This window comes from Pocillopora verrucosa, chromosome 13 (genome assembly GCF_036669915.1).
Source record: "Pocillopora verrucosa isolate sample1 chromosome 13, ASM3666991v2, whole genome shotgun sequence".
Classification (NCBI taxonomy): domain Eukaryota; kingdom Metazoa; phylum Cnidaria; class Anthozoa; order Scleractinia; family Pocilloporidae; genus Pocillopora; species Pocillopora verrucosa.
This window is the reverse complement of record NC_089324.1, coordinates 11,252,941-11,323,724: the sequence shown is the minus strand read 5'-3', so window position 1 is coordinate 11,323,724 and position 70,784 is coordinate 11,252,941. Positions and strand designations below refer to the sequence as shown.

The window sequence follows — 70,784 nt, the reverse complement described above, 5'->3', positions numbered from 1 at the left end:
TTATGAATCCCGGCTAAAATGAAAATAAGGGTTGTAGTAAAATACTGGTGCTCTTCCTTCACAAAAACTAAACATTTCATGAGAGTAGTTTGTTTTGATCCGTTTATCCAGCTTTGTCCATGCTAAAAAGTAATTGCACAAAAAGGCCACGTTTGCTTCAGCTGACAACTATTACAAGCCTACGAGATGAGAATTTTAAAAAACCATCTCGTATGAAAATGATATAGTATTAATTTAAAAGAGATTGTCATATTGAAGCAGTTGGCATCAACTTCCCTAATTGCTTTTGTCGCGGTTTTCATTTGGTACAGTATGCGGCAAGAGTCCTACCTTTTGTTTACTTAGCTTTTAGTTCTCTTGCACATCTTTAGGAAGGCTCAATAAATTCCATTTATATTGATAAGTGAATCGCCTGAGTGCTTTTTCATACTGTTAGCTTTTTTCACAAACGTATATCACAACTTAGGAAAAAAAATTATCTTTCCCCAAAAAGGAATGATACATGGTAAAATTAAATTCCAAATGTTGCATTTGGATTTCCGTTCTAGGCCCCACATTAGTTTTAAATGGTGGCTCTAAGAGAGGCCCTTCCGCCTTCTCTTTTTTCATTGTGTGCTTCCTCTTGGATTTTAGGTTTTGTTTCTTGGTAATCCAGGGCTCCATGGGACTGAAATATTGGTTCAGCACTTTGTTACCCGGGTCCATTTTCAGAAAAACAAGGCGAAGTTGATTAATTTACAGTTTTCGATCTAAAGTCGTTTCAGTAACAGTTGATAGTATTATCACTGTGATCATCAGTTTCCATCTCCTTTTATCAGCCACAAAAGATTATAAACAGTTAATAATCTCTTTATCCGCAATTAGCTGATCATACCAAACTCGCAGAAAAGTGAAGGTGGCTCTAATGTTTCTTGTCGGAATATTGTGTAAACTTCGAGATGGGTTTAATGTTGGGCCTACCATTTTAACTAATCAAAAGGATGGCTCCCAAGCCAATTTTTGTTCTTGAAACATATGAAAAAAAAGTAAGGGTGATTTTACAGATAGATCTGTTACTATGGTAACCGTCTAGTTGAAATATATGCCCTGAAATATGGACTGGTAATTTCTTGAAAACCTAGAATTTGTTGTAAATTTACGCAGGAAAATGGATGGTATTTACACAACAGAAGCCCCGTTAACTGCTTTGAACCACTTTACGAGCCCAATTATAAAATAATCAAAATCAGTTTTATCGATCGAGTTTTGAAAAAACCAAGGCTTCTGTTTCTTTTTTTTTAATTTCTAAAGGTGCAGTTTTAGTATAGCGAAGAAAAACATCCAGCAGGTGACCGATACACTGTTCAGGAGGTGTGCATATGAAACATATTCCAAAACGGCTACAAGGAAGATAATTCTCACGCCAAAAGTCCCCCTATGAGGGCTGTATGCGATAGCGTGGTCCCGTGAGATGCGAGCTAAAAGAAGAAAAACAGGCAGTCATATGATAAAATACTGAACGACTGAGTTGGATCTCAGTCGTGACGCATGGACCTCATGCTAACCTTGAGCCAAATATTTTTCCGCCCATCGCTTCCATTCAATCAAGTACAACGGAATAGGTTCCGGGAACTACCAGGACAGCTGTCACGATTTTGCCTATGACTGTCTAGAATGAATGACCTGGTAATGAAAGGAGGCGAGAAGAACGTTGCACGGCAGAAAGAGAGAAATGAGTAAATATGAAATTATAGAAAATAAATATAGAAAAGGAGGGAGTAAGATGTTAAAACTAGGAGAAACACGGCCAGGAATTAAAGAGGAAAAAGAGAAGAGAGAGACAACATTGATTTAATAGAACTGAAAAAGATCAAATACTTTCGAAATGAACTGCCCATTCAAAAACAAGTTATGAAAACGCTGATACTTTCCTACTTTTTCAACCAAAAGAGAGTTTTCTTTTAATCAAATTGCTTCTGTCTACTTTTCCTCCTAAAGGTTAGTAACAGTAAATTCCGTGGTAATTCACTAACAACATGAAGTCTAATCTCATACTAAAATCAGACCGAGTGGACTCTAACATTAAAAAGGCAGTCCCTTATCATTCACTTTAGTGAGAAGGAAGGGAACAGGCTTTTTAATCCACTTGGAGGAAGGACTAATTTTCCCAAATAAATTGATATGAGGTCTTTGGTATGGGGAAAGAGAAGAGAAGGGAAGAGGGAAGTTTATAAACGTAGAGAGCCGCATGTTATTGTTATATCACCGGAGCAACCGAGCAACTTGAACACAAGACATGCTGACTCAAAAGAAAACGTTTTGCCCAATTTAGATCAACAGGTTATATTGTTCTTGGCTCTGCATCATCCGGGGCTAAGTGGTTAATGGGGAAAGATAAAATAAATAACTGAGCTGACATCAACGCAGTTCATAGGCAGCATGTGCTTTGGTTGTCGCAAATAAATGAAAAATTTTCTACGTAAAGGAAGCCTCCTTTGCTGAGAGATTATAAATAAATGGGTGAAACTTTCCCCTATCACAGGCGAGGCGCAGGCTGCTAAGCAAGACCCAAAATGACAGCGACAGTAGTCAAATTTTTGGTTCATTTGAGGAAAGTTTCCTAAATGTTGGGTTACCCTGTGATATTTTAAACCGCAGTGAGTGCCATAACTTCACACATATTTTTATTTTATTTCCCTTTTAAAGCAGACTACCTCAGAGAATCTATTTCAACACAAATATTGATCGTGAACTGAAACTTTTAATGGACAAGCCTCGCGTGTTGTTGTTCCCGGCCTCGTAGATCTCGATGATGAGATCTTGCTCAAGCGTAGGTTCACCAAAAAGCATTCCACACAGTACTTCTACAGAGTCAAACAAACTTTCAATGGATGTCAATGATGAGATCTTGCATAAGCGCTGATTCACCAAAAAGTATTCCAGACAGTACTTCTACAGAGTCAAACAAACTTTCAATGCATGTCGATGATGCGATCTTGCCGAAGCGCGGGTTCACCAAAAAGTAAGCCAGACAGTACTACTACAGAGTCAAACAAACTTTCAAGGACTTTGATAAGTGTCATTCTTCCAAGAGCTGATTGAAACCTCTATATCAGTATTATTGTCTATCTTAACATATTCAGAACACCACAACGTGTCAAAGCCCTCCTTACAAGGAACCTAGATATAAATGACTTCCAAGTCGTCACCTGGTGTATTGACATATTTATCGGGCCCCGACTTTCAAACTATCACGCAATCAAAATCTAGAGCTCATAATGTAATTGTTTAATAAAATTACATGTATGACAAACACGGCTGTGGATAATGTGAAACTTTTTTGTTCTCACCGCATTATTAACGTCATCTATGATATAGAGCTAGCACTGAAAGGAAAATTGTGATACGCACATTCAATGACGATAATTTGCATAAATTCAACGAGAACCTTTCAAACGCAAAATGGTCCTCATTCACAGCATAGAGAACCCAATGAAGCCTATAACGATTTTATTGAAGAATACTAAGAATCTACAAGAAGAACAGACTCTACAAAAAATTCGTCAAATCACCTCCCACATCTTCTGAGACGAGGGACAAGGCCTCCGAAAACAAACTCACCCATCTTATTCGCATTGCCACACGAAAATATACTACACTAAATTTGAGAGTGCCAGAAATGACAACAACACAGCTTGGACATTGTTAACAACAAGCATAAAAATAAGTTATCTCTTCACACGTCATTTAATCTGAAGGCAGAACATATACGGATCCCATGCCGGGAGATCGCTGACAGATTATGTAAATACTTTAAACCCAGACAGAAGTAATTTAACTCCAACTTTTCTCCCTCCTGGCCTTGGAGGTGAACCCTTCAACAGTCCAACATAACTAAATTCTTGGGGTCTATCGATGATGATGATGTTGACGATCATTTCACCTTGAAACATCATATCAGCTACGCGTGTAAACAAATCGCTAAATCAATGGGTTTTACATTTAGGTCTTACTTTTTCCTATCCAAATAAACTCACTTTGTCCTATACCTTAATTTATCCTTACATCGTCTATTGTAACTCCGCCTGGTCATCCACATACGTATCGAACTTGAATAGAATTTATCATTTGAAGCGAAATGTGCGGACTATCACCAACTTAAACTATGGAGCCCATTCCGCCCCTTTATTCTCCAAACTAGGAATTTTAGATATATTCCACGTCAATACCGTTGAAATCACCAAATTCATATTTTCATAACAAATAACCTATTGCCCCCATTGCTTCTCATTCTTCTTGTAACAAATGTTACCAAAACAGCCAGTAATTATCGAACGCATTTGTGCCTTACAAGTCTCAAGCTATTTACAATTCTCTACCAAGGTCCTAAAATTTGGATTTCTTTTCCCGTTTCAGTCACTCGTTCGTCAAATCTTCTTATCTGTGGCCTCTCCCGGGTCTCCTCGTCTTCTATAAGTGATAATGCCGTAGATATCTTTTTTGCATTATTAAAAAGATAAATACTGAATGATGATGATGATGATGATGATGATGAATAATTACTGAAAGGACCAACGGTATCACGGTATGTACAAATTAAATCTAGCACTGACGTTAAGAAAACTTTTTGAACGACCTCTCGAAGTTTAATGGCAGAACTCCCTCTCGATTAGCCATGTCCCATCACTTCGTACATGGATATAATGAAATCGACAAAGATATCTCACTCCTTTTTCTAGTACCTTGAGGAGTGGTAACTCTAAGACATTTTTAAGACCACGTTCAAATTGCAACAAGCATGGAAATAGCTTTTTTCTCTTGTCAGTTAAGCAGTCGAATAAGTTTCCTGATTGCATTGTTGACATAGAGGATAATTTTTAATCTCAGACCGCAATACGAAACCAAGTTATTAAAACAGGTGAGTAGTTATAGTTTATTTAACTATTCATGTATATGTATAAATATAAATATTCTATACACACACACACACACATATATACATTATATATATATATATATATATATATATATATATATATATATACATATTATATATTTACATATTTTCGTTTAAATTGTTAATTTGACCTGTATAATTTTATTCATTTTACTTACAGACCGTATTATTTATCGTACGTATCAATGCCTTATCTAGATTGATGTGATGCAGAATACCGCTTTTTCGGCCAGTAAAGAAGGTTTACAAAAATTTTCACGATATACCGGATCGAGTAAGTTAAAGCCTCGAAAAAATCGCAGCTGCTCTTTCGGAGAAAGAGAGTAAAGAAAAAAACGGTGTCCCCGACAACCTAGAACTCCTGAAGACATTGTGTAAACCTGAGGCTTATATTCGGAATTGTGCGGCAATTATTTTGTTTGAGAAATAACAAGAGATTAACTAAACAACAAGAGGGCAATAGTCCTGCTGAAGAAACGACTAAAGATTAATTATACTAAATACTGTACCGAAACTTTTGGTTATTGGAAAAAGCACAATCTCCCTGTCAATGTCAAAGAATTGATTGTTAACCTTTGGTTTTTATAAAACAATCATATTTCGTCTCAACAATAACGTCAGCGAGATGCTAAAATAGGTCGTGCATATGTGCATGTTTAAGCGAGTGTAAAATACGCTTGCGGCCGTTGCGTTTGGAGACGTCTTCGCGCCCCTGGGCTTTGAAAGTGAGATTTTCACCAGAGTGAAGTTACTTCGTTCTGACGAAAGGCTAACAATCGAAAGTTTAGGTTTATTAAGACCAATTGACTCTTAACGGTGGCCAATTTACGTTATAACTTGGCTGATAAAACCAAATCACTAGTTGTTACTTTTCCCACAAACGCAGTAAGAGTTTCTCTAGAAGCTTACCCCTTTTATTTTCATCTGTTAAACTACTTCAGAATCTTACCATGGCATGCCTTAATGTCGTGTTTCTTGATATCCGGGCAAAGTTCTCCCATTAACCATGGACAGTCAACTATCATCTTGTCGAAGTGACAAAGTGGCGGGCAAACCGAGTGGTAACCGCGTTGGGTAGCCGCGTTCTTCTAAGTTTTGGCGCGAAAATCTTGTTTATTCACCTTCAGGCTTCGGTTCCGATACGTGACGTGTGATGTGTTTTAACAAGACCATTTATTCATCTCCTGATTTATTACCATTTGTTTATGTATTTATTTAGTTAATTACTTATTTACCTTATGATGAGAAATTGGCATCGAGTCTCCTTGACTTTTGCTTACGTGCGTGGATTCCCGCGCGTTACACGAACTTTGAGGATGAAAGAGAGGCTGCTAGAACCCAGGATTACCGTCTCTAATAATTCATCGACTATCCAAGATGGCGGAAGATATGAGAGAGCAAGTAGCCCAACTTTTAAAAGGAATAGATAGGTAAGAACAGTCAAAAACTGTCCATTAATTTTTTTGAAAAACAGTTAGGTGTCAATTCCTTGACATCCGCGTAGAGATCTCAGTTTTTAAAACCGGATCTTGGATGCCTGACAATCTGTTTCTCTCTACCCACGTGTGAATTCTAAACCCTAGGACTATAGTTAAGTCAAGAATACGATACCATTTTTCTTTACCATGATTGACTGCTTAGTTTGTTTGATGGCTTCTGTCAGTAACTTGCCTTGCAAAGTGAATTTTAAGGGTTACTGGATGGGGATCAGACAAAATTTGGTGTCCTAATAATCCTAAAACCGCGACTCTTTGACCGGCAAAAGTGAACGTTTACTGATTGAGGTTTTACGAATTAATATATGAGAATCAAAAATTATGATAGCGTTGTTCAAAAATACTTCTGGAGGAAGTGAAGAGGTCACTCTGAAGAAGAAACCTACTCTCTTACTGGAACATAGCTTGTAGACGAATATGTATTTGAATTGTAAATAATATACTCGTTTGTTTTTCCCAGATACAACCCTGAAAATCTCACAAACCTGGAGGGCTATGTTCATTTTCAGGTGATGATTATGGTCACAAACTTATCAAATTCTGACCACCAAACTTAAGTTTTAAATGTACGCGTGTTTTCAGGAAGTAATTAAGTGTACATGTACATGTACATGTATCAAATGTTGATCCTATAGCATCAAAAATTTGCAGGTTGTATTTTGCACATTTGTGATATTTCAAGTCTAACAGAAATAAATTTACACAGTGTACAACCACCTCAGTTTCTGCCAGAAACAAACTATGGTAATTTTGTCTCTTGATATTCAAGCTGCAGAAGATTAACAGGAAATATAATTTGATAATTTCATCTTTCATCACCTTTTCAGTTTCAGCACACTGTATTCAACTCCAAGAAGTAAACACATGACAGTGGCTCCAAAATAGAACTAACAGCCTGCAATCAAACCCTTCCTTCTCTATTGGACCTTTTTTTTCAACCCTTTCACTCCCACATCCTTATTAGTACAGTAATTCTCCTTACTGTTCTCTATACTGTTCTTATTATGCTAGTGTGGAGAATTTGGTGTTGGAACAACTTATAATCCCCTATGTGGTATTTTTCTTTGTCCTCATGACTTGTCTGTTTGATATTGTATCGACATTGTAAGGAGAAATACTGTCTTAACCACTTGTGGAAGTTAAAGGGTTAACGAGAGTAAACATATTTATATTTTTGAGGCACTTTATAACATGGGATTTTTTTTATATACAAACTTATCTTTATAGATTAAGGAAAGTACTAAAAAATAAAAAATATAAGATTCAACAAACTTTTCATCTCTAACCATAGTTAGGCATTTTTTATTAACCAGATTGAATCCTTTTTTTAAAATTTTTTTTCTGAAACTCCTTAGATATAATTATTTACTTTCACCTTGTAAGATGGACAAAATTTTGCATCTTATCAACTCATTGACATGATAACCAGCCTACACATCTTGAGAACATGGCTGAAATTGCCTCAAGATCGTATTTTCTTTAAGTAATATGTGTTCTGGATTGTTCATTAGGTCTACAACAATGCTTATGATTTGGATGCAAATTTGGCAGTTTTGAAGTTGTAAGTGTTAGTGTGCAGTTTCTTCTTGTAAGCTTGAGTAATGTGACTATTTATTATAACTATGCAAACAATTGTGATATACATATTGTATATACTGTACAGGGTGACTTAAATATCACTTCCAAGAGTGAAGTACCATTTATGGAGCTGTTTCAGTGTACATTTAATGTTAAATTAAGTGTAACAGAAGAGGATTACTGTAATTTTTAGAGAAATTTTACAAACCATGTAGCTTCTTTTGCTAGTTTTCACATATTCCACTGACAAACTACTAGTAAAAGAATAGAGAATGCCAGTTGCTTTCTTGGGACTGCCCATTTTGTCCGGCGAAAAAAAAAGTGGGAAAAGAATTCATTCATAGCCAACTTAATCCCTTAACAGTACTTATGGGACATTTTTATCACCAACAACTAAAAATTTCCCTGGTAATATTTGCAATGATTGAAGTGCAGAACATGTTTGTTTTGATATCCTGAAAGCCAAATTAAAGAAGTCCTGTAATTACAAGTAGTTTTGTAAATGTGTTTTACAGCTCTTTGGGCTTTGTTGGCCTTACTATGAATCCTTTGCTGACTTGGTTTGTTTGGTCATCATAGCAGGATACATGTTGGCTTCATCCTTTTTTTTTGTTTTGTTTTGTTTTTTGTTTTTTTTTCATATCACAGCACTTATATCTCAGTTAATAATTGATTGGTCAATTTAATGGGCTGTATTTCACTGTACAACCTGCTAAAATCAAAAGTTTGTTAACTTTGAATCGACATCCTCCCCCTCAATTTGAACCTGGAGATGAAATAAATATCATATTAACCTTGTTTTCTTTGTGCTTATTGTTAGTTATGAAGTTTGTTTTTTCTGCTTGGAGTTATGCCTGTGCTTCATGCTCAGGCAGTAAATCCAAGCAGAAAAGAATTGGTTGGTTACTTACAGTAAGGACCTTAAACTCAGTTAGTAAGTGGTATTTCAAAAATGTTTTTAATAAGATGTTTGCAACATTTCTTTTTTCCTTTTCAGGTACCAGTTCAACCCTGCATATCACCAAACAACAGTCACCATGCAGATTCTACTGAAGGCCCTCATGATGTTGCCAAATGCTGACTTCATTATGTGCAGATGTCTTATTGATGATGCCAATGTATCTTTTGTTCTGTGAGATTATGTTTAACAACTGTAATACTGTACATGGAAAAATTATGCACTTCTGATTGGCTGAAAACAAGGTTATTCTTATATAACACGAGTACAAAGTTATAACACAAGTGCAAATTACAAATAGTGCACACACTTTCAAAATTTCACCTGTCTTGATGTTCCTGGGGATGAGGCTATACTCCTTTCTTTGAACCCCAAACTGTGTTTTGTTGTTTGCTTACATTTTGTAATCTCCTTTGAGATTGTCCAGAAAGCAACAAACATCTCAGACATATTTTAGGTGTTCATGGTTTTCTGAGTTTGACATTGAGACTCAAGACCCAAGTCAATTATGTGCATGTCCCTCACCCTTCCCCTCCTGGGGACAATTTTGTGCACCTTTTTATAAGTCCAGCTTATGTTTGTTCTGTCAACAAAGCGACAACTTTCCTGCAAAGTTTGATGTTTAAAGTAGGATAACCACAACTGGTAGTTATCAGCCTGTTAAAATCTCCTTTTCAAGCCTGCAATTTTCACCTATCAAAACTGTGACCCTGCACCAGCTCTATACTTTGTCATCTGTCAAATTGCTTAGCAACAAGCCTTTGTTGTATTTGGGTACATCACCTTAACTGTATAACTTTAGCAACAAGATCCAGCTATAGCAAGAGTCATTAAACTTGCAGAATTACTGGAAACATGTAACTTTTTGGAGGCTTGGGTGAGAGTTAGTGAATACCACTATTGTGTGGTTATGTGGAAAATTATTCTGACACTTGGTAAAATGTTATGTACAGTTATAAATTGGAAGCAATAGCTGAATTATTCAAGGTTCTTAGTAATGTAGGGAGTTAATGATTGCACATGCAGTAGAGACAACTTTATTTTGAATAATGAAGGCAAAGCCCTTATGAGAGGGCTGGCCTGAATGCACTTTCCTTCAGAAAATGTTTGGAAATTTAGTGGCTTTGAATCCAATTTTATATATTTTTTTGCTTGCAAAGTAGTGTGGCATTGGTTGGCAAGGCAAAAAAAGTGCTAGCTTGAGAGCAGAAGAGAGCTTAAATAGTGAGAAAGTTTAAAGCAAATTTTATCGTTGAATAAGTGTGCAAGTTTTTTGTAAGAGCTTTTTTCCTACTTTTCTCCTTAACACTTACATGTGTATTTCTTCTCAACTTACACACATTATTTTTGCAATGATACAAAAATTGCAGGTTTCATAGCTAGTGAATGGCAATTAATGGGAAACCTCATTATCACTAAATGGATTCAATAAGAGTTGTTATTGGGAATCAACCAGCAATATGACTAATTTTATTTTCAGAAATATCTAAATGAGGACAGTTCCCTTGTGGATGGAATTGTTGGTTTTCATGATGCCATTAGGAAATGTGAGTTATACAATAATATTTTCTTATCACAGATAAGGAATTAAAAATAAAAGCTAAGTTTTTTCGTTTGTCTCATGATGTAGTCATGTGTGATCTTATAAGCATGATACTCTGCTGTGATAAGTTGTTTTTCAATAGCTCTGAATTTAAGGTGGGTGGCAAGGAATTTTAGGTGGCTGGCAAGCTTAGGATCCCATAATTTTATGGGTCTGCCACTTAACACATTAGTCTTACACCTGTGAAACAATTCCTGTCCAATGAAAGATATCATGCTATCACACCTCAACTGACAAATTTTCATCAAGGAGAAGTATGCTCCAGACACCATTTAATTTTTATCTCTTTCATTAAAGAGTACATGTGGTCTTTAGTTAAGAATAACCTACAGTGTTATCATGGGATTCATGTTATTTGGGATTCTTTAAATTAACTTTAAGTTAACTGTTTGAAAATTGTCCTCAAATATACTTGAAAATATGGTTGTAAATGTTGCCATTTATGTACAGTTCACAGACAATCTCTACCCTGGTTATGGCAAAAAGTCAGTACTTGAGCAAAAAATGCCATTGTATGTTACTCATTGTTCTTGAGACAGATATCAAATAAAATTATTGATGACAATGAAATTAAGATTATTAGTTATTTTGGTTTGGAAATTTTCATTCGATCTACATGTATGGCTCACATCAAGTTTGATGTAAATTTGATACAGATGCAAGTTACGTCATAGGCATAACATACCAGACCATTGATAAAACCCACATATCAGAACTTCTTGGAGGTCTTCAAGGTTGGTTTGCTTTAATTATTTTTTTTCTGAAAATAAAGGATCCAGTCCTGTGAAAGTCCGTGAAAAGGCTGTGTGAACCCTCAACACCTTAACATCAATATGTGTATTCTCCATACTGTTCCCTATACATTTTCTATGGCACTGACAAGGAGAATTTGATGAACAATCAAGGGCTTTTCTAGAGAGTGATCATATTTCTTATTCTCATGGTGTTAATATTTGATTCAACTGTGGTTCTGTATGGAGAATAAGAAAGCCAATCACTCGAGAGGGTAAAGGATGAATCACATTTTCATAATGTTTGTGTTTGGCTCCTCCTTGAATTACTGGTAGCTGTTTCGCTAAATATAATAAAAACTTCCTGACCAATCACTTTTTGCTTACACACACCACACTTCTTCTCTCAGCTTATCTGGGTTTCTGTAGAGCGAAGTAAGAATAGCAATCTTTGTTATAATCTTCCTTGCCTAACCTACAATAAAACTGAAAATAGTACAGCCTGCTCAGAATAACCAGCGAAGCTAGGCAGCCATGCAGAGCCAGACGGGCTAGTGGAGTCAGGGGGGTGCAGAGTCAATCAGCTGTAAGAAGTTACAGCATTAGGATTATCGCCTCTTTTCTTACATGAGATGCTAGTCTTCACAGGTTAGCGAACCCAAATAAAGTCAAAGTGAGAGCACATTCATGTACATTTTCTTCTGATTTCTAGGAGAAGAGCTAGATGAGTGGATAAAAGTTCAGAACTGGACAATCAAGGAAGATGGTAAAGTTTTTGTTAGCAACCAAGAGGCGCATATCAAGTCCAAAAACATTGCAGAGAAAATCGACTTAGACAGTGAGTTGTGGTGAATTATTGATTCTCTTGAACAGATGTACCAGTACAGCAACATAGTAGATAAGGCACCTTCAAATTTCGATTTTATCAGATACATATTTGCGTCTTGTTGTCATCGTCAGATGAGGTTGTTATCGAGATGCTATGTTTTGTACTTGATTTTTCTTTAAAATGCTCATCAAAATTGACCCTAATGAACAACTGGTACTGTAATAAGGGATTACAAGGCTCCTTCGTTCAGTCACTTTATTTTTAGCCTGGCATGGTGTGACTCTTCAGTGGCATTACACAGCTTGCTCATTTTATGGCCGCGCACGAAAAACAATTCTCGTGAACCACCCGCTATAATCCAGCAGTATCTTTTTGCGTCCTGAGGGTGTATTCAACCCAAGATGGTGTGCGTCCCAAGGGTGTATGCTCACAAGACCTTTCTCTTTCGATATGTCTGGATGCGCACCAGGGAAACCAGGATGCTAGTCATCTTTGGGGTCAAAAAGTTAGGGCCCCCTCTAGAAAAGTTTTGGGTGGCACCATGGGCCCTCATAAAAACAACTTTGTTTTGATTGGCTTTTGTGATTCCCTTGGGTTTAGTATGACGACACTCATTTGAAAAGCATTGTACATGCTGTCCTTCTAAGAACTTAGGAAAGAAAAGGACTCAGCAACCTAAATTATAACCAGTTGCTGGTTGTAAGTGCCTCAGCGGTGTCCCCCATTAGTGCTAATTTTCTGTGTCATCAACATATCCTGTCATTTGGACCGTCAATTCTTTGAGAAATTGAGAGATTTTCACCGTCCAGGAATTACTTCTTGGTTGATTTTGGTTGGTAATCCCTTTTAAACAACTCAATTCTTTTTTTTCTTTTCTTTTTTTTTTTTTTTTAGGTGTTGCTGGGATAATTGCTGCAGCCAAGTGAAAATATTTTTGTCTGATTAATTATTCCTATACCTAACGTTTCTCCTCATATCTATCCTAAACTTATCTTACTGAAGTCATGTAGGACGTATCTTTCTTTGCAAAAAAGTGAAAGGAAAGTGATCTGTCACGTGGTAAGATGAAATCCACGTGCGCTCTGCATTTTGTCACAATTCTCGTTTTTAAATGCCACAGCAGGGAAGGAAAGGGAAGCAAGCAGAGGAGGAAGGCATCACTGGAGACAAGTTGATTGAAATAAACTGTACATTCAGTGTTACTGTAATTCCAAGTTAACTTGCATTTTATTCCACAAATCTCAAAATGAACGAAGCTTCTCAACCCAAAGGATATTAAAGTATTAAACCATATTTGTGTGGCTCGTATCTACTTACAAATTTTCTCGGGGTTGAAAATCTTGAAGTTCACATCTGTTGTCCTATCCTTCTTTCTTAAATTTCAGGGTCTTTTCTTTTTCATTTGTGGTCAGTTATTCAACAAGTGGGCTTTGCAAACCAGTTTCTCGTTTATTAAAAATACCCTACAGCAATTTTTCTTTTCCCTTCTTTGCGGAAATTCCACCATTTCACAGCAACGTATTTTGAGGAAGAGGTACTCCAGTGAAAAACTGCGAGTGAGTACCTGCAGCTGCTAGAAGTAATAATTTACGCCAAGACTCAATAACTCGAAATAACTCGCGTTTTTGTTTCGCGTGAGAGACGTCTCTAACTTGTGTGTTGTGAAGTCGAGTTTTAAGAGGTGGAGCGGTTGACCCCACACAGAACCCTCCTCCTTTATCCGGGCTTGGGACCGGCTAGATATTCCCTCTAGGAAACATCTAGGCGGAGTTAAACTCGATTAACAGAAGGCATTACAAAACTGGGGCCAACAGCCCTACAGGGAGGAATCGGTATCCCGAACACAAGCCGCACGTGAGAGCACGAGCGCCAAAATCAAAATTCACGTACCATTCGCAACGCCCGTGTCTCGCCTCTCGCGCTCGTCCAGTGCTTGTCTCCGATTGCCTAAAGAAAGCAATGATGCTAATTATCATCATCATGGTCATCACCATCATCAGGACAATAATAGTAGCCATGATTATGATAATACTACTATTAAAAAAATAAACAAATGACTAGACTATCGCACTTTAGCACAGATTAAACACACGGTTAGAAAAGCAAAAGTCACCAGGTACGCACCGAGGTGTGACCCATAGGGAAGGAGAGGCACAGTCACCTCAAGAAACAGCAGGAAAGAATCGCGAGTGACGAGGCTAACAAGGCAGGCTCCATCTGGTGGCAGTTAGAGAAGAAAGCCTAATAGTCGTACTCGTATGTGAGTAAGTTGACTTACTGACAGTTTTTCTCGCTCTGAATTAACTATGAAATTTCTGTAAAATAAATGCAGACCAATTCCCAGAATAGGAATCAACAAAAACGTTAATTTTAGCGAGTACCAGTAATGGATGGTGATCTTATGGGAAATTACTCGGACTCTATGTTTATGCACAATGTTAGATCTAACGAAAATAAGAAACATCAACTTAAGAAATCTGTGCATGTTTTCCTGAATTCTTTGTTGCAGGCAATTTTTCCTGGCCCCTGTCACGAAGAGCCAATTTTCGTTTATTTCAGACCCTTTGCGCACGCTCTACTTGGCCTGCAACTGCTTCTTGTGTTTCTACACCAAAAGTAATAATTTTACAAGCGACTACCTTTCCATTTTTCCCCACAGACGAAACAAAAGGGAAGAAAAGGGAAAATGTGGTTGTATCAGCAGTTATCTGCTAGAACTAGATCCTAAATAATCCCGCGATAAAGAATCGAAACTTTTTATAATCAGCCTTTCCCGACGTGCGTTTTTTTTTTTCATGTAACACTTTGATACCAGAGTTAATGAACCAAGAGTAAGAAGGCTACTAACTCTGTTGATACCATCCAGTTCAAGAACTTTGGACGTAACGCTGTTGACAGCGTTTAGTTCAAGAATTCACGAGAGCACGACTCTTGACAATTGACCAAAATCAATCAAACAACGGTTTCAATAACTTTGCCCGAAAAGTGGCAGTGAGGCGAGACCCAAACACGAGAGCCTGCGCGCAGGCTTAACAGAAAGCAGTAGACAGCATGTCATCGGCTTTTATCGAAACCCCTACTTAATGACACCTATTCGTAAAATCGGAGATTTCAAATGAGGATATTTTACGTCAGCCTTCCAGGCTGAATTTATTAATATAACAGAATTTCGGCGTTACAAAGTGTTTCGTTTCGCCGACCTTCCTTATTTAAATCTTTGATATCTGAAGCCAGAAAATATTTCGTGAAAGGGTTCAGCATGTTGAATATCATTATGCAAAACTCAAACCAAATTTCTTTTGTAAAAACGGTCTAAGTCAAACCACACCATGCCATTTATGCTTAAGTGTGCTGCTGGTATGGAATGCCAGAGGCCCTGGAACGATTTTCACATCCACGGGAAGTTAGCTGTGCAAAAATAAATATCAGCTCACTTGGCGATCCTTGGGTTGTCCGCCCGAATTTGAAGACTTAATTGACAGGGGCGAGGTGTAGATACCAATACTGTCCTTATTTTGGCAGGGAACTCGGTAAACTAATGGTTAGCACGCAAGACTCCGGATCGAGAGATCTGAGTGCTGATTCTGTCATTGTGTTGTGTTAGAAACTTCGCCCTCACAGTACCTCTTTCTCCACCTGGGAGAGTAAACGGATACCGGTGATGCAATTGAAAGAAGCAATTGAAAACTCCAAGTGGCTTCATACTAAAAAATCTGAGATGAGAGCATAGATAGTAACGACCTTCTCAATTTAGCAATCCTCAGAGGCAGCTATTCTAACCCACAATACCAGCATATCAAACTGCCTATTGTTATCGTTTTGCTATGAAGGCCTTTTTTTTTTTGGTTCTTTTTTTAAAGCGAAGTAGTACTCGAAGTTGGTAACTCAAAGAACACTTCTTCAGCTGCATAACCGACAGTACTGAGCATGCAATGGCAAATGTTCGCCAGAAAGCATCCTTGCGTACCGACGGCGAGGTAGTCAGTTCAAGGGTTGCCTACAAGTTCCCTTTTCTCTGACGCGAAGGAAAGTGATGGAAATGAATTTCATGTAACTCGGTTTTCGGTTTGTGAGGCGGTACATTTTCTTACCTGAGAAAGAATGATTGAAAATCGTTACAGAACGCCTCTCCAAATGCCGGTACGTAAACCGTGTCGATATTCGAGACGCCAAGAGGCGCGAAATCCAAAAGCGTTCACTCTTATGCAACGGCCGAGAGTTCTCTAGTCATCCATAAAGGTTTTCTTTCTTCCTTCCTCTATAGCTTTCTCTTATTTTCAGATCCACAATAGCAGTCAATTTTCCGGTTTGCTCGAACTCTTGGAGTGGGGAAGCAAGAAACAATTTGCTTAAAGGAAGGGAAACGCAAACCAGTAAAAGGTAAGGCAGGAAGGAAGGGTGTGACGACGAGTGCGGAAATCCACTGACTTGCGCTTCTCTCTTCTTATCTTTTCTTGACTTATCTGTTAATATGACCTTGTCATTCCTTTGAAGATGGATCCACGTCACTCTAAACCTGCGTCCTCCTCGAACTTACTGGAGTGTATAATGGTGAAAATGTTTTCGACTTTACTTCTCCTGTGTTCATATTTGACCATCATTTTTCAGTCTTTGCTGGCGTTACAGCCCATTATAAACTGAACTGCTAAGCCGTATGGGTCTACACATCCGGAACGAATTTCAAACTTTTTTCTTAATGACACGCGCATGCTAACCAAAGCAGAACGAAGACTGATGAAGGAGTTTAACCATCCGAACTCCTAACCAGACAGAATGTTCCAGCTACAATGTTCAAGTCTAGAATCCGCCAAGAATGTTTGCAAAAATTCGCAATCCGTAAGGGGCCAAATCCGTTTACCCAAAAACCTAATGACAGTCAGCGTCTCGCCCCAGCTCCACTCGTCCTCTTTAAGTAATCATCAATCTTACCATTCTCTGTCCCGGAAGACTCCTTCGGGTTTAAGAATGAAAATTTGCGTTCGTTAAAGGAGATAATTGTGGTATTCCAGAGCGAAATAAAAGCATGGCTGTATTACTTTTGGTGTTGAAATCGGCCAAGATAACCCCTACCGGCAAATGCAGGATCAAGCTGAGAACACTCCGAAAGGTTACCTAAATGACCGCAAGGTAAGTGAATTCTCGGAATCAGATTGCCTTCTATCAATCACGTGTTTCTTGTTTGTCACGCAGCCTACACGTTAGCGTTCAGTTTGACTTCGAAGGTACTCCGTCCTCCGCCTTTGTCCGGCAGCAAGAAAGATGCTTTTTGAGAGACTGATTTGCCTTTGAAGTCGAGTCAAGAAACGTCACCTCGCATTGTCTATCTTTGGTTTGTTCGTTTATTCGTTTTTTTTGTGTGAGTTTGAGTTGGTGTTTTTCCTTTTTTTTTTTTTTTTTTTTTGAAGTTCAAAGAACATAGCCAGTGATTTTTAACTTAGTAGAGTGGCTATAACGTATTGAGAAGTGTTTGGTTTAATCACATTACGGTGTTGAAGTTTTTGTAATAACTTACATTTTGGGATCAGCAGTTTTTCACATGTAAATTCCAGTGGGGCGAAAAGAAAGGTTTGGAAGTCACATGCTGAAAAACACAGCGATCATGAACAAAGAACATTTCTATTTCTGACCGAAGGGTGCTGATCCCAAGATGTAAATTGCTCTTCATGACCCTTCTTCAAGTGAAGAACCCTTTCGTAGAAGCGGCCAGAAGAGCCATACTGAACAGCTATGCTGTTTGACAATCGTTACATTAATGTAACGTGCATGTGTAGAGATAAGAGGGGAGGGTGGGGGGGGGGAAGAGAAAGGAAAAAGGGTTGGAAGGCTGATTTTATTCATTCATCATCTACAGGAGCCTTGTGGATGACGTAACAATCACGTCATCCACGAAAGAATGTCATAAAGATCACCGTTTATGTTGGTTCATGACAATAATTTCATTAACCCGACCCGCCTCGTGCCATCGGTTTTTTGTCTTAGACGTTTCGATTTCTGATTAGCTCATTTTGCTGACCTACGTGACTGACTTTTCGATAGAATATCGCCGTGCTCCCATTAAGCGTTACGTAGGAATGACGCTATTAACTATTCGTTTGGCCTAATTAAAGGAACTCCTTGTAATAAAGATGAATAATGTAATTATATAAATCATTATCACCTTTTAAGCGATAATATTGTGGTCGAAAGCTACCAATCCGGAGCTGTTAAAAGCGTTCATCTCATCCAATTACTATCTCCTTCCAAATAACGTTTTAGATCTTTTATTGCCGTGTAATAGGCGAGTATAGTGATTGGCGCCGGATAAAACCAAGTGCTTTCATGTGAGGATTTTGTCTACATCATGACCACCGAGATTGGTTGATAAACCAACAACTTGTTAACTGTCAAAGTTAACATATTTGACATCGTGTAATGAGCCGTCATGTTTTAAGCACTACCAGGTTTTGCGATGATTTCTATTTCATTTCTTTTCTTTTCTTGTATTCGAGCTTCTTTCTCCTTCTTCTTTTTATTCAATTAGCTTCATACCTTTTTTCCTTCATTTTAATTGCATATGCGATGCTTTTTAATCATCACTTGTTCAAACTACAATACCTCTCTCATTTAACGTCTTGGAACAGACCTTAATAAACATAGAAAATAACATGGCAGCTTAATAATTCAAATGTCTTTAAATTTCCTAAGAAGTACATATCACATTGACACAATTTGCATAACATACAATATTCAATACATATGTGTACATGATACTTTAAGGTAACTTGGAAATTTTCGTGAAATATATACGCAATTCTATTAGATATCACATACGAGTGTTTTAACACTAGTATGCAATTTAATTATCTCCTCGATCGAGGTGTTTTGTGAAATCTAAAGAGGGAGAAATCGTCTGACACCTTCGATCATAACAAGTCTAATATATTCAAACCATGGAAACGCAGAGATCAAAGTTAAACCCAATGCAAATTGGCAGGGAATACCCGATCAAGGACTGTTATAAAGTTTGTTCTTAGTCGTTCAACGTAAGGGTTTACGAAAATAGTCCAATCAAAGACTTGTTCGCGTGAAAAGCATATATTTCACTCGAGATAAGATTCTGTGCGTCAAACAGAGAGAACTTGTTTGCGTGGAAAGATTCTGGCCACGGATTTCACGACAGCGATTTTAAAATAAGGTGGAATTCGTTGTACGAACCGAACAAACCCGACTGGATCGAACGCGAAAAATCCTAAAAAGAGGCAATTTTCAATAACAAAGGTAAGTGCTACCCGGTAACGGCTAACTTTTGTTGAAGAAAAAAAAACTACAGTTATAATTTCATTTGTTTGCATTCAAACAGGTCAAGTTGAACGAAAACAATGGCAGAACGTGGAATAAGCGATGTTATGGACGTACTTAAACGCATCGAAGATCATCAAAATGTCGTCGGTGTAGTAATTGTCGACAAGGATGGCCAAGCGATACACAGCACTCTGGACACGATAGAAACAACTTATTACATCCAACACTGCAGCGCTTTAATAGCCATCGCTAAAAGTACAATAAGAGAGACCGACCCTACTGACGATATTCAGTTTTTCCGGATACGAACGAAGAAGTTCGAAATAATGTTGGCGCCCGAACACGAGTACTTACTCATCGTGATACAGAACACTCCGAAATCCGCAGGAAAATTTCCTTAAGTTGAAAAGAAAACCCGGTGCTCAACGTAAAAGAAATGACAATTTCATTTTGTATCTCTTAGCAAACTGCTTTAATTATCAAACCCAAGATAAACGAGCGATAAGTTCTGATTTTAGATTTTAAAGTTTTGCATAGGTTTCTGTTCCATGAACAAACGAAATTTTGGTCTTTACACTCTACTGTTTCAAGGACATTTTGTCACGGATGTTTTTCACGATTGATGTATACAACAGAGAAGAAGTTTGACTGCTTTTTCAATCTGTCGTTGCAGAAAAACAGCAGGTGTATATGGTATTCTTTCATCTTTTTTCATTAATATTAATTACTTTCTTTGTTTGTACAAATATTACTTCTACAAAGCAAAACATATGTAAAAAAGAAACCAAGAGGAGAAAATCCACGTTAATCATTTTGCTCGTGGAATTCAACAAAACCACACAACGTTTCTTACATTTATTAGAAAATCTATGAAACATTCTTATCAACTATGCACACTAATTAACCTTTTTTACTGTTTGTGGGAAAACTTGGTTTTTAAGATTTAAAATGAAGTTATTATAGAGGTTCATTTACTTGCAGTTCATCAAACCTCTGGCCATGACGAATGATCAATCGAAAGATTTTTCTGGATTCTCTTAATGGGAATCTAGATTAAAGTTCAATATGAGAGATAGGAAAACAGCATTATGACATAAAAACATTGTATTGAAGGACTGATATTAAGGAGTACAGGCTTAAATGAAGAAGTCCCAACGAACTTTGTCTGATTTCTTGTCCTGATCTTCTGATGGGCGCTCCACAAGCCTGGACGATTCTTCACTGGTACCTAGACAAGTCGGAAAATACACTGTCATACTACAAACTTTTGAAATATATGCCCCTATGAGATCAGAGTCTTAACGTTCTATTTCTGGGCTCCACCACGAAGCCTTGTTCTCATACAGTTCAGTTCTAGGAAAAAGTCTGTAAGCCGCACACGCGGTACTTGCCAACTTTTCTATGGAAAAAATACGCTTTACCTTGGAATTTCAAAGTCTTGTGAAACGTGTTTGATTACGAGATGCGGGGCAGTTGCACTTTAACATTCTACCCTCTTGCAAACGCTCTCTCAGTAATGAGCTTCCATCAACATCAAGAAGATGAATATTAGATTAATCCCCTGAAATGTTCTGCACAGGATGAATAGATCTCGTGGCGCAAACGCACCCGATGCTGGACTTCCAACTCTTCCCAAATCTTCCTGGCCAGAGATGCAGCTCAGTATTATTAAACTCACCATACTCTATCCCTACATACGAGGAATTTCCGCGTGAGGATCCGTTAACAAGCTCCAGTCGGTACCTATACAAAAACCGATCCTTCGTCTGTGTTCTAACTCTTTCTTCTCTTCCAGGTCCGCCCACCGAACCTAGAAAAAAAAAATCGACATCCAGAGACCCTGTCAAACGGATCCAACATCATTCAAAACCGCTAAATCTGAATTGTTGGACAGAGCTCCACATTGTTGCGCGTGGGAACCAAACGAATGAAAAGCACTGGATGCAACATTAGGAAAGGTCTGGAGGTCTGGAAACAACACCTAAAAAATTTAAGGGGTAACAAACCCAACAGAGGTACAGAGATACTTAATGAGCACGCGCACATATCATAAATGATGTTGAACACGAGCACCGATGACAAACATCCTTTGTCCAACATCATGCGATAAATGCGAGACTCCTTAGATACTTGATAACACGAAACATCACCCACCCTTTTCTTTCCAATGCGCATGTCTTCTTCACGTTCATCATACGGGTCATCGTCATCACTCAAATGCAATGGCGGCGACTCTTCTCGTTTCCTCTTGCTTTTCATGGGACGGATACCATCAAGTTTATCTGGAAAAGAAAAAAATCAAAAAAGGAGTCAGAAACAAAAAGGGAAAGGCAAGAAAGAAAAAACTCTCGCGGCTTGGTTTGCGAACCGTTTACACGCTAGCATCAGTATCCACATTCTCCATAATTTCCTCAAGACACTTCGGTTGGATGGACAAGGAGAAATTGTTTCAAAATCAAAGCTAAACGAATGATTCAGCAGTATATCTGTGAAAATAAGATGCTAATACGACTCTTATGGCCGGTTATCTACATGAGGTCTAACACAAAACGTGGTTTTAAGCAAGCAGTGGCCCTCATGTATTCTCTAATACGGTTCTTTCCATTACAAAAATATTCCTCCACTACTAGCTTTCGGCCCTCTTGACACAATAATTGTTCAGAAAAAGCTGAGCTTAACTCAGGACAGTTAAAACACGGTTTGCTAAACAACCGGCCCTTAGGGTTTGACGAGGGTTAAGATATTTACAAGAAGATCGCATCTGAAAGTCAGTTTAAATCTTACCAATTTCATTAGGAAACATATCCGTCAGAGTAAGAAAGTAAATGGTAAAAGGGTATTTCAAGTCAAAGCAACTCTTGTTATCAGATTAATGACAGTCTGGAAATGATCATGTCAACACGCTTTCGCAGGTCAAGGACGTAGCAAACTCGACCAACCATACGGAATTCATTTCATGTCTTGTAGATATTTTAAATTACAATCTCTTGGCTAAAAGAAAAACGTGCCTGAGTCTAAATTTGTTAGAGTGCTAAATTGAGTGCTAGTATATATTTCATGTTTCCAGTGGTTCAGCCGCTCAATCCTTATTTGGTTTCCTACCATAATGCTCCGTACCGTTTCCAATGACAGGAATATCTGCCATTGATAGAACTAACCGATTAAGAGTTCTTGCAAAGACAGAGCTGCTTGACAGTTCGGATCACTTGATTCAACCTTACCTTTCTATTCACTGAACGCATTTTAAAATTGGCAAGAAAAACTCGCTAACAACATTGGTAAAATGACCCGGCAGCGCGTTTATATCGCCTAAGTTTTTGTACTTTTAAGCTCTCTTGCTCAATTCCACCATGCTCTCTGAGTGCAACATAATTTGTGAATTCGTATAACACTGAAGAGCTTTTAAGAGCCCATAATTAAGGTTTCGTGCCCTGAGACTCCTTTGAGTCTTGGAGGACTGTATAGTTTCCAAGAACTTTGCACAATCGTTCAACACGCGTTGGAGAATGACAGAGGTTTGTATTTCATGCCCTTCTCCGAGAAGCGAAAAATTGATTTCATCGAAGCGAGGTGAAGCTATACCCTCCTTTTCAAGCGAAAATGAACGATGTTATTTTCCATTTTTAAACAATTACGCATTCTCTGTTCGAAACAATCTATTTGCCAGTCATCATTACAGTGACTCGGTGCACAGCCGTGGCCAAAAGCTTAATGTAATCTTGGACTTTGATCTTTTTATCAGAACGAAAGTTTTTTCACTAACTGTGAATAATATTTTCTGCAAAACAACGTTCTATAACGTTAGTAATTAGCAAGCAGCTTTTTCTGTACATTTACAAGACGGCTACTCACTCAGTTTGTCCTCAGCCGGCTCCATTTCTTCCCATTTGCTGCGCGAAGGCACCTGTATCTCAGACTGTGAAATAATCAACAGACCCTGTGAAAATGAACTACAAAACAGCCGCAAACCGCACAAAAGATATTTAACGTTATAACTTGTGGTATTGTGTCAGTCATTTAAGTCTGTCTCCTTTTAGTTCACTCTCACCTATTTTTCACTGTCTCTTCATTACATCGATGACCAGATGAACACAATTTTCACACAATAAACCACCGAGACTAGACTTGGAATGCCCAAGTGTACTTTTCCAATTTCAAACTACATGAAGCTTAGTCAAAGGCAATCTGCCTTTTCAATAGCTCTAACAAGAAGAAGAATTCCCCTCGGTCGTTTCAAAAATTAACTAAACCTTCCCTGATATTCTGCGCATTCTATGTTGCCCATGCAAGCCTGTACACCAAACCTTTAATTTACGTTTGTAAAGGTAAAAGTGTTTGAAATGTTAACGTGCGTATATACTGGGAAAACCGACAAACGAAACGTAGACTTGGAAAAACTTAGCTGCGTTCGAGCTCAATTTTTTCCCCATAATATACCTGTGTTTCCTTTCCCTAGAAGGGAATAACGAGGAACAGACGTGGCAACTGTTTCGCTTTTGAATAGGAATTAAATCAAACCAAAGATACGGCAAAATTTTTTTGGGTTTTGGGGTTTTGTGTTAGACATTTCAAAGAGTTTTACATGATTAATGCCAACGCTGACTAACAACAGCAAAATAATATGCAAAATTTAAAAATTTCGTGTTAACAGACTTTTGTGCAAATATTACACTTCAGACCAGTTTTCAGAAGTGTGTAACGAACTACGGTGTCGTGCTCTCACCCATAACAGTTGTCCTCATCTATTTCGACCATATTTTGTTGTAATTTGGATCTAAAGTACATGTTCTTTGTTGATTAAAGTTAAAAATATTTCAGTTGGCAATTTTGCTACCCCAAGATTGAATATTTTGTTTTTTTGGTGTTTTTATTATGAGAGATATTGTTGATATTCTTTTACCGTAAGGTTTTCATTACATGATAAATTAATTATCTAAATTGTATAAATTTCATTTTACATGGCAAAAACGGGCGTAACAACCTCTCAACAGGTCTCCTTCACTTCGGAGTAATTTTTTTCATTTTAAGGCTGGTTTCGTTTGGTTTTAAGAATCAGACCGTGCTGGGTACATCAGACTTATCGTTTAATTTATGTTCGTTTTAGTTCATACAAACATCTTCTTATTACTTATTTTAAGGCGTGGAGATGAGTTTCCAGTAAGGCGGGAAGGGGGGGGGGAGGGTGATACACTTGTTTCTTTTGGCATCGGGGGATATGTGAAACTATATCACTACATGAGCCAACGCTTTTCGTTGATAAAGAGGAGAGATTACTTACACTAAGACACCCCCTTTCATCGGCAAAGGCCGCGTATTTTATTCATTCATGAGAAAGCTACTTACGATCATCCAACTGTGACTCTGTGTCCAATGATGTTTTAGTTTCTGTTGTAATAGAGACATTATTTTGTTAGTTCTTACCTCTTCTTCCTCTATTGGTTCCTGCTGTTTTTCCATTTCTTCTGAACTGGCCGCCACAGCTGATTCATCTGCTGCCTCCATCTCAACCTGTAAGCAAATGAAGTTTTAAAAACACAGCTGCTTTAACCCTAAAACCCCTAAGAATGATTAGCATCTAATTTCTCCTCACAATATCACCCCTGAACCACACATTAAGGTTATGAGAATAAAGGAAATGATCATTAACAAGAGAAGCTCTTGATTGTTAAACAAATTATCCTGTTCGGTACCAGACCTTACGAAATATACGGAGAATAGTATGGAAAATTAGCATACTAATGTAATTGGTTAAGGATTCTGCATCATGAAAAATTAAGCCTAAACTTTTCTAGTTCGTCATTTATAATCCAGGTCAATCTCCTCCATTCTTGACCATCCTCGCTTCCTTCCGATTTGTTGTTTTTCTCTTTTCAAGTTCTGTCTTGCCGCACTAATATTTTTTGGTAGTCTTGGCAAAAGTCGGGGAAAGGAGGTCAACAATGTGGTGAAGGCTTACGCTAAAAATTTGTTTTAAAAGAATTCGACACTTTAAAGGCACGAGTTCAAGATCCTTTATAACTCTTAAAACTCTTCCCAGTCCACCATCGTTTATAAAAACAATAAATATCAGCAAACTACAGTGTTTCATGACGATGTAGGTAACAGATGCAATGTAGGGATACAGACCTCGGTAATGACAGCATCTTGCAACAGTGATCGTACATCAAGTCTCAGATGATGGACCGGTGTCTCTTCCCAAGCGGATACCATCTGACAATCAGCAAAAGGAAGGGTCAGTTACTTGACGAGCTTAAGCGAAATACTTGATTCCTAAAGAGATACACTGCAATAGCCGAGTCCCATAATTGCGTCATCATTCGATCACCCAGTTTGTTTCAGGAACGTATTTTTAGGAATCACTTTGACAAATTACGGATGCAATCAGCCATTTTTCACGAGAAGCATAAACACAACTACGCATGACCACAGTGCCATTCGCAACAAAACATCGTTGGATGGTAGTACAGATGAGCGAGACACATTCTGATTTGTAGGCAAGTTATGAATGGGCCCTCCACTTTCGATTTTGTTTTCATGGCACTCATTGGGAATGCGTCCTCAATAGTACCTTATTGATGTCCTCAAACGTCCGATTGTGACTGTTCCGCTTAGCACACGCATGTGCATCAGCCATTAACTCAGCAACATAAACCTGTTCACAATAAACAGAAGAACCAAAGTGAAGACTGGTAACGAACGTATTTAAACGGACCACAAAATGAGATGAGAAGGACTCAGTCTCAGTTGGACAGTTTGGTTTTGGTTATTAACCCATTAACCCTAAAGAGAGACGAACATCTAATTTCTCCTTACAATATCACTCCTGAATCACACTCTAAGGTCACGAGAATAGAGAAAATGATCAGCAAGTAAAGAAGCTCGTTATTGTTAAACAAATTCTCCTTGTCAGCACCTTGCAAAATGTATGAAGAACAGTATGGAGAATATGTAAACTGATGGTTAAACAAATTCTCCTTGTCAGCACCTTAGGAAGTGTATGAAGAACAGTATGGAGAATATGTAAACTGATGGTTAAACAAATTCTCCTTGTCAGCACCTTACAAAATGTATGAAGAACAGTAAGGAGAATATGCATACTGATGTTAGGTTGTAAAGGTGCTAAGGATATTCGTTATGAAGTGTGTTTCTTAAGCATATTGGTAGCAGGGATGTTGCATCGTGTTCTGTGATAATTTCACCGTGTCCTTCTCCATTGAGGGATAGGTTGTTCATAACAACTTAAGATAGGGCAAGGTTATTGTAAACGTTTCACTTAGTATTATGGCTTTGCAGATTGACTTACCTCGAAACCTTTTTGTTTTGCGTGGCTCCAGTATTTCTCAAAATGTTCAACCTTTTTATTTGCAAAAGAATGATATTGTTACTACTAAATAATCGAAAAGTGGACATCGAGAAAATGATAATAATGGTAATGTTGAAGAAAAGCGAGAGTGGCCCCTACCCCTACCCAACCACCTCAAAAGGTTCCCGTTGTTTAACCGTTATCCCCAGAGAGTGAATAGCATGTGATTTGTCCCTGAGTCAAACATTAGGGACACGAGGATAATGGAAATGACAGCCAACTTAAGATACACTTGATCGACCAATTCTTCTAGTCAGTACTATAGGAAATATATTAAGAACGGCTTGGAAAAAATACATACTAATGAAAGAGTGTAAGTTTCCCGCGGCTCTCACTTCGCTCGCTCTCTGGACAAAGAATTGTAGTGAAAATGAAAGGTCTATGAACAGACTGGAGGCCACTAAGAATAAAATAAAATTTCCTCCTTTATCCCACCACCCCCCTACCCCCTAGATATATGAACAGAAGACAAAGGAACAACTTCGGGAACAGACCAAACCCAGTTAGGGAGGCAGGAGATAAAGCGCCTTATCCACTTTAAAAGCATAAATTAATTGTCCAACAGATCAGCATGAAGTGAATGAGTAAGTGAATTTCAGGTCCATACCTAAATGTTAAAGTATGACTGACGTCATACCATTAGGTAAAATCACCAAGGGAATGATTTACGTGTGCTTTAATTGGAAATAACTATACCCTGATGTAAGGGCCGGCTACGCATGGCGAAAATAAATACAACACAACAACTTGTGTGCGTCAAGATGCCTTGTATTCTTACAAACAACGACCATAACGGTTTATATACGAGGATCTACCCCGCGATTCGAAGTTATTGCTTCTTACGGGATAGCTTTAAAATCCTTCGCTCAGAGCTTAACTTGGCAAAAACTACAAGCAACGCTCGTGGCGTAGGAAACTGCGCCCTAGGTATATTGTCAGCAGCGCTATAAAATGTAAGTAAATGCAACAAATCATACACCTGACCTTGTCATGAATAGCGTCGACTATCACCACAGGAAAGAATCCATCTTCCAGTGTCTTAGTAAATGATTTAAACAGACTAGCCCTGTAAGCTTCCTCCATCTCTTCTTCAAACACATATTCTGTTACCTACAGAGGAAATAAGATTAAAAGATCCTCATGTAGATTCTTGTAAACTGTTGCTGTTTAAGCAGACAATGGGCCCACGTTCGAAAGGTTTGAACAGAAGCCAGGAAAACTGGGTCGAGTATGTCAAATCAAGGCTGAGTACATCAAATCGAGGCGATGTGATTGACTTCCCTGGTAAAAAAAATGCGACAAGACAAATCTCGTCCTTTACAGACACATTTAAAAAGTCCCAAGGACCAACTAACAAAACATTTCTGGCTAATTGCAAAGAAGACTAATCGAAAAGACCAGACGGAAACGTAAATACGTAAAACCACGCGAGAAACGTATGCATTCCTCATTATATGCTAGGAATTTCACCAGTAAGTCTTAATGTCAAGTTCTCGACAAGGGTATTCTACCTTCTGTAACTTTTGCGCACAAGTATCAAATAAGGGCTGTTCATCATGGTATTTTAATAAATTCAGAGAAATTGCATATGCGTACAAGTTATTGATATGCTTGTAAGTGTTAAACATATGGATTGGGAACATTTCACAGACATAAACTCTAGACAGAGAGAGTATTTTAGGCATTCAGCTGTTCGAATCTTACAGAAGTTGGACACTGCAGATTGCTTTCGTCTCCAGGCTGTTTATAAAACATAATTGAATAAATCAAGGTGATTTCTCCACAGCTACGAAAATGTTCACCAAAGTCAACAAAACTGAACAAACCATTGAAATCGCATGTAGTAGTCAATTGTAAAGCATGATTGCCTGGGAAGGTCAGTCAAAACACGACAACCCTCAGTTTATACAATATTTAAACAACCTGAGAAGAATTCGTTCTCTTTTGTGAACTGATGAGGACTTCCTCTCAGGTAGTGGTCTGCTCAGTTATTATCACCAATAAGAGTCCTTTTCAGAACTGCTCTCAACCAGACGATTACCTCACATAATCGACCATTACTCTCAGGTTCGATCCATTAACTGCACTTCAAACAATTAGCAATTTTCAATTGAGTGTCGAAAGCAATTCGGAACTACATTGTTTTCACTTTAATTTGCTCCGTGATTGGTCCAGAAAACTCGCACCACCCACTCAACCAATCAGATGCAACAATTCCATCAGTCACGACCTGTTCGCCCGCATTTTCGCGCGCTTTAGGCGGATTGCTTGCTTTTAGTTTCCTTCAGATTGGCCGTTGTAATTACTTTGGTTTTTGTTTTACGACACTTCATCAAAGAGCGCTTTAAAGCAATGATTGTGATACTAAAATCTGATTATTCTCTGTGAAAAGCACACAGAACTAAAACTTGCCTTCTTCTTAACTTTCTTTCCGGTCTCCGGGTCTTCTTCTACTTTTTCCACTTCCATCAAAAAGTAATCATCCAAGGCCAGGATTCTTGGTGCGTGTGCTCCGTTGTTCACCTCCTTGTCCTGAAAGAGACAAAAAGGATAGTAATGGTACAATATTCAATCAATTCACATAAGGCTTACGACATTACTGATCCTAACAGTAAGCGGGTCTCGTGTCTTATACGAACCTAATAATGGCCTAGGTCACCACAGAGTCTCTGTGACTCGGTGGTAGAGCATCCGAACGCGGAATCCGAAGGTCTACGGTTCGAATCCTATAGGGAACTATTTTTGTTTGTTCCACCTGCGTACTAAGACGAAAAACAAACCCTTCTGCAAGAGCATGTTGTTTTAATTACTCAACAAAAGGAGCGAGTAAAAGAAACGATACTTGTTTGTGAGTGGCATAAACTCGCACCGTTCATAGCAGAGATATGCTGACAAGATAACTTGATTTTATCGACTGACTCAAGTAAATAAATTGGCCACCGTAAACAGTTTCGAAAGCTGACGTTTTCAGCGTTAGCCCTTCGTTGGAGCGAACGGTGGCATACTTTAATCGAAATACTCACCTTGATAAGCCTGGCTACATGCGTCTTTCCACTCCCTGGGGGTCCCCTAAGAATAATAACAATCTGCAAGATAGAAATTTATTAGATCAACATCAAACCTCTCATTTTGCTTTTCATGTTTATTATTGGTTTAACACATACGAGTCACATGGTTTTACTGGTCCACGACACTTCTGATTCCAACAAGATGTATATCAGCGAGAAGGCAAAATTTCTAGTCAGACCGTGAAAGCTAGCTTTCTTGCATAAACACTAACGTGCTTATAGGCATCAACACCTGTTGGTCTACATGTTATGCGTATACCTTGGTTCACATATATCTGAGTGACACTGCATTTATTTTACTGAAAGACGTTTGAAGTAAATGTTATGATGGAGAAGAAAACTTTGAACTACTATATGTTTGAGTTTCGTTGTTCAGCCTTACCCTGTCTGGTCTGGAGTCACGCCCTGGAGGGTCCAAGATGCTCTCAACTGGAACAGTCTCCGGTTTCTTCTCCATCCGTGGTGCCTCAGTCGGATGTCTACCGTCATTAGGGCGTGGTGGGTAGGCAGCAGGGTCATGTAGGGAATGGTCCTCTGAGTATCGAGGTCGGTCTCTGTAGTGATCATCCATTGGAGGCAATCTGTGTGGAGGAGGTCGCTCATCATAAAACCTGTTGGAATCAGACGTAAAGTCAATGGTTAATGCTTTAACTGCTAGGCATGACCAAAAAGTTATTTTTGCTTACATTATCAACACATTGCCTGGAAGGCGGGTCATAAGAAGAAAGAATATTATCAACTCAAGGTTACTGTTTGATTAAATAACAACAAAAATAAAAAACTGACCACAAAAGCAAAATGCAGTGTGGGCCACCGGCCTAAGTTACGAGCAGACGTCACTATTACCAATCGTACGCTATAAGCAATCAATGAAAATCCCACTTGAAATCATAACGTGTGTCAAGAAAAAGTCACCTATCATCTGGTCCTCGTCTGCCATCTCTTTCCCACTCTCTGGGGCGATCAGGAGGAAAGCGATCTGGAAGTTCTCTGTGAGGTGAAGGTGACCTTCTCCACCTATCAACTGGGTGGGGTAGGTCTCTAAACCTCTCTTCTTCAGGAGGTCTTCTCCCTGAAAACCAAAAAAAGTTAATCTGAGAAACAATAAAACGTATTTAGATTGTTTCCCCAGAGAAACTGTGACCCACATTGTAAATGATCAGAATCTAGTAAAAAAAAATTTAGTTGTTGTAAACATACAGGTGACAGTAATTCAGAATTTAATTGATATTTCTTCTGTGATCAATAGCCAAACTAAAAACAATCTCAACATGGCGATAAATCAGGACAGGTCATCTACAAGTATTTTATTGACCTCTCATTGTTTCCTTGTCTATTTATCTTATCTATTTCCCTTTGCCCTTATTGGTTGTTGTGATAACTTTGCCTTTACTTCTATGAAACTCAAATGAAACTCAGAATTTGAGAAGTGTACAAAATTGAAAAACCCAAGCAAGTTCACTCTTGAGGTAGCATGTTTCCTAATGGCTGGAAATACACCTGTCAACTCTATTTCATACTGCCAACACTCTCATACACCCTTATCCCATTTAATTATGGTTGCCTCGGCTACACAAATGATTGAAAACTCAGTGTCAAAACTGTCTTCAGCTTTTGCCTTTGTAAGCCTCTGATAAACTCACAGAGAGTTAAAAGTTAAATCAGAGTGTATTTGAAACCTTAGTACTTTTCAAGGGAACCAACGTGTCATGGAGGACACAGGAAAACATTATGACAACATGATCTGAAATTATGCTCATACTATGAAACTTATCAGCCAATTAAACAAACAAGATTCTGGAGTCAAATAATGTAGGTACAGCAAAGGTATGTTCTTATTGAGAATTGCTTTTATTTTCCAAAGAGGGAATTGAAAAGTGTAACCAAATAATTTACAGAAAAATACAACTTAACGATGCAGGTACACATGAGTCTTCCATATACATGGACAAACTGACATCAGCTAGAGAAGTGGGATAGCAGAAACATAAATAGTATGTTGATTTAAGAGTAGGTGAGGTAACATGTTTATTACAATTACTCACTAAACAGACTCATCAACAATAATATCACTCAAAAGGGTAACAAGTACTTACAGTCTCTTCTCTCCCTATCCCATGGTGGTGGTACAGGGCGATCAAAACGATCAAACTCCTCAGGAGGTGGAGGCCTGCCTCTAAACTCGTCACCATGTGGAGATTGTCTCCTTCTGAAGTGATCAACTAGTGGCCAAGGAGGTGGAGACATGCGTCTTCTTCTCTCATCTTCATCAAATGGGTGTCTCCCTCTATGCCCATCTCTACCCCTAGGAGACATGGGTCTCTCTGGTGGACCATGTTCTCTAGAGGACCATCCAAAGTCATCCCTTTCTCCTGGAGGAAAGGGAGGCCATCTCTCTCTTTCATCCCTCAGAGGTGGTGGCCAACGATCTCGGCCACCTCTTGGTGGAAATGGAAAATCTCTTTCATCTCTAGGAAAAGGACGTCTATCTCTTTCCTCTCTAGCATGAGGTGGCCATTCCCTATCATCCCTAGGGAAAGGAGGATGATCCCACTCATCTCTAGGGAAAGGAGGTCGATCCCTGTCATCTCTAGGAAAAGGGGGCCTGTCCCACTCATCTATAGGGAAAGGAGGACGGTCCCAATGATCTCGTGGGAAAGGTGGTCTGTCCCAATCACGTCCAGGGGAGGGAGGGCGGGGTCGCTCATCTCTTAGATACGGTGGTTTGTCTCTCCCTTCCATTTCTGGTGGTACTTTATCAGTGGTCTCTCTTGGTATCTGATGTCCCTCCTTGTCTTGTTCATCTTGTTTTGAGAAGGCATCAATGGCACCAATGTCATGTGGTAAATGATCAGGCTCAGTTCCTAACACAGGGAGTCCCCCTTCCTTTACATCCCTAAAGGGTGGCCTCTGATCTTCCACACCACTTACTAAAGGTGGTTGCTCTTCCCAGTTGTGTCTTTCTGATGGAGACCTTCTGCCGTATCGTTCTTGAGGATGTTCTTGAAGATCCACTGGAAAGGGTGGTCTATCTCTTGGGAAGGAGATTTTTCTATCCCAGTCATCCCTTGGAAAAGGAGGTCTTCCACCTGACTGATCTGGCCAAGTTTCTGTATCACGATTGCCTGGTGGGAAAGGAGGTCGCCTATCTCTATCATGCCTAAAAGGTCCAAAGTCCCTTTCATTTCTTGGTGAAGGTGGTCTTGGTCCGCTGTCATACCTATTGACTGGTGGTCTCCAGTCTCTTCTGTCCAAGTCCTTATCATGATACTCCCCCTCTGTTGGAGGTGGTGGCCTCCCATCTCTGTTTGTGGGAGGATGCTCTCTATCCCACCCCAAAAACCCATCACCCAGAGGTGGTGGGGGCCTATCTGAATCTTGATGGGGTTTCTCTTTATCCCAAGGAAGGGCATCCCTAGGGTGTCTCTCCCCAAAGTGTTGTGGTCTATCCCAATCATCTCTTTGACCCCAGCCATGCTCATGATATTCAGACTGCTGAAAATGTTCTGTTTCATTGTGTTTTGATTCAGTAGGAACAGACTGTTCTCCTTCCACTGAAACCTGTGGCTGTTCTTCTCCTCGGTGTCGATTACTTTCAACATTCATGTAATCACCTTGTGATTGCTATAAAGAAACAGAATTGTATAAACTACAGCTGCCTACCATAAAAACTAGATAGCTGAAATAACATCCACTTGTGCACACTAAATAATAAAAAAAATTCCTAAAATGATAAAAAAAAATTCCTAAAAATGATTTCACCTAGTGCCCTAAATGATGAAAAATATATCAAACTTCTTTAAGATTGGTTGTCAACCAATAGACATTTTGTGTGCTCAATAACATTTACAGCACTATGGCTGAGATGCCTGAAAGGCATAGCCCTGAACCCACATCAGTTTTGTGGTTGAGGAATATGAGTGAAGACTGCCCTAAGTAATTTGCCTTCACATTCTGTGTCAATGCAAAAACTTATGTGATGGTTTTGTACAGTAATTCATAATTATTTGTGCTAAAACAAAAGAGGCTACATATACGTGTTCACTCACATGATACTTGCTGCTTTGATAATTATCTATGCCTTTACTATCTCCATCTCCTACAAAAAAGGCCAAAAGTTAGAACCATCTCACTCACAGATAAGGTAAAAGTAAAGTCTGTACTTGGGCCTATTGGCCCGCCCACCCAGCTGGAGCTTCACCCAGTTGCCATGTAGCATGAAGCAACTAGGAGTATTACTACTCCCTGCCCCCTGGATGGAATGCTAGTCCATCAAAAGGTTACCCCCAGCATTTCATCAAGCTTCCTAAACAATTCCCCAGGACCCATTTATACTCCTGGGTGGAGAGAGGCATGGTGAGAGTAAAGTGCCTTGCCCAAAATATAACAAAGCGACTCGGCCTGGTCTTGAACCCAGACCTCTTGACCTGGAGTCCAGTGCACTGACCATTAACCCACTACATCTCCCACCCTCATTTACAGGAGACTAATATTTTTTTAACCCTTTGACTCCCATGAGTGACCAAAGATAAAATTTCTCCTCACAATGTTCTTACAATATCAAGCACACAAATGATGAGAATTAAGAAAAACATCACTAAAGGGATAGCTTATTGCTCCAATACCTAATTCTCCAAACTACTATCATGCAAATTGTATGGCAGAAAGTAAGGAGAATAAATAATGGAATTTGGGAGTGAAAAAAGGTTAATTCCATGCTCATAAAGAACACTTGACATGTTTGTTGGATTTCATAACCTACACAGAGGATATGGCATAGTTTGCCAACAAGTGCTCTGAAGCTCAAATGCTACTATGATTATCAAACAAGTGAGGCTCGGAAAAAGTTTGGTGAAGGGGTTTTGACCATAAAATAACATTGTTGTCATGGCAACCTTCTTCTTTTCCAATGTGAACTGTAACTCAAGAGCTGCACATCCCCAACTGCCAAAATAGGTCAAATGACACATTACCAAATGAGCCAACTGCCTATGACAACAACATGTATTTAACCTTAAAACATGGTTGCTGATCTTCTGATGCACCTCACCTAACTGAAAAATTATTGTACTATGGCATTTAATTGCATAATCTGAACAGACTAAGGTTTCAGTCCTCTTTGTCCCAAATTTGTGAAAATCTTTTGCATTTTTCTTTATTACTCCAAGGCTGATCAATTTTTCTCTTAAAGTATGAAAATTGATATCAACCCACTGACCTTCTTCAGTTTTATCTGAAGTTTGCACTGGCACTATCGAAAATTCACCATCTCCAATACCAGGAATTTGATCTCCTTGACCAGTTAATGATACAATACCCTTGCTTTGTGACTCAGACTCATCTGGAAAATTACCTGCATGAAAAGGTCAATGAGTATTTAATGAGTGTACAAAACAAAACAAAACAAAACAATCCTGTAATCTGAACCCTTACTGTTTCTGTGGCTGTTCACTCCAGTTATAAAAACAGTCACAACTAAAGCCCCAATTAAAAACATAGGGGAATTGTTTTTTTGGTTTATTTTTCATCATGGCTTTACAAGTTTAATACTAAGGTATCAGTGGACAATATAGTATACCTTGGTACTGTGATTCCTCTGCATGTTGTTCATTTGAAGAATATTCACTGTGATCAAATATGCAGCTATCTTCCTCACATCTAAATGAAACAGGCACATTTACAAACATGTATCAATCATACTAAATGTTTTTTTTTTCTCTTCACACAAACCTTGGGTAGTTTTAAAAGTTACTTAATTCTTTTTTACCTTTTTTCTTGTTTTTCTGCTCTTTTCTATGACAATTTTTTTGTAGTTACGTTTATCTAGCTCAGTCTTCACAATTTGAATCCCTGCATTAATAAGAATTTAGTAAGCAGTCATCTCCTTTCAGTGAGCCATTGGAGGCCATTCTCTAGCAACTGTATCTGAGAATTAATTCCGCTATTAAAGTATGGGGTGTCTCCAGCATTTCATGGGTGTTACCTTATGAAAAACATCTATGATTCTGCTCAGACATTATCTGAAAAACTTTCAAATAAAAAAAGACATCTCTTGACCAGCCATTATTTCAAGCCTTGAAAACTAAGGTCATATGTTAGGCTCTTGCTGTAGTCTATTAAAAATGATGAGATGTAATGGCAGGCATACCTCACACCATATTTGCAAGGAGGATGTTGAAATTTGCAACTATTCCCAAAACGGCAATGAGGGAAGAACCTGCAGGGTTGCTTTTTTCCAGTAGACTTTAAATTTCTTACAGTGCTACCTGAAACAAAAAAATTTTGATAAAGGAAAAATTAGTTTATCACTGTTGACAATGAAATATCAAATCAAGTTTAAGTCAAAATTTAATGTAATTCTGGCTAGAAAGTGCAGCTTCTCCAAAGATAGTTTAACGTTGAGCCTATGATGGGAGCAGTTTTTCTTATCTTCTTATTCTTCCCTTATGAGCTGCTAATGCACATGTTACATTGGTTTTTGCAATGGTAGTGTACAAGCTGTTGATCATCATCCAGTTTCCATGTAGATTCAATGTGACAGTTTCTAGAGATATATGCAGCTGTAGTAGTTCCTCCTTGTGGTACTAGGTGTTAAACCCCTCCTCCCTGAGATATGAGGGGGGGGGGTGCCTTTTACCCCTCCCAAGTACATGTAACTTTTGATCACCACTACCAAAGCTCATCAGTGTTTGAATTATGGAAGAGAAATTGCCTCACCTTTAGTATGATCTTTAGCACTTGATTTATCATTTTCCTGGCCTGCAAGACTGTATTGTAACCATGGAACATTTGTTGCTTTTTCAGCCTGGCTACTGGTTATAACAGAACTTGATGATGTTGTGGTGGTTGATTCTGACTTTCCCATAGCACTGGGTGCAGTTGATGTCTGCTTCAGTTGTTTCTCCAGTTTCTCAAGTTGCTGAAGCTGTTCTTGCTGTTTGCGTAAAAACTCCAGCTCCTTCAGAGGATCTAGGTTACCAGGACTTAAACCAAGTGTCCCAGAAGGTGTATTTCTGTTTGGGCAAAGACATTCCTCTAATCAGTTAGGTTTGAGGTCTGTACTATAAATTTAGACTAATTATTTTTTCACTTTGATTTAAGACCCTGGTGCCAAGGCCATAAATCTAAGCAGTGGTACTAGGATCATATTGCAACAACTTCTATAAGAGTGGAAAAAAGAGATCTTCAGTCATGCACATGTATGATTAATTGAGAAGATCTTGATGAAAGTTACCCCACAATTTTAAAGGCCACTCTAAGAGAGTTACAAAATTCTTGAATTTCTTTAAGTAACTTTTGGTTTTGTGGGAAAAATGGTTCAGAACACCATTTCACAAGTTTGCACTTCATTTTCAAAAAAGGCAACATAAAAACATCCACTTTCCCAGATTTTTCTTTGCAAAACTTTTAAAAAAATTGTCTTGAAGGCATAAAAAAAACCATTATCAGGCTTGGACAGATCCTTGTATAAAAAAAACCCTGGCAAAATTTTACAAAAAGTCTTGCCTTATACAGTTTCTTCTCACAAAAAACAAACAATCTCCAAACTACAAGTTTTGACCCCATGAATACCATTGGGTAAATCTCCTTGAAATAGTAGATCTGCTTAAAAAATGCAGAGTGTAGAGCACAACATTACCTCTCTGTTTTATCCCACTTAGATGCTGTTTTTGTAGAAGTTCCACCTACAATTCAATAACAGATTCAATTCAAGATTCATATATTATTGCTGTTTACATACTGTATACTATGGAAATATGAGATTTTGGTCTGGGCCATTCTTAGGAGTTTGTGAATACTTAGTATGGCAGACTAGTAGAAAAACAGAATAACATTATGATCTTCAAATGCCATTTGAACAAAATTATGCAAATGAAAACAATGCTACAAGCATACATGCTGTGAACAAGGAATCCCCTGTACAAATTTTACATTCTACTGCTTTACCACTCTATGCTGCCAATTCATTTACAAGGAGCTAAAAGTGAGGAATCATGGGAGATGCAGTGGTAGAAGGTCTGGGTACAAGATCTGGCCGGGTTATTGTGCTATATCCTTAGGCAAAACAATTTACTCTTAAAGTGCCTATCTCCACCCAAGAGTATAAATGGGTAATAATGTACATGAAAAGAAATTACACACTTCTGATTGGCTGAAGGTAATTGAGTATTTTCAACTGAGTTGATAACATAAATTGGCCACCATAAAGAGTTAAAAAGCTGATGTTTTGAACATTGCTCTTCATCAAAGGTTTGCTCTATCAGAAGACCAAAGCTCGAAACGTCTATCCCAGCTTTTAAACTCTTTATGGTGGCAATTTATGTTATCAACTCAGTTGATAATACTAAATTACCCTCTTATACTCTCCCACAGATGCACCACCACAGTTTCTTTAGAAACTTGCCCCCTTTTCCAGAGTAATAAGTGCTACAAATTGCACTTGCCCTACAGGCTCTTGCAATGTTTTTGTCTTTAAAAAATTTACTTGTGCTCATTAGCACCAAATTTCACTCCAATTCACGTCGTCAGGGAAGTCTGATGAAATACTTTGTGTATGAGTGAGGGGGGGGGGGAATGCAGGCAGGCAGGCAGGGAATAACCTTGTGATGAACTAGCATTCCACCAGGGGGGAGTGGTTATACTCCTAGTTGCCTCATGCTCTAGAAACTGGAATAAGCTCTGGCTGTGGGGACCACTTGGCCTGAGTGCAGACTTTACCCTTTACTTTTAAAACTATGAAATATTTGTCATCAGAAGATAATGTAGGACATTTTGTGAAATATTATATGACAGATTATACCACTTTACAGACCCATTGTCTTTGTTCAGGTAAAAAACAACTGTCCAACTGTCATGGTCAAATTTTGCAGGGGCATACTTAACATCTCAAAGCTTACTTACCAAAAGTTACTTTCCCTTTCAGTTGCCTTAACCCTTTCACTCCCTAGATATCGTTTATTTAGAAATTTGCCTTACTGTCTAACATATCATTTTTATGATGCTACTGCCGAGAATTTGGTTTTGGATCAACTACTAAATGCCCTCATTGATAAATTTCTTCATTTTCATCACTTGTCTGATTGATATTGCATTAACATTGTAAGGAGAAATTCTGTCTTGGTCATTCATAGGAGTCAAAGGGTTAAGGCATGGAAATTTTTTTGTTTTTTTTACCTGGGGTAATTTGGCCCACAGTATTTCCTGGAGCAGCAGGCAATTTAACCTGAAGCCATTTTGGTATCTGAGGTTTTGTCTGGTGAGCCTCTCCTTGGGTACCAACAGGGAAAGGTTTGCTATTACCAAGCCAGTTTGGCACTGGCTTCCCTTGAGAGACAGTTTCAGCTTGATCACTTTTCAAAGACCCTTCCTGTAACCATTTTGGAATCTGTTTCTTTTGAGCCTCCTTGGTTTGGAGAGCTTTCTTTGCTGCATCTTGTTTCACATCCCATTCAGTTTTTTCAAGTTTTTCTTTCAACCATCTGGGCATACCATCATCACCTTGATGTTGTTGCTGATTTGTAGAACTCTGCTGAGATTGTAGCCATTTGGGAACATGTTTACTTTCAGCTGTAGCAGATTTCTGTGACAATCTTGAACTTTGCTCTGATTCACTTGTTCCAGCTGAGGCTTTAGAAAACTGCATCCACTTTGGGAGATGACTGTTCTCTGATGTTAATTCATTTTTATGTTGAATTTTACTGTCATTTTGAGGCCTAATAGGCTGAATGTCCATTAAACCAGGGATTTTTGGCACTGATGAACCTTGATTATAAATCTGAGAACTCTGCCTGTTTCTATTGTTCTGATTTTGTGTCCAGTTCGATGTTTTAGTTTGATCATATTGTGACTGCCATCTTTGTTGCTGCTGTTGTGATTGTTGCTGGTTAAGAAAATTTGGATTTTGTTGCTGGTTATACTGGCTTGGGGTATTTTGTGAAGTATTACCTTGTGGCCATTGAACTTGCACAGGCTGATGCTGTTTGTGAACAAATTGTTGTTGCTGATTGAAGGGAGTTTGCTGAGTATACAACTGTTGTTGTTGTTGTTGATTTTGTTGCTGTTGTTGTTGATTTTGTTGCTGTTGTTGTTGATGCTGTGGCTGTTGATGCTGTGGCTGTTGATGCTGTGGCTGTTGTTGATGCTGTGGTTGTTGTTGATGCTGTGGCTGTTGTTGATGTTGTGGTTGTTGTTGATATTGTTGATATTGCTGCTGCTGTACGACTGTGCCCACTTGAGCTGGAGTAGACACACTTCCTACGGCTGCCTGATTTTGAATTGGCTGAGGCTGCTTGTCTCCTCCTTTTATCTGCATTAAGGTTTGATTATGCTGTGTCCACTGATTCATCTGCTGTTGCCACTCTTGGTACTGCTTCTGATCAGGATGGTTCTGATGCTGAGCCTGCCACTGGGCATACTGCCGCTGCCATTCCGCGTACTTCTCCTGATACTTCTTCTGGGCTTCGGTGATCTGCTGTTCAACTTTTGATAGAGAATTAGGTGCTGGCTCAGGTGGTAAAGGAGGAGGAGCAGCGGAAGAGGAATCAATCTGCTCCGGCGGTAATGGCGGTGGTCTCTCCTCACTCGCGATCGGCGCGTTTTTTTGTGCTGTCGCCTGATCGTGGCCTTGACTGACTTGAACAGTTGCGGTGAAAACATTTTGACCCGGAGCATTAGCTGCCACAAACTGCTGTGCGCCAGCGACTTGAGTATATCCCTGTACAGGATACTGACCTACTGAAGCAGCTGTTTGAGGAGTCTGATTAGGGACAGCTCCGTATTGTGCATACTGTTGTGGCGCTTGAAAAACTTGCGCTTGAGCAGAAGGTTGTTGAACGTAATAATACGGTTGTTGTTGAGTGTACTGTACTTGGTACTGGTACTGCTGAGGTTGATGTAATGGTGCTGGTGGATACACGTAGGGATTCATTTTTCAATCGCTTTTCCAGAAAAAAACCCGGAAAGATTTTTAACTTAAGTCATTTTCATTTCCGTCTCATCAATATGGCTGCCATGCGGCAACTTTTCTTCATTCAAATAGGCAACCTGGCCTTCCTGCTCGCATCCAGGCCTATTACAGATTCAAGATGGCGGATATTCGAGAGAGACTCGAAAGTCGAAACGAAGAGCGATTGGCAGCGATTGAGAAGCGTAAAGCTGATAAAGAAAGCAAAGAACAACCATCAGAAAATGTAGAGTACATCACTTCTACTTTCTCTAAAGAAAAGAGTGATATCAAGGAGCAGCTAGGCAAAAGGGCTACTTCAATCGAAGCTGGGAATAAACTAAAGGCGGGTGAATTCTTTGATATGCTGTCAGACAAGTGCCAGAAACTTCAAAAATTCGTGGCGGACTCTGCAATGTTTTTGCCTTCTCGTGATATACAAGTCTTACAGGAAACCGTGAAGGCTTTACAGCAGGATATCAATGAGAAGAGGGAGGAATATCTGCCCAAGAAAAAGTTTACTTTCAAGGCGAGAAAAAAAGAAACATTTAATAAGGTTAGAAGGGTGAGTTGGGTGGGGGTCGAAGTGCCTTAATATCATGATAAATCATTATAAAGTTACACAGGTAAGCTCTCAAGGTTCCTTTTACTTAACCTTTTAACCCTAAAGTGTGACCAGTGTCTAATTTCTCCTTACAATATCACCTCTGGAATCACACATTAAGGTCATGGGAATAAAGGGAATGATCACCAACTAAAGAAGCTCTTGGTTGTTGAATCTTTAATCTTTAATAAAAATTCTATGTCCATTACACTGAACAAGTCAATTCAATCAATTTGAGGACAGTCTAAAACAGAATACAAGATTCCTTAAAATAAGCCACCTTATTTATATACCTAGTTTAAAAAATCATTGTCAAAGACTAGTTACAAAAGAAAAAAATCCAAACTCACAATATGATAGAAATAAGATAATTCTGATAAAAAAAAATTGGCACTGAACTTATCATAAATTAAAATAATTAAACAATTTCTTGCAAAAGATTGGCAAGGTGTTAGACTCCCTAATGTTGTGAGGTAGTTCATTCCATGCGCGACAAACCCGAGTAAAAAATTAATTCTTAAAATTTTCTGTTCAACTGACATCAAGTGTCAAATAATCAACATTTCTCAAAGGGAATGATCACCAACTAAAGAAGCTCTTGGTTGTTGAATCTTTAATCTTTAATACAAATTCTATGTCCATTACACTGAACAAGTCAATTCAATCAATTTGAGGACAGTCTAAAACAGAATACAAGATTCCTTAAAATAAGCCACCTTATTTATATACCTAGTTTAAAAAATCATTGTCAAAGACTAGTTACAAAAGAAAAAAATCCAAACTCACAATATGATAGAAATAAGATAATTCTGATAAAAAAAATTGGCACTGAACTTATCATAAATTAAAATAATTAAACAATTTCTTGCAAAAGATTGGCAAGGTGTTAGACTCCCTAATGTTGTGAGGTAGTTCATTCCATGCGCGACAAACCCGAGTAAAAAATTAATTCTTAAAATTTTCTGTTCAACTGACATCAAGTGTCAAATAATCAACATTTCTCAAAGGGAATGATCACCAACTAAAGAAGCTCTTGGTTGTTGAATCTTTAATCTTTAATACAAATTCTATGTCCATTACACTGAACAAGTCAATTCAATCAATTTGAGGACAGTCTAAAACAGAATACAAGATTCCTTAAAATAAGCCACCTTATTTATATACCTAGTTTAAAAAAATCATTGTCAAAGACTAGTTACAATAGAAAAAAATCTGAACTCACAATTTGATAGAAATATGATAATTCTGAGTAAAAGAAAAATGGCACCGATCATACAGTGACTGCCATCCTTGTTGCTGCTGCTGTTGATGCTGTGGCTGTTGATGCTGTGGCTGTTGTTGATGCTGTGGCTGTTGTTGATGCTGTGGCTGTTGTTGATGTTGTGGTTGTTGTTGATATTGTTGATATTGCTGCTGCCGTACGACTGTGCCCACTTGAGCTGGAGTAGACACACTTCCTACGGCTGCCTGATTTTGAATTGGCTGAGGCTGTTGATGCTGTGGCTGTTGTTGATGCTGTGGCTGTTGTTGATGCTGTGGTTGTTGTTGATGCTGTGGCTGTTGTTGATGTTGTGGTTGTTGTTGATATTGTTGATATTGCTGCTGCCGTACGACTGTGCCCACTTGAGCTGGAGTAGACACACTTCTTACGGCAGTCTGAGGAGTCTGATTAGGGACAGCTCCGTATTGTGCATACTGTTGTGGCGCTTGAAACACTTGCGCTTGAGCAGAAGGTTGTTGAACGTAACAATACGGTTGTGGTTGATTGTACTGTACTTGGTACTGGTACTGCTGAGGTTGCTGTAATGGTGTTGGTGGATATACGTAGGGATTCATTTTTCAATCGCTTTTCCAGAATAAAACCCGGAAATATTTTTAACTTAAGTCACTTTCATTTCCGTCTCATCAATATGGCTGCCATGCGGAAACTTTTCTTCATTCAAATAGGCAACCTGGCCTTCCTGCTCGCATCCAGGCCTATTACAGATTCAAGATGGCGGATGTTAGAGAGAGACTCGAAAGACGAAACGAAGAGCGATTGGCAGCGATTGAGAAGCGTAAAGCTGATAAAGAAAGCAAAGAACAACCATCAGAAAATGTAGAGTACATCACTTCTACTTTCTCTAAAGAAAAGAGTGATATTGAGGAGCAGCTAGGCAAAAGGGCTACTACAATCGAAGCCGGGAATAAACTAAAGGCGGGTGAATTCTTTGATATGCTGTCAGACAAGTGCCAGAAACTTCAAAAATTCGTGGCGGACTCTGCAATGTTTTTGCCTTCTCGTGATATACAAGTCTTACAGGAAACCGTGAAGGCTTTACAGCAGGATATTAATGAGAAGAGGGAGGAATATCTGCCCAAGAAAAAGTTTACTTTCAAGGCGAGAAAAAAGGAAACATTTAATAAGGTTAGTAAAAGGGTGGGTAAAGTTTCCGCACAGCCCCATACTATTGTAAAACAAATCTGTTTTCCCAATGGAAATGTATTGTTTTTTATTGTTCTCTCTAGTCAAGAACTGAATGCATAATGTGGTATGGGGCTGTGCGGAAATTTTACCAAAGGGTGAGTTGGGTGGGGGTCGAAGTGCCTTAATATCATGATAAATCATTATAAAGTTACACAGGTAAGCTCTCAAGGTTCCTTTTACTTAACCTTTTGACCTTAAAGTGTGACCAGTGTCTAATTTCTCCTTACAATATCACCTCTGGAATCACACATAAAGGTCATGAGAATAAAAGAAATGATCACCAACTAAAGAAGCTCTTGGTTGTTGAATCTTTAATCTTTAATACAAATTCCATGTCGATTACACTGAACAAGTCAATTCAATCAATTTGAGGACAGTCTAAAACAGAATACAAGATTCCTTAAAATAAGCCACCTTATTTATATACCTAGTTTAAAAAATCATTGTCAAAGACTAGTTACAAAAGAAAAAAATCCAAACTCACAATATGATAGAAATAAGATAATTCTGATAAAAAAAAATTGGCACTGAACTTATCATAAATTAAAATAATTAAACAATTTCTTGCAAAAGATTGGCAAGGTGTTAGACTCCCTAATGTTGTGAGGTAGTTCATTCCATGCGCGACAAACCCGAGTAAAAAATTAATTCTTTAAAGTTTCTGTTCAACTGACATCAAGTGTCAAATAATCAACATTTCTCAAAGGCTTGTTACAAGAATGAAACAATACAAAGTAAAAAATATCTAAATCATGTATATTCTGAAAACATTTAAAAAAGAATACTAAATCATTAATTTCCCTACGATTATGTAAAGGTACCGTAATTTCCGGTCGTTTACCCGCACGGCCGATTACCCGCACCGGCCGATTATTGCATACGGCAAAAAAAAAAGTCACCAGATTACCCGCACTGGTGGATAACCTGCACGTTGTTATTCAACTTTTTCGTGGCGAAAACGTGACATTAAGGTGATACATTTCAGTCTTTTAAAAGTTGTCTGATCCAACTTTCGAAAACTTCGAAGCGTCTTTGTCGAGTTTAAAGGTCAAAGAAATTCAGACGCATGCACAATTCTGTGTCAATATTAGCATGTACTTTATTGATAAGATTATACAGTAAAAACACTAGCGGCCCATGCCCAAATCTCAATGTTTCATACTTGACAGAATGCGAATTTGTAGCCACATTTTGTGCGAGCGATCGTTCAGCGCCATGTTGATTTGTTGAAAAAAAGCTGGGTGAGTATTAAAAGTTGAATTATAAAGTACTGTCGGCGATTTCTGAAAAAATCGATATCTCCGGTTCTATTGGGCCTAACAAGTCCCTTAAAACGGGAAAATTCTCTTTAGCTCAAGCTAGTGTTAAATGGAAATTTGTTACTGATGCGCCGGATATCTATGGATAATTTTTGTCACCATCAAGGTTTTGTTTTCACGCGTGCCGATAATAATTTGTTCGTCGCGCAACTAATTATGCGTGAAATAAACTCGAGTCGGCATCATGTTTTCGTGCCGCTTTGCGGCACTATTAACACAATAAAATTTACTTGAGAGGTGGAAACGCATGTTGGTGATATTTTTTTTTTTCAATTCAACTACCACTGGATTTTAAAATTGTCACATAACCCGCACCTCCCTATTACCCGCAGTGGCGCGCGTTTAACGCAAAATCAACAGATTACCCGCGGGTAAACGACCGGAAATTACGGTAATAAATTTAATTTACTAAAGCACTATTCTCAGTCCCTTAAGAATTGTATAGAGAACAGTAGGCAAAACATACATCTTGATATTATAGGGTGTGAAAGGTTGTCAAGGAGACAAGGTGGCCAGACAGTTATATTTAGCTGTGTTCTGAGGCAAGACAATTTACTCTCGCAGGGCTTCTCTCAACCCAGGAGTTTAAATTTACTGGTAAACTCTCAGTGAAACCTGTTTTTTTTTGTTCATTGGGGAAGGGGATGGGTTGAACTAGCATCCCATCCAGGAAGGGGGGGGGGGCTAATGATACTCGTAAAAGCTTCATGCATCAGCAACAGGGAGGGTGGAGGGGGGGGAGGGCTTGTAATACTCCTAGTTGCTTCATGCAACAATAACCAGGATAAGCTCCGGCCAGATAAGCCACTCAGTTCCATTGCTGACTTAAACCTTTACTCTGGAATAAGGTTATTCCTTGGTACTGCTAAGTGCTTCTTTGACCCTTCACATCCTTACATCAATATGTATATTCTCCATACTGCTCCTTATACTTTTTTTATTGTATTGACAAGGAGAATTTGTTTGAAAATCATGAGCTTCTTTAGTTTGCAATCATTTCCCATATTCTCATGACTTTAACATTTGATGCAACAGTGATGCTGTAATGAGAATTAGATCCCAATCACTTTTAGGGGTTAGAGGGTTAATGCGCATAATTTTATCCTTATTTTGCATGGTTATGTGAAAAGAGGAAGTTTTCCTTTTTTTGCTTCACCTCACTAGGGAGGTAATTTGTATTTTTCTTCTAAATGAGTCAGGGTAACTAATCTCCCATTTTTTGATCTGTTTGTCAGGACGGACCTCTCAGTCAAGAGACAAAGAGCAAAGAGCTTCCTTTACCAGCAACAGAAAAGAAGCTTTTAGATTCCTGTCTAGGTTTTCAAGGAGTTGCAGATCAAACACTAACCATGAATCAATCACAGGTCAAAAATCAAGACATCACTCTAAGAGATCTTCAAAACTGCACTGTAATTATCTATGGTCCACCATCTGCATTGCATATGAACAAACTGACAAGGTGTACAGTCTTATGTGGACCTGTGTCAGGAGCAGTATTCATTGAAGACTGTGCAAAATGCAATTTTGTCTTTCCTTGTCATCAGCTGCGAGTTCATAGCACAACTGACAGCAAGTTTTATCTTCATGTCACTAGTAGAGCTATTGTTGAGGACTGTTCCAATGTAGGTTTTGCTCCTTTTAACTGGGAGTATGAAAATATGCAGAGTGATTTTAAGTTGGCAGGGCTTGATCCTTTAGAAAATAACTGGTCTCTTGTCAATGATTTTAACTGGTTGAAAACTGATGAGCCTTCTCCCAATTGGTTCATATTAAGGGAGGATCAGCGCGTAAACAAGTGGATCATGTAAACATGTTTGAGAAGCTTTTCATAACATGTGTACCAAATGAAAGTCACAAAATCATTGAAAGAAATGATCTTAAATTATTAGACCAGTTTCTCAAGTTTTACGTTCAGCTAACAATTATTATTATTGTGCAATCTAATGTTTGTAGTTTTTGTCACATGAACAGAGTTTTCTTTGAGTTGAAATGTCTGGTAATAAAACTTTTGATAATCAAGGTGTTGCCATGCAGTGTTTATTATGTTGGCTCTGACATGAAGCGTCAGTTTTCTTCTCACCCCATCCACCAGAGGCATTCGGAGTGGGTTACACTCTTAAGTCAGGACAAGGAGAAGGTTGATTATTCTTCCTACATCTCAGTCTTCAATACAGGCTTTTAGGGGAGTTTTTTTTTTTCCTCCTTCTCTGGGTGTAACTTGCCTTTCATACTCTGTCTGTCCTCTTTGCACTTAACTCCATTTGCATGAAAACACAAACTAAAGTGACACATGTTCAACAGGCTACTGAAGAGCGCATTTTGCGCACACTACATCCCCATTTTAGCAGATCATGCGACCCACCACGGCCACATAGCGCAAAAGGTGTATGTACCCAGCTTTTCCTCATTCCCAGTTCCTTTTCCCCGTGAAGTGTGCATCTAGGCACGGTTACTAAGCATCTCGAGCAACAACATGGGAAAGATTAAGAGAAACCGTCAGAAACTCCATCTACAAGCAGTGAAACCTAGTAATTCAAAGGACAAAGATGATGCTTTGAAGGCGAATGAGGTAGACAAAGTATTTTTATTAACCTTAATGATGATTGAATGCAAGCTTTGAACATAAAAAAATGCCCAAGATTAATCTTGCATGTACTTGCAAGTTGTGGCCTTCCATGCTATTATTTATTTTGTTTTGTTCATTAGTCTTCTCTTCCTGTCATATTCCCCACTATGGGACTGTTTGATGCAAATGGTCAAGCCCGACCTGATGAATCTAAAGATAATCAAGACAGTCAACTTGCCGACCAGAAGACTTCATCGAACAAAAAGAACAGAAGAAAAGAACGACATGAGCGTTTTCTGAGAAGTAAGTTTGATGGAGTGTTTGATCAACATTGATGTAAAAAGTATATGTGATCTTCACTGAAGATTTTTCTCTACGGGCACGATTGATATTCATGTCAAACCGAACACTTAATTTCCTAATTAAAACTCAGAACTGGCAAAGCCATGTTGATAATATATTGAAATTGTCAAGTTCATCTAGTACATACTTGTATGACCGTGATCCATCTTCAGTGATCTTGTCAAGATGTTAGCAAACCTCTTCCTAAGATCCCTTGAACTTCCTATCAAGATTCTACTAAGATCTTGAACAGGTTGATTTTTGCTTGATGTTCGAAAGATCTTGGCAAGACACAAGGAAGATGTACGGCTGATCTTACTGGATCTTGTCTAAGATCTTGCTAAGATTTTATTAAAGGTGGTACCTTGAAACGCTATTGTTAGGTTTTGCTTTAGGTGTTTTTACAGGATTGTTTAACTTCTCAAAAGGATTTTTTCACTACATTGTCAAAGTGAGGAATCAACTTAGGATGTCACAATATAAATATAACATTAAATTCACTTAAACTAGCTTGCAAGGAAAGGTATAGCATCAGCATAGGGGAGAATTAAGAGTCAAATACTTGGGGTTCCTTTTTTTATTGCATAAAAATGAGTGTTCTGAAGAGAAGTGAATATGATATGATATTTTATTTCAATACAGAACTACATGCTGGAAGACTTGTTGAAGAAAGCAGCAAAAAAGCAAAGGAGAGGGCAAAGACAGTTGTTGTAGGTGACATGGAACCACTTTTATCAGCTCTACCAACCATAAATATACCAGATCTTACAACAAGCACAAAATCCTCTAATATTGGGTGAGTTGATAAAAAGGGTATGCATGATTGTGTCAACTACAATGTGGATTCAATATCATAAAGAGAGTCAGTAACAAGTTGTCTTTTGTCTCATGATGTGGTTACTTAGAATGTGGAGTAACTGTGACATTTCTACCAAATAGTTCTAGACTTCTTCAAATGCCGAGGTAGACTACAAGCATTCCCTTCTTTTCAGAAAAGTTTGTTGTGCATGCAGAAAAAAATTCTAGGAGTGAGACCTACTTTTGTGTGCCTCATATCTAGATTTCCATGTGGCATGCTTATGTCAAAAATATTTTTACTCATTTTTTTTAACTTGCACGATGAACATTGTCAAAAAAGCAGGGAGTTCTCCCAGCCTTGTGCTGAGGTTGATCTCCTAGCCTAAGTCCAGCAGTATGCAGTAAAATTAGATTAATGAAGCTTTTAAGAATGAGTGATTGAATTAGCAATGTGCACATGCTGTAGCTGCTTGAAAGAAATTGATTTAGGTCAGCATTCTAGGTTGTAAAACACTTTTGTGAATGCTTTAGCAAATTTTGGATATTATGCACAGTGATTTGGAAAGGTTCCCTTTTGGCTTATATATATATATATATATATATATTATTAAATATCCTGACTCTCAATCATCTATTCAGCCTGGTCCAAATAATTGAGGTTTGATTGTATTAATGATTGTAGCTTATCGTGATGAATAACTATTCACAGCTTTTTTTTTTAATGTGTTTGTTATTATTTTATTTTCCTGTAGCAATGGAAAAGAGAAGTTTGCCAAAAATAGGAAAAAGATAAGTAAAAAATCCCGCCAAGCTCTACAGTGAGTGTCAGTACTTTGTTTGCATTTCAACAATGACTTACAGGATTCTTCGATTAATCCTATAATTTTTAACATTGGTGCTAAATGTGATATTTTTTTCTCTCTTAACTTGCAGTGCCAGTGAAATTGCCCATTTTCAGGACGTTGTTAAACATCCAGCCTTCAAAGCTGACCCACTTGCTGCCATTTCTGAACATATTAAAAATGCTATACAGAGAGAACATGAAAATTAGACTGAAGGCTAGAAATTATATTGTCAACTGGGTTTAAAAATCAGCTAAATAAAATTATTATTTTATCATATCAACAGACTGCAGTAATGTATTTTTTAAGATTTAAAAAAGAAGCACAAAATTTTACAAGGAAAATCTTTTTTTTTTTCGTGGCTTTACTACTAGCTAGCATGTGCAGACACAGGCATCCCAAGCTCACGTCACAAGATGTAAGCTTGGGACACTTGTGGTGCAGATGAAATTTACACATGTGCAGGGCTGTCACAAATGAGGGTTGCTTGACATTACTTGTTGCTTGCTGTTACATTAAACTTTGTCATGTATCACTATGTTACAGGTGATATCTCCAATGTAAAAGCTGCTCCAAACTAGGCAACAGCCCTGCATAGGTGGGTTTGGCAGAAATCAATGGTTACTTTTTGTAGTTTACTTCAAGTAAATGGTGGTCATTCTTCTGGTAAAGAATTTTGATTCTATTCCATAGTAAAGAACAGAGGAAGGAAGAAGAGCCCAATGAAGTGAGGGGAAAGCTAAGATGTAGTCAAGTACTAAGCATATTTCAGTGTTTCTTCTTGTCCAGCTGTATCCAGTTCAGCTAACTGTGCTGAAAATTTTTAGCCAAGTACCAATATGTAGATTAGTCTACATTTCCAATCTATTTTTGGAACGGCTGATTTTAGATTTCGATCCCCGCCCCAATCTTTTTGCACCCATCATAGCCTGAACACCTGACTCTTGTCGAAAACAAAGGGAACATGCGCGAAAAAGATCAGACGTGCGTGACCTCTCGCTCGCGTGTGCCGGAGTGAATCTCCCAGTTAGTTCCGGTCACATTAAGCATGAGGTCTTCACTCCAAAAAGAAAAAAAACATATTCTCGGTAACAATTATTATAATCGGTAATCAGTGTCCAAAGTAGTGGGGGATACGCCGGCTTCTTTCAAGGAGTAACGAAGAGATTTGACGATCTCACAACTTCTACTTGTTTGCGTGACACTTAAGTAAAGGAAGTACTGGGAACGAGCTGTTGGAGAAGCCCAGCATATCTTGTGCAACCAGTGCAATCAACAACCTGAGGGCGGTAAGTGCATGAGAGCAAACTTTGTAGAGCTTCTTTAATTTTTTTTTAACATAACTGACTTTACCTTCAATCTTTCCTTGACGACGGATTTATTGATACTGTGCTCTGCGTTGAATAAATGTTTACCCAGTAGTTATTTGACTAAACGAGCTCAGCTTGATAGGAATTGGAATAAATTAGGTTGTTAATTTGTTTTCTGAACGCTTGCATACTCGATGTGAAAGAACTCTTGATAGATCGTACTACAACTACGTTTAATTCGGATATCTTATCTAAAGAACAAAATGCCGATCGTTTGCCAAGCTAAAAGCGCTGACCCAAGTAAGTTCTTTTCCTTGGATACAAGTAATTTTCCGCCTCTTTCCCGTTTCGTAAACTATTTGAAGGATGTACTGCAGTGCTCTCTGCGTACTAATGTAAAATTTTAGAATTTGCTGTCTTATTGACAGAAATACGATAACTTTTTACAGCATCCCAAGGGAGATTTCACTTTTGTTGTATGAATTAACTGAGACGAATACTGCTGCAGAAATAGATGTCACCTCTCCCCTGGATTTAACCATGAGCAGCTAACTTTAGCTTTGTGAGCGTGAAATTGATCGGCGCTTTGTATACTTTTTTCAGCCTTCCAAAGGGTCTTATCTTGCCTAGAACAGATTCGTCGTAAGTTCGATAGCCATCAAGATCAAGTTGCAGACTTCCAGTTTTTGGGCAGCAGGAATGACTTTTGGAAAATTTTCAAGGTTACTATATCAGCATCTGAACCTTTGTGCCTCACAATCTAGTACTAGATCTCAAGTTGTCAAACAGTGGTGTTAGCTCAACATAATGCGGAGAAGATCAAAACAAGTCTGACCTCAAAATTATTATTAACTTATATTGTACCCTACTTTTAACTTGATCTAACACTAAATTCCCATCACTAACTTACTAGCAAATGTGTAGTGACTAATAGGGAGAATTAGTAATCAGATCTTGGGAGTTACAGGGTTAATATGCCGTTGTTTAGTGGTGTCAACTGTGACAAGATAGTAAATTTTGCTTGGGCTCAGTCATTAAAACAAAGAATTTAAAGATTTCAAGACAAATTGATAACATTCTTTCTTTAATGAGTTCTTTATTGTATGCCTTTCATGAACTTTGTAAACAAGCACCTTATTCATACTGAACTCCACCAAAAAAGGTTGTCATTTATTTCTTTGTCATAATTTATGTTCAAATATTAACAGTTCCATGACACAGAGAAGGAAAAACTTCATGTTGAAGGCAAGAGGGCAGTTGATCTTGCAGACCAGGTTTGGTTATATTAATGACTAAAAAGTGTTGTCCTTGCTCTCTCCTAATTAATTCTGATGATGAATACAAATGTTGCCTCAATGAGTAAAAACTCAAGGCCACTCAATCCATTGCGGTACATTATTCAGCCAAAACACGATCAGTTAATGATGGACAGTTTCAAACCAAAAATTAAATCAGACTTTCTTTACTTGCTATATCTCTCACTGTTTCCCTCATTCACTTGTCAGTTGATATCATTCACATTTCTGTGTGACCTTGCAATATCCTAAATTTTAGACTCATTTTATGTACTTTTTGTCATTTAGCTTTTGGCAGTTCCCATTCCTCCAGCAAGCACCAACAAGGAAATGCAAGAGCTGCAACATATCCTGACAAAACCACACTTTAAGGTAGAGAATTGGAAAAGTCGTCTGTCTCTCTTTATGTAATTCAGGGCAGAATTTTTAAGATGACTATTCCGTGGGTAACAATTAGTCTGACTTCATTTTTTTCATTAGGTTACCAATTAAGAACCTTGTGAAAATATGAGTGTAAGTTGTTAATAAACATAGGTGTTCTTAACCCATTTCACCTGAACATCAATATGCATATTCTCCATACTGTTCTCTATACATTTCATAAGGTGCTAACAAGGGGAATTTGTTTAACAGTCAAGAGCTTCTTGAGTTGAACTTAACGTGTGATTCATGGGTGATATAGTAAGGAGAGATAAGATGCTTATGGCTTCTTCTGGGTTTGTTTAGGACCTGGAAAACCTAGAAAGTCGTGGATTTTACAATTTCATTTTCTAGGCCTAACAATTCACGGAATTCAGGTTTGGCTCCTGGAAAATCATTTAAAGTCATGAGAAAATCAAGCAGCTGTCTATGAGTGTAGAACAATGCAGATATAAAGTTGAAAAATTAACAGACAAGTAAAAAACAAGATCTAATTTCAGTAAAATTAAACATTAGTGCATGTTGCAAGTCCTATGCATGGGGACATTTTAGTTTATACTGCATTCTTCCATGAAATCTATGCAAATTTGTGAGATATTTAAAATGAATCAATCAGTACAATTGCTTAACTTAGGTCATGGAATTTTCAAAAAGTTATGAAGAAAGTCATGAAAAGTCATGGAATTTTTACAGCTCAAAAGTGTTTGAACTCTACCATAGGGTCCAAATGAAAAAGCAGAATTTAAGTTCATTTTACCAATTTTGGTTTTGGTTATTGTCTTTTTGGCATATCTTTCAGGGTCTTCTTCAAGCTCATGATTCAATACAAGGAGGTGATTTCTCTCCAGTAATCTTTGAAGATGAAATAGAGAAGGAGCCGTCATTTACTGACCTGGGTTCAGAGCCAGAAAAAGAAGACATTGGTCAAATCATCTCTGTAGAACATCATCAGGAAAATGCTGAAGGCAATGATGATGACACATTCTCTGCTGAAACGAGTGTCACTACAGTTTTTATTGATTATGTTGATTGTGGAGTTGATAGTGATTATTGTGTAGAATCCAAAGATGTTGATGAAGCTGAGGGGGCTGAAGTAAGGAATATTACAGAGAACTTTACAGAAAAGGGCAATGGCAACACAGATCTCTTGTGGTTAGACACAGATGAGACTGATGGTAATGAAACAGAGGTGTCAGAGAACTTTGCAGATAAGGGAGAAGACACAACAGGTCTACCTGGGTTGGACAGGCCAACTGTTTCTCAAACTTATGCCACTGACTGCACCCTGGAAGTAGAGGAACAAGGCAATAAAAAAGCAAAAGATACACTAGAATTTGACAACAGAGAGACACAAATCAGGGATGTCCCTATTACAACCGACATTGAAAAAGACACATCAGTTAAGGAGGCCTCTATTGAAGAGAATGGTTTCAAGGAAAAGGAGTGCACCATTGAAAACTTCAATGTAGATGGGAGTGGGCTTCAACCCAGTAACAGTGCTGTGAAAACTGTCATCTTGTTTAGGAATTCCAAAGAAACCCTTGTAAGTGTTTTTTAAAAAGATTGGTTTAAAACATTGTCAATGTGGATATGAGAGGGCATACAGGAAACCATTATACTAAATTGTACTTTTTTTACACGGTATTTATTGTGGGTTTTAATTTTTCTTTAGATTTAAACTTCACAAAACTAATTGTCTTCAACATACTTCCCTTCGTTCATATTACTGAAAAATTATTGATCAGAAGGAGATCTATTTTCAATCCTGTGGATAAGATAGTTCTTTTGGATTGACAATTCTGATTGTGGTGTCAATTAAAACTAACAGTATTGATGTTATTACTCAGATTCTGTAAACTATTTAGACTTGCTGGTAGGTAATAGAAATATATTGTGTGATGCTTACTCTTAGATAAATAGTTGTTTTAAAATCATTAATTTTGTTTTTTTAGGGAATCACAGTCAAAGCTGTTTTCAGCAATGAAAACAAAGAGAAAATTATTGTTGCAAGAATTTTAAGTGGAGGTTTAGCAGATAACTTTGGTAAGAAATTTCTCTTTACAGCTATGATAGGGCTTCTCTTTTCTGATAATTGAGGATCTTAGGCCCTGAAAATAACTCCAGGCCATGTTTTTACAGTTGTTTATAGACAGCGAGGGAGGGTTAAAAAAAGCCCTTGCAAAGTGGGGGCTAAGGAAGCTTTAGGTCTGCTGTTTCCTAGCAGTCTCATTCCATGTTTCAGTTAGGGCCAGTATTAATAAAAACCAATCATTGGCAGTTTAATGTGGCTTGGCCTGCAGAGCAGCTGTGATTTTCCCGGGAATGAGTGCTCAGAACTTTTTTGGTGGAAATTATGGCTGCATGCCATCTTTGATTTTTATGGTAGTGAAAGGCTGTACCAAGGGGGTAACCAGGACTCAAAGGAAGGAGAGGGAAGGAAATAGAAATCGTGCCTTTCCCCAACTTCTTCCACCATCCACTCTTACACCAAATCAAACTTGGCCAGTCAGATAAGTGATTGTGACCTTGTAATGCTAAGTCATCCTAATAAGATTTCCCCCTGCAGGCTAATTGTTATTATGTCTTCTTGATAAGATCTTTGAATTCTTTTGCTTTACTTCAAGCTTCCCTGTATGAGAATGACGAAATTTTGGAAATAAATGGTAGACCTGTGGATGGACTGACTGCCAATCAAGTTGCAGAGATCATGGTAATAAGTATTGTTGCTGACTTGCTTTGACTGAGGAATTGTTAGAGAGTGATAGATTGGTCCAGAGTCTTCATTCATCCATATTTTTTTTTTTCTTTGTCATGCCATGAAGGAAGTAAAATAATTTCATGGCTACTATGGCTATTTTCTGTTATGACACACAAAACGTAATATGGATTGACTCCTGAATATCTACAATTCCAAAATATATCCTGAAATTATATTACTTCATACCCATTAAGGAATTCAAAGAATAAATTGGCTGTGCCACAACCCCACACCAACTAATCAAAGAGAAGTTTTTCCTGTAGGGCTGCTATGTTGTGGAACAGCATTTTTTTTATGAATTCCAATAAACAGTTTCTTTAAATGAATATAAAAGTAAAGTGCATCATTATAGCTTTCGATAGAAACATGGCATCCTTGAAAAGCACCTTTAATGATAAAAAAGGTTTTATCATTTAGTATTAATTATTAGTTAATTTACAATTAGGTAGGCAGAATTAGATATTTTATACTTTTAGATTGTGCTGAAGGTTTTTACCATGTATACATAAAGATATCTAAAGTATCTATCTATCCATGCTGTGTCTATCCTCAACTAATCTCCTATGGGTGATGAACATGACACCTCATCTTACAATATCAGTTCACTTTCTAGTAAATAATTATGAGAAGAACAGACAAACTCAACAACTAGCTAGGGCTATAATTTCTCCTAGCTTATGGGAGAATGCCAGGGAGATGCAGTGGCTTAACCCTTTGGCCCATGATGATTAACATCTAATTTCTCCTTACAACATCACCCCTGAATCAAACATGAAGGTCATAGGAATAAAGATGATCACCAACTAATTAAAAGAAGCTCTTGATTATTGAACAAATTCTCCTCATAAGAACCTTAGGAAATGTCTAAGGAGTATTATGGAGAATACACATACTGATGTTAGGGAGTGAAGGGATAATGTAACAATGGGATTCTTTTTATTTTAACCTAGGATGGAATAACAGGCAGTATTGAAATAAAGGTTTTACCAACCAACAAAGACAAGAAACTTACCAAAGAAACAAAGGTTAGTTACCATGGTGACTGTAAACATTCCATGATATTTTATTTGGCGGCGATTTCCTTTTTTTTTTTCTCTAAGACGATCATAGCTCAGTCTGTGTTACTGTATAGTTTTGTAAGCAGCCAGTTCCAGTCCAGCAGTCCTTATTCCTTTCCCATTTTTTCAGTTAGGCTACCACATAGCTTCCACTGGTATTTTTGGGCCATTGAGAAAAACGAGAAATAAATTAGGCATGTTAATTTAATTTATTTTGTAATCTTGAGTTTTTTATGCCATAGGTCAGTTTAAGAGCATTTTTTGATTATAACCCACTACAAGACCCACTGATACCCTGTAAAGAGGTGGGTGTTGCCTTCAGGGCAGGTGATGTGCTTCATGTGGTGAACATGGATGATGCCAACTGGTGGCAGGTGAGCTAAATCAAACAGTTTGCTAGCAAAAATGTGTTTGTGAGCAGCTTTCACAGCTGTTAGCTTGAGCAAGTTAGCTTTCATTTATTGGAAAGATAGAGAGACTCCCTTATCCCTATCTATTTCACCACTTACCTACAGTCCTTAACCCTCAACCATTGTCCCCTTTCCCCCACATCACCGCTTACCCTTTACCATAATCAACCCTCACCTCACATGACCTCTAACCTCACTTCACATAACCTTTCACCCCTTCACCCCTAGCTTTTCATCCATCAATCCCTTCAATCTTTACCTCCTGGTTATCTTAACCTTTGCCCTACACCCATCTTACCCCCTAACCCCTCTACCCTTCATTCTTTACACCCTAAAATCAATATCTATATTCTCCATACTCTTCCCCACACCTTTGGTACCGAAAAGGAGAATTTGTTTTATAATCAAAACTTCTAAGGTTAGCAATCATTTGTCTTTATTCTCATGACCATTATGAATGACTCAGCAGTTTTACTGTGAGGAGAAATTAGATTCTGATCAGTCTTTGGGTTTAAAGAGTTAACCCTTAAATCTCAACCAAAGCCCTTCACTGTTCACCTCTCTTTCTACCATTCCTGACTGCAACATTTCCAACTTTGAGTTGCCATCTGACCCTCCACTTAACAGGTATTTGGACAGGTTTTTCCATGAGATTTGAGGACCAATTTCTCTGAGTGAGGTACTCTTGAGCTAAAACTCTGCCCAGCTCTTAGTGCTGGGGCCTTGTGTTGCAATAATTGAAGAACATGTACAGTGACTTTCTTTCTGATACAGGCCAGAAAGGATGGTTGTAATCATGACAAAGCAGGTCTTATTCCCAGTAAAGATTTCCAGGAAAGGTAATTCATAGTTTCAGCATTCTTTTTTACCATGATGTGCATTGGGAGATGTGTTGAACAGAACCGCAGAACCTATACATGTCATTCAAAGCCAATCAAAGACAAGCTCATCTTGTTTAATTAACAATGTTGTGCATGTATGGCTACAAACATGTCATAGATGACAGATACTGGATGGTCTTTTAAATATTTCTTTCAAAAGTTGGGTAACTTTTTCTGTCCTGACAGGAAAATACCAATCAATATGTCTTATTTCCTAGGAGTTGATATACACTTGGACTGGTAATTGCTATACCTTAATTTCATTAAATTTATCACAGTTTTTACATATTAACCCTTTAACTCCCAAGATCTCATTTATTAGTAGTTCTCCGTATATATATACTGCTATACAGTTCTTGTGATGTTAATTTGGAGAATTTGGTTTTGAATCAATTTATAATCCCATAACTGATATTATTCTTTATTCTCATTGCTTGTCTGCTTGATATTATATTGATATTATAAGAAGAAATTCTGTCTTGGTCACTCATGGGGGTTAAAGAGTTAAAGCATTCACACGAGCCAATCAGAATAAAGGATTTAATACAACAAGAAGCCAATGAGAATTCAGAGTAAGAACAAGCAAACCATCAGAAGTGTGGAAAAATACAAATGACCAAATTGAAATTGCTTCAGGTGTTAATCTGATTGGATGAGAAATTAACACAAATTTTTCAAATTTAGTCACAAGCTAAAGGAAATCCAAAACAATTTCAGATTATACTTTCAATACTAATTTGAAAATTGCCCTATAACTATGTGGCTTTATTATTATCATTATTTAATGATTCCTTATTTGGTACATCGTTGTTAATGCTTGTCTTACAATTTTTTTTTACCAAAATAGTATTCATTGAATTCTTTTGATATGTTAGGAGACAGCAGTTGAACAGAATTTCTTCCACAAATGATGTCACAACTCAGAAAGACAAAAATGGTAAATAATGAAATGTGAGAGTAACACAAAGAGCGATACAAAATGCCAAAGTTAAGGGTGTTTTAGTATGTCATGAAAATTATCAAACATATTAAGAAATAATTTATAGTCAGAATAATATAATATTACATGTATTTGATACCATTTTTAGGGGAACTCACAAAAGAGTGTGGCTGTAGCAATGCATTTGAGAATTGGTGTTTGAAGATAAGGACACAATTTTGAGCCATCTTATATAAGTTAGAAATGAAATTTCAAATAAGTGCCCAGGGCCTTATCAGATATAATACAATGTTAAACAATTGAGGATTTTTTTAAAATTTGTAATCATTTGTGACCTTAATGTCTGATTCAGCAGTAATACAGTTATGAGAAATTAGATGCCAGTCACTCTCGAGTGGTAATCTGTTATGAATCCTAAGCAATATGTTCTCCACAGGAAAACTCACTTCACCATTCAAGAAAATGAGAAAAAAAACAGACTCTAACAAAGTGCTTTGCGATTTCTTGAAAGGTCAGTCTCTCTTTGTATAAGCAGATAATAATTTAGGTTTAATGTATTTTTTATAATTAATATATTATTAGCATTATGACATGTAAATCAAAAGAATTATGGATATCCCAGAATTTCTTTTAATGTTAGCAGTTTAGTTTATAGCACTTACCTTACTTTAAATTGTTTGGGAGTATCTACTCTTTGTTGACCCTCAAGCAACAAATTTGTTACTTTTTTATCACTTTTTACAGCATGTTGTTTACTTACAGTCATTCATTAAATTTTTTTTTAGTACAATTTTTTCATAGCATTAATGTTCTGGCCTCAGTTGTTTGAAGATTGGATAACGCTATCCACTGGATAAAACTCTATCCGGTGGTTAAAGCTATATATTTAGCTATCACTTATCTGCTGGATAGTGATTTATCCATTGGATAGTGTTATCTGCTTTTTATACAACTGGGCCCTGATGTTTTGAAAGACTTTTTTAATTATATGTTATTAAAAATCATTGAACACATGATTTGATTTATTTGAACTGCAGACGTTCCAATTCTTGGGTGGCCAGCTTATGAGCCAGTTGCAAAATATTTACAAAGACCGGAGAAAAAGCGTCTGCTCTTACTAATCGGTGGGTAGACATAGTGACCAATTTTCCTCAAGGAAATAACTGTTACAGTTTTTGCTTAATTAAAGGATGTCCTGAAAAAAATTCTGCCCTATACCAGAAGAATATGGTTTTTTTTTAAGGATTATAATTGGGGAAAAAAGGTGAAAAGTGCATTAGAACTTGGTTATCTAGTGACCAAATTGTACTTTGCAAGCCAGATAATTTCAATTTTATCTTGAGCTTTAAAATTTTGTGAAGTGACATACTGTCAGTCATACAAATAATTTCTTTACCTGAGGGAATTTTACAGACAGAGTTTAATAATAAACTTCAAAATTATTTTCAGGAGCACCAGGTGTGGGAAGGAATGAGTTAAAGAAGATGCTACTGTCAAGTAGTCCTGATAAATTCATAACAACAGTTCCTCGTAAGATTACAAATTAAAATTGAATTCACTTATATTTATATAGTAATTATATGTTTAATATGGCCCCAGTTGTTCAAAAGTTAGATAGCACTATCCACTGGATAAATCACTATCCAGTAGATAGTACAGTATGTTTTGTCATCACTTACCTGCTGTATAGCAATTTATTTGTTGGGTAGTACTAACCTTTCACTCCCATGATCTGAGTGACCAAGAGAGAACTTCTCCTTACAGTGTCAATGCAATATCAAGCAGACAAGTGATGAGAATAAAGAAAAATAGCAATTAGGGGATTTTTAGTGGATCCAATACCAAATTCTCCAAACTAACATCATAAGAATTGTATGGCAGGTAATAAGGAGAATTACTGATGAGATCTTGAAAGTGAAAGGCTAATAACCACCCTTTGTACAACTGGGCCTATTTAGCAAAATTTGTTTTTACCAGGCTTAGAGTAACCTTTAGGGAACTTCGCTATCCATCTTGACAAATACATTTTTACAAAAGTTTAATGCTCCAAAAAAAAACAGTATATGCTTCAATCAGTACTAACGTTTATAGGAAAAAGGAAAGGGAAACATTAAAAATCAAACCATACAGTCAGGGAAATTGTAGTGTATGATTGTTTGCTTTTTTCATTGCGATTGTTATTTATCTTGGACATTTATCAGTAAGCCTCCACTTCATGTATTAACCCTTGACACCCTAACATCAGTAAAGGTATTCTCCATACTGTTCTCTATACATTCCCCAAAGGTGCTGATGAGGAGAATTTGTGTAACAATCAACAACCTCTTTAGCAGCTGATGATTTTCCTTATTCTCATGACCTTACTGCATGATTCAGGGGTGACATTGTAAGAAGAAATTAGATGCTGGACATTTTTAGGGGTTAAAAGGTTAACACCATTTTTCCTGGCTCATTCTCAAACAGATTGAGTATAGCCCATTTGACTAGCTTCTATTTTATGAAGTATTTTGACACTAGTTTAATAATTACTGCACAAGAAAAGGACTTTTTTAAAATTTTTTATTTAGTGGCATAATTTTATTTTTTATGTCTTCCTACCACCAAGCACCAAGGTGCTGATCAGTCTGGTACTTTCTATTGAATGAATAACAATCGATGCTTTACACAAAATTTATTTTCTAGATACGTCCAGACATATGAAGAGTTATGAAGCAGATGGCAAGGATTATTTTTTTGTATCAAGACAAACTATGGAGAATTTTATCCAGAAGAGGAAATTCATAGAATTTGGAGAATATAAAGGTTGTCTGTATGGTACCTCAAAGGATTCTATAACCAGAGCTCTGAAATCCAGGAAGACCTGTGTCCTTAAGGTACAACCTGAGGTGAGTCATGATTAAAGTTGCTCTCAACCTTGAGCAGCACCTTTGCTTTCAACAGATTGGTTTAAATCCTCAACTTGAAGGTGGGTCTGGGTCCTGTTTGTTGGAATTTTTGTTATAGATTGACAGTACAATTATTTAATGCAATACAAAGTAAAATTAACATCGCAAGTTGAAGTTACTGGTCAGGAGTATGGCCTCAAATTAAATCACCAAATCTGGCTTGTAGGTGATGTTGCTATTACGAACAACAGAGTTCAAGCCATACTGTGTCTTTGTGAAGCCTCCTTCTCTGAAGGAACTCCGCACATCAAGACTGACAGTACAGACGAAAAAAAAGAAGGCTTCAGATAAGTCCTCCATCAGGACATTCAGCGTAAGTCTTATTGACAAACAGGCAGACTGGAAATAGTCCCTCTTTCTTAACGTAATGTGAAGTATAGTAAAGCAAGGGAAAGTCTGTACTGGAGCCAACAGTCCAACCAACCTTGGCTTATCTCTGTTTCTATAGCATGACAAGACTGGAAATATTCCCAATCCCATTGGATGGGATGTTACCCCCTATAGTTGCATATTACCCCTTGTTATTGTATGGACCAGTCCAGTAGTGGATGTTGCATCCATTTGTAACTCCACCTGAAGTAACTGTAGAATTGGACTGGCTTCCCATCATGGGGAACTAACAATTTCCACTTCACGCTACTTAAACTGGGATAACCCCCAGTCAGGCTTGAAAATTGACATTAGCATTCATAGGTAGTTGTTTTAAGTGTGGTGGCCCCCCTCCCCTATTTCACATTCTGGCACTAAATATTATGATTTGTAATTAGTCCAAAACTATGCTTGTCATATGAACATAGCAATAGCCACCTAGCTCACTGTAGAGTCAGTAAAGGTAAAGAATCCAATCCTACTGACACGTTGGCTAACGTGTCGGCCGACACACTACCAAGAGTCTCTGTGGCTCGGTAATAGAACATTTGAGTGCAGAATGCAAAGGTCTGTGGGTCATTTCTTCATGGGGACTTGGAATTTTTTTCTTTTTGACACTTAAGGAAAATAAATCCTTCTACCTTTATCATATTCAGTAAAATTGAAAAATATCAGAATGGAAAAATTAAACCAATCAGGTTCCAAATTAAGATCATGATGTAAATCTAAACCTGTGAATTGTCCTTCGTAAAAAAGTGATTCGAGCTTGAATAACCTTTTCATTGATACGCAGGAGGAGGAATTACAAGAAATGATCAGTACTTCTAGAATGCTGGAGGAGACCTATGGAAGATTCTTTGACCTGACAATAGAAAACAAGGACATTGAAGAAGCTTATGTCAGCATTGTAGACACATTTGAAAATCTTGAACAGGAAGAGCAGTGGGTCCCTCTGGACTGGACCCAACAAAGCTAAAAGAAGATCTGATATCTTATGTATAAAGTGTGAGGCTGGTTGTATCATGATGGCTTCATCAGTATCCACCACACCGGACCATCAAGGAACATTTCTAGACAAACTCAACAGAACTTTTTAAGTGTTATTACAAAACATGAGATCCATCCATTTTGATGTTTGTCAAAATGTAGCTTTTAACCTTTTAACTTCCAAAATCTGATTGTTTATTCTCCCCTCTACACATTTACTTACATTAGTCACAAGAATTGGTGTGAGATCAAGATACAAACTTCTGTGTGATGAGCTTGAGCATTCCCATTGGCTGTTTGCTTGATGATCAGTCAGCATTGTCTTATTTGCAATATACACATTATTTTTCCATAATATTTATTGTTATACTAAGTTTCAAGTTCATAAAAACTATCATGAGTAATCAGGGTGCTACCTGTATTGCTAAATTGGAAAAGAGAAAAATTAGAGAAGAGTTAACATGTGTTAGGCCGTTGGTCAGTGGAGCTGAAAAAATTAACAGAAATCTAGAAAGGACAAAAAGGCTGGAGAGCCTGCAATTAGTACCACCTGTAAATTGAATCTTAGACTCCACAAAATGTCCATTTAAATTTTGCTTTGCAAAATATGCCTACCACATATTTATTCTACCATGTGAAACAGAGTACTATCATACATGTAAAGTGTTAAAGTGAGCGTCTAGATGCCGCACCAGAAGCTGGTACTTTACAGTAGATCAAGAGTCAAAAAAAAAAATCAGTGTGAAAATAATCATTATGGTGATAAAAGTCCCTTTTAAACTTTCTTAATTGTGATGGTGGCATGCCCCTGTGGAACTCTTAGAGTTCCAGGTAGTGCACTAGCATCAATTGTTTTTCACTGATTGTTTTCTCCCGAAAAGGATGGAATTCTAGGCTACTGGCACATGTAAACTGTATAGTGATGTTGTTTTGTAAGTTGACATGTTGAATCCTATTTTAGGAACTTTCATTGATTCTTTTTGTTGACCATAAACCTGACACATATGAGAAGACTAAGACAGTTATGACAGTAAATTTTGGAGGTGCATAAATGGCTATTGTGGCTTGTTAAATTTTCTCACTTTTTAATTAGTACCAATTGTTTTCCCCTCCCCTTGAAGTAATGTAGCACTGAGCTTGACTTCATCTGGAGCTGTGTTAAGGATTTTTTTTTTGGCAGAATGTGTCTTTTTGCAGTTAAGGGTCAGGGGTAATTCGTAAGGTAAATCTTATACTTTATTACCATTTTCATTTTGAATCAAGAGTCCACAAGTTTAGGAAAAAAAATTTAAAACCCCAACTTCAGTATGTATGTTCTCCATTAGGGACCACACAGAGGGAGGGGCTGGGGGGACTTTAGCCCCCTCTACTTTTTTGCAAAAATAAAAATGAATTAAACAAAAAATAATTTAACAAAAATAACGGAGCCAAAAATAGCCCCCCCCCCCACTCGAAAACTTGCTGCGCGGTCCCTGTACATACAGGTGTTCATCAGTACTACAGTACTAACAGTGTTCATCAGTACTACAGTACTAACAGTGTTCATCAGTACTACAGTACTAACAGTGTTCATCAGTACTACATTACTAACAGTGTTCATCAGTACTACAGTACTAACAGTGTTCATCAGTACTACAGTACTAACAGTGTTCATCAGTACTACAGTACTAACAGTGTTCATCAGTACTACAGTACTAACAGTGTTCATCAGTACCACAGTACTAACAGTGTTCATCAGTACCACAGTACTAACAGTGTTCATCAGTACCACAGTACTAACAGTGTTCATCAGTACCACAGTACTAACAGTGTTCATCAGTACCACAGTACTAACAGTGTTCATCAGTACCACAGTACTAACAGTGTTCATCAGTACCACAGTACTAACAGTGTTCATCAGTACCACAGTACTAACAGTGTTCATCAGTACCACAGTACTAACAGTGTTCATCAGTACCACAGTACTAACAGTGTTCATCAGTACCATAGTACTAACAGTGTTCATCAGTACCATAGTACTAACAGTGTTCATCATTACCACAGTACTAACAGTGTTCATCAGTACTACAGTACTAACAGTGTTCATCAGTACTACAGTACTAACAGTGTTCATCAGTACTACAGTACTAACAGTGTTCATCAGTACTACAGTACTAACAGTGTTCATCAGTACCACAGTACTAACAGTGTTCATCAGTACCACAGTACTAACAGTGTTCATCAGTACCACAGTACTAACAGTGTTCATCAGTACCACAGTACTAACAGTGTTCATCAGTACCACAGTACTAACAGTGTTCATCAGTACCACAGTACTAACAGTGTTCATCAGTACCACAGTACTAACAGTGTTCATCAGTACCACAGTACTAACAGTGTTCATCAGTAGCACAGTACTAACAGTGTTCATCAGTACCACAGTACTAACAGTGTTCATCAGTACCACAGTACTAACAGTGTTCATCAGTACCACAGTACTAACAGTGTTCATCAGTACCATAGTACTAACAGTGTTCATCAGTACCACAGTACTAACAGTGTTCATCATTACTACAGTACTAACAGTGTTCATCAGTACTACAGTACTAACAGTGTTCATCAGTACTACAGTACTAACAGTGTTCATCAGTACTACAGTACTAACAGTGTTCATCAGTACTACAGTACTAACAGTGTAGGTAGGAAGCATGCTTTCCTTTAGTATTCTGTTTATTCATCAGTACTACCGTACTTAAAGTGTGTATGCAGCACTGTACAGTATTTATGTCTTAGTCCAGAAGCCAGATAGCAACTACTGCAGTCATACTTAGATTTTCTCAAATGGGATGACTAGCGTCTCAGCCATAATGGTGATAACTGTCTCACTAGCGTTCCAACGTACTAGCGTACGAACTCCACATCTTCAACAACCATGAATGACCTGCGTCCTTATGTACTAGCGTTCGATCAGAGGACTGCATGCCTCTAGCGTACAAACGTACTAGCCCACTAACTACACTTCTCCAACAACCATGAATGACCCAAAACAGGAATATTTTTTCTAGTTTTTCTGCTTAATACGGATGATTAAGGTACTTTTAAAATTAAGCTGATTTGATCAGACTTGTTTATTTATGGTGTCGCCATGGTTACTAACATGATTAGCCAATTACAAGAGAGCTTCCCGCTCAGGCGCGCGGCTGGTTCTTTTGAAATTTCATTAACAAAAAGTTGTCTTTTATGTAGGATTTCATCACTATGTATAAAATAAATAGAACATTACATGGCCGCCTGGGGATACGAATTTTATCTTCTCGTGCTGAGAGTGAGCGAAGCGAACGAGTGAGAGATACTTTCAGCACGAGAAGATAAAATTCGTATCACCGCGCGGCCATGTAATATCCTCTATATCTACATCTGTGCTAAGGAATTATTAATTAGTTAATTAATTAAATGATCGGTTAAGAAGAAGATAATTTGATAAGATAAGATGAGTTTTCCGTACCGAGCACTACGGTACTAACGCACTAAACAAATGAAGAACAAGCTGCAATGAGTCGTCTGTACCGAGTACTACGGTATTAACGTACTAGCGTACCAAACAAATGAAGAACAAGCTTTGACCACTAAAACCAGTTGAGCCTATTCAGCTGGTTTGTACGTTTTGTCTATTTAAACTATTTTAGCTGTTTTACCATTTTAACCATGCAGTTGAACCAATTCAGCTTGTTTTTGCGTGTTATCCAGTTGAATCATTTCATCTCGTTTGACGATTTTATACAGTTCAACGAATTATGCTTGTTTCTGCATTTTGTTGGCATAAACGATTTTAGCTAATTTGACCATTTTAACCACTTGAGCCAATTCAGCTAGTTTGTGGGTTTTGTCGGTTTGATATATTTCAGCTAGTATGACCTTAATTGTTAAACACGAACTATTTCAGTTCGTGTGACCAATAAGCTAATTTATGCGTTTTGTCGGTTTGAGAATGTTCAGGCAGCCATTAGGTATCGACCGTTTCTCAAGAAAAGCGTCATCAAAGATAAGAAAACGATGGCGATGATGAGAGGACAACAATTAAAAAAACGTGTCCTCTTTAAAGGAAACTCAGGAAAAGATAATGGGTGAACTTTGAGTGTCCAGCGTGTTCTTAATGAGCTCTGCGTCAATCAGTGGCTTATGTTTGTAAAATAGCAAGTCTTGCCGTCTAAAACGCTTTCAGAAAGGGAACTAACATTGGCTTGTTGTTCATTTGTTACGGCGCCAGTGCATTAATAGTCGCGTGGTCGGTATAAACACCCACCACAGATTGCTCATCTGGTTAGTGCGCTAGTACATTAGTACTGTAGTACTCGGTACAAACACTCACCACGGCATGTTTATTTGTGTAGTACGTTAGTACCACAGAACTCGATACGGACAACCCATCACGGCTTTTTCTTCATTTGTTTAGTGCGCTAGTACGTTAGTACTGCAGTACTCGGTACGGACAACTCATCACGGCTTGTTCTTCATTCGTTTGGTGCGCTAGTACGTTTGAACTGTAGTACTCGGTACGGACAACTTATCACGGCTTGTTCTTCATTTGTTTAGTGTGCTAGTACGTTAGTGCTGTAGTGCTCGGTACGGACGACTCATCACGGCTTGTTCTTCATTTGTTTGGTGCGCTAGTACGTTATTACATGTCTTGCACAACACAGTCCAGTCAGTCAGAGTTTGAACTGGGACCTTTAGATCTGGAGTCCAGCACTCATAAAAATTAAGCCGCTACATTTCCTACATCTTAAAGTTTTCTAAAGAGGGATTCGTAGTTACTGTAATCGTTAACTAGTTCCTACATCCTACGGAAACAATTGCTTAACATGACAATTATGTTAGTTACTTGACTGGACAAGTAGAATATACAGCTCTATACCAAGGCTGTCTAAACCCAAACCACACCCAAAAATTTCCCGAGTGCAAAAATGGCGACCTATTTCATTTGTTTTACCATTGTAAAGAAAAAAGATGCTGGCTGAATAAGCCAGCTTTCCCAAGCTCTTTAAAAGATGTGGCTTTAACGTTGTGTTTCGAAGTTTTACACTCGCACCAAGCATTTACGGCACACGGCAGAAGTGAGTCCATTTGCCATTTCTAAGTGATTGTAAGCAGTTTCGTGTTAACCAAAAACACGATCATTCACGTATTCTTCTTATTTATTTTTAGGACATGTAGTAGGGAATCTAGTGTTTGTTGTGAACGCAAGTCTAGATCTCTGCAATATGTTCATATTTTTTCCCAAACATGCATGTACATTATATAAAATGCTGCTGTGCGCATTTTTTTACTAATATCTGCAATAAAGTTATCATCAACAAACATTCACCCACATACGAAAAATTATCTTACCTGAATGAAGACGAGCTAGTAAAAGAGAGTTTAAAAATTTACACTAAAGTAACTCTTTCGTATCCAGAGACAGTGACGACCTTGTAGAGAATGGGGAATTTGGCCTGGCTGGAATCCAAATCACTGAACCAAGCACTAACTTCCTTAACGGTTTAATTACAGCGGAGCTCGCACCGCGCGCAGCGTAGCCCCATAATTATACAAAATAGTAGTAACCCATCAAGCCGAAAAAAATTTGGACTTGCGACCGTTCAGGCGTCCGTACAAGGTGCTACTTTTTAGCATGTGCCGCCAACTGTACCGCAGGCACTATTGTGACGATAGGTTTTCGCACACTCTAACTGGACTTCGCGGGGACGTACAAAATGGGGGGAAATAACTCGGTAGAGACCACTCGGCTTGCGAGAACGGAAACTCGTCACGATTTCCTGGTACGCGGCCATCTACTTCGAGTGAGCTTGTGCGGACGTCAAGGGTGAGACAGCGTTTTGGTTCCACAGTAGGCTTTTATTCTAGGTCAGGTCAACAAGCGACATGACCTCTAGCGTACTCAAGTTTGTAATCATCAAAGCTGTACAAGGTACTTGCTTAAGAACTAACTGGTGTGAGGTGCTATTGTTACACAAATCGCAATATTTGAATAAGGACACAAAGGAGCGGAAAAAGTCTCTTTGAAGTTAAACGAAAACTACTTAGATATTTCATCTGTCTATACGAGGAAAATAATCTCAAAATTAAAAAGACGGATGCAATAAACTCGAGGCCATTAAAGTAGGAAACTTAGGTGCGAATTCACAGCTCTGGTATAGAAAATAATACCTATCTTAATTACAGTAGCGCAGCTTAGTAAAAATAAAAACGGAAAAGCAATTAAAAGTTTCTGCTTATCTATGCAAGGTTGGTGTGGAAACTATCGTATGAAAAGAAATTAAAGTTACGAGTATAAACTCAGGTGCTAACTACCATGAAAACCAATTTTTCCTGAAAGGCCATTAACACTTATATTTACCTAAAAAACCAGTAATAAATAACAAGAGTGCCGACAAGCAGGTGCATATGATGAAGGCGAGTAACAAACAAGAATCTATTCCAAAAGCTACTGTGGTTTTTATACATTTTTTGATTTACTAGGATGAAAGAACTTGTATTAACTCGAACAAATTGAATATAGTTAAATGTGAAAGTTTACGAATAAATATGTTCCGAATAACAACACACGGAAAAGTCAGTAAATTTTCCCGTAACACTATCTTAGCCATTACGTAATGGTAGGGCGAGAGAGAAGGTAATGCGCAGGCGCAATTGCGTGCATAACTTGGATACCCCATTAATGTGCGCCAGGAGACACCAGCAGACGACAATGAAGCGCGCATAGTCGAGTGCCGACCTTTAGTGCTGCGTACCGCGGGCACACGGTTAGGAATTACACGAGGGTTTCAAGATGTGAAGCTGTGTAAGCAAATAATTTGCAACCCACGTTTTGAGCGGGAAATCAAACTGTTGAGGTTGTAGTTAAACGGTAATTCTTAGTATTTTGCAGTTTCTAATCAACTCGCAAAGCAACAATACCGGCAAAGCTAAAACTTTTCAACCTGAGGAAATTGACATCATTCAAGTTCGTGGAGAGGGGATTTTGAGTGAAAATAGGCTGGAAAGAAAGAGGCAGAGCGACCAGAGAAAGCAAGAGGTAAAAGGTGTAAAGCGAGTCGAGGAAAACGCGGAAGAAAGTTAGAAAGGACGCTAAAATAGGCAGAATACAACGAGAAGAAAGCGAAAGAGAACAAGAAAAGGCATTAGTAAAAAGGCGAATATCCAGTTAATAAGCTGTTTGCAAGTAATGAAAAGCAAATTGGCAATCATACCTTAATTCTTGACATGCTTCACTCAAACAGGTCAGTTGTGTGTACCTACCATTGTAGAGGTGTCTTTAAAAATATTTTTTTGGTGTGGCTGTTGTTCTTTGTTGATCTTTGTGGCCAAAACAGTTACTAAAGGCACTGAACTTCAACTTTTGTGTACACAAGGTACCCTCCAAGGTAGAAGAGTAGAAGACCATAGAATGATGTTTATTAGGCACTTGCACTTACCCTAATCATATATTCAAACAATACTCTACATACTTAAAACTGATTTCATGATGTCTTTAACCCTTTACACCCTAACATCAGTATATATATTCTCCATACTGTTCTCTATACATTTCCTAATGTGCTGACAAGGAGAATTTGTTTAATAGTCAAGAGGTTTTTCAGTTGACCATCATTTCCTTTACTCTCATTACCTCGATGTTTGATTCAGGGGTGATATTGAAAGGATAAATT

The 70,784-nt window shown here is 38.0% G+C and overlaps 5 protein-coding genes across 7 annotated transcripts; 4 read left to right on the top strand and 1 right to left on the bottom strand.

The window, feature by feature from the left end:
* The first annotated feature begins 6,273 nt into the window (after nucleotides 1-6,273).
* LOC131799030 (eukaryotic translation initiation factor 3 subunit K-like) lies at nucleotides 6,274-13,424 on the top strand. The gene is made up of 9 exons (XM_059116694.2): nucleotides 6,274-6,366; nucleotides 6,893-6,941; nucleotides 7,944-7,993; nucleotides 9,008-9,128; nucleotides 9,771-9,845; nucleotides 10,449-10,515; nucleotides 11,228-11,305; nucleotides 12,015-12,140; nucleotides 13,026-13,424. The coding sequence occupies exons 1-9, from the start codon at nucleotides 6,314-6,316 to the stop codon at nucleotides 13,055-13,057; spliced, it is 651 nt and encodes a 216-aa protein (XP_058972677.1). The 5' UTR covers nucleotides 6,274-6,313; the 3' UTR covers nucleotides 13,058-13,424.
* Nucleotides 13,425-19,381: 5,957 nt separating this feature from the next.
* On the bottom strand, nucleotides 19,382-40,872 carry LOC131799007 (uncharacterized). Of its 2 annotated transcripts, none has more exons than XM_066160700.1 (21): nucleotides 39,018-40,872; nucleotides 37,483-37,528; nucleotides 36,561-36,856; nucleotides 35,992-36,109; nucleotides 35,422-35,501; nucleotides 35,062-35,196; nucleotides 33,893-33,942; nucleotides 31,940-33,467; nucleotides 30,759-30,915; nucleotides 30,226-30,454; nucleotides 29,799-29,861; nucleotides 29,188-29,307; nucleotides 27,760-27,885; nucleotides 26,716-26,766; nucleotides 25,981-26,064; nucleotides 25,539-25,622; nucleotides 24,834-24,920; nucleotides 23,265-23,328; nucleotides 21,567-21,694; nucleotides 21,091-21,222; nucleotides 19,382-20,640 (listed from the first exon to the last, which is right to left on the bottom strand). In XM_066160700.1, exons 1-20 carry the CDS (start codon nucleotides 40,768-40,770, stop codon nucleotides 21,103-21,105), a joined length of 5,319 nt encoding a protein of 1,772 aa, XP_066016797.1. In that variant the 5' UTR covers nucleotides 40,771-40,872; the 3' UTR covers nucleotides 19,382-20,640; nucleotides 21,091-21,102. The 2 variants fall into 2 exon arrangements, with proteins under 2 accessions (XP_066016797.1, XP_066016798.1); XM_066160701.1 differs by having other exon boundaries at nucleotides 36,582-36,856.
* LOC131799084 (tubulin-specific chaperone C) lies at nucleotides 40,463-47,530 on the top strand. Of its 2 annotated transcripts, XM_059116756.2 has the most exons (3): nucleotides 41,126-41,341; nucleotides 43,337-43,796; nucleotides 46,411-47,518. In XM_059116756.2, the coding sequence occupies exons 1-3, from the start codon at nucleotides 41,268-41,270 to the stop codon at nucleotides 46,981-46,983; spliced, it is 1,107 nt and encodes a 368-aa protein (XP_058972739.2). In that variant the 5' UTR covers nucleotides 41,126-41,267; the 3' UTR covers nucleotides 46,984-47,518. The 2 variants fall into 2 exon arrangements, with proteins under 2 accessions (XP_058972740.2, XP_058972739.2); XM_059116757.2 differs by lacking the exon at nucleotides 43,337-43,796 and having other exon boundaries at nucleotides 40,463-41,341; nucleotides 46,411-47,530.
* Nucleotides 47,531-47,627: 97 nt separating this feature from the next.
* Nucleotides 47,628-50,002, top strand: LOC131799074 (ribosome biogenesis protein SLX9 homolog). Its single transcript, XM_059116748.2, has 5 exons — nucleotides 47,628-47,744; nucleotides 47,882-48,044; nucleotides 48,726-48,879; nucleotides 49,634-49,699; nucleotides 49,815-50,002. Exons 1-5 carry the CDS (start codon nucleotides 47,649-47,651, stop codon nucleotides 49,930-49,932), a joined length of 597 nt encoding a protein of 198 aa, XP_058972731.2. The 5' UTR covers nucleotides 47,628-47,648; the 3' UTR covers nucleotides 49,933-50,002.
* A 1,092-nt stretch (nucleotides 50,003-51,094) lies between these two features.
* Nucleotides 51,095-63,876, top strand: LOC131799035 (MAGUK p55 subfamily member 4). Its single transcript, XM_059116702.2, has 17 exons — nucleotides 51,095-51,333; nucleotides 51,637-51,755; nucleotides 52,242-52,307; nucleotides 52,617-52,700; nucleotides 53,548-54,291; nucleotides 54,701-54,791; nucleotides 55,373-55,458; nucleotides 56,457-56,531; nucleotides 56,807-56,938; nucleotides 57,749-57,813; nucleotides 58,731-58,792; nucleotides 59,232-59,306; nucleotides 59,833-59,919; nucleotides 60,245-60,325; nucleotides 61,478-61,680; nucleotides 61,907-62,053; nucleotides 62,903-63,876. The coding sequence occupies exons 1-17, from the start codon at nucleotides 51,297-51,299 to the stop codon at nucleotides 63,083-63,085; spliced, it is 2,337 nt and encodes a 778-aa protein (XP_058972685.2). The 5' UTR covers nucleotides 51,095-51,296; the 3' UTR covers nucleotides 63,086-63,876.
* The last annotated feature ends 6,908 nt before the right edge of the window (nucleotides 63,877-70,784 follow it).

Coding starts and splice junctions, on each gene's coding strand:
- LOC131799030 (XM_059116694.2), top strand. CDS start 6,314: ATGGCGGAAGATATGAGAGAGCAAGTAGCCCAACTTTTAAAAGGAATA. Junction 9,129..9,770: donor GTCTTATTGATGATGCCAAT/GTATCTTTTGTT, acceptor GTATAACTTTAG/CAACAAGATCCAGCTATAGC. Junction 10,516..11,227: donor TCATGATGCCATTAGGAAAT/GTGAGTTATACA, acceptor AATTTGATACAG/ATGCAAGTTACGTCATAGGC.
- LOC131799007 (XM_066160700.1), bottom strand. CDS start 40,770: ATGAATCCCTACGTGTATCCACCAGCACCATTACATCAACCTCAGCAG. Junction 26,767..27,759: donor TCGACGCTATTCATGACAAG/GTCAGGTGTATG, acceptor GCAAATAAAAAG/GTTGAACATTTTGAGAAATA. Junction 23,329..24,833: donor AACCAATAGAGGAAGAAGAG/GTAAGAACTAAC, acceptor ATTATTTCACAG/TCTGAGATACAGGTGCCTTC.
- LOC131799084 (XM_059116756.2), top strand. CDS start 41,268: ATGAGAAGAGGGAGGAATATCTGCCCAAGAAAAAGTTTACTTTCAAGG. Junction 41,342..43,336: donor AAAAAGAAACATTTAATAAG/GTTAGAAGGGTG, acceptor TCATTCAAATAG/GCAACCTGGCCTTCCTGCTC. Junction 43,797..46,410: donor AAAAGGAAACATTTAATAAG/GTTAGTAAAAGG, acceptor TCTGTTTGTCAG/GACGGACCTCTCAGTCAAGA.
- LOC131799074 (XM_059116748.2), top strand. CDS start 47,649: ATGGGAAAGATTAAGAGAAACCGTCAGAAACTCCATCTACAAGCAGTG. Junction 47,745..47,881: donor ATGCTTTGAAGGCGAATGAG/GTAGACAAAGTA, acceptor TTTGTTCATTAG/TCTTCTCTTCCTGTCATATT. Junction 48,880..49,633: donor ACAAAATCCTCTAATATTGG/GTGAGTTGATAA, acceptor ATTTTCCTGTAG/CAATGGAAAAGAGAAGTTTG.
- LOC131799035 (XM_059116702.2), top strand. CDS start 51,297: ATGCCGATCGTTTGCCAAGCTAAAAGCGCTGACCCAA. Junction 56,939..57,748: donor ATGATGCCAACTGGTGGCAG/GTGAGCTAAATC, acceptor TTTCTGATACAG/GCCAGAAAGGATGGTTGTAA. Junction 57,814..58,730: donor AGTAAAGATTTCCAGGAAAG/GTAATTCATAGT, acceptor TTGATATGTTAG/GAGACAGCAGTTGAACAGAA.